We start from the raw sequence: 72,089 nt of genomic DNA, 5'->3' as shown, positions 1-72,089 counted from the left end.
TTTTTTTTTTTTTTTTTCTCCAGAAGACGATCAGAGCATACTGATCGAAATGTCGAGTTGAAACCAACGGTTCTTTTCAGAACCACCCCAACTCATTAGGGATAGTCAATACATGGTGTTACCGCAAACTTTTCTATATCATATTTCCACCATGCAAATCTTCAAATCCTACTGGGCTACTTCTCTCATATGTTGGTCTTCTATATCCCCATGCAGTGGATTTTGAATGAGATAATTTGGGCATTAAAGGACTACCAGAGATACCAACATACACGATTTGGGCGTAGCAAATACGATTTCGAGCCGTGACTACGACGCTACGATAATACTCAATAAAACACGCTAAACAAGCCGGCCAATATAATTTTATTAAATCGTACAATACATGCAAACAACTAATGAACTATTAAGTGGAAATAAAAATTAAGAAAAATATCAAAACAATTGTAACAGAAAAGAAAAAAACACTTTTAATTTTAGAACGCAGTGTTGAAAAATAGCGGCGAATTCAATCGAACAATGTACGTGTCTCGACGTAATGATTGTTGCGTGCCCTCCCCCGCTGGCTGGCCGGCTGAGTGTGCATTTTTTACGCTAGTGCATTTCTGCAAGATCGTACCCATTGATCTCTATTACACGATGGGGAATAGTGCACACGTGCGTGGGGAATGAGGTTGTGTGTGAGCTAACGTGTCACAGTAACCTCATTCCTCATGTATCCACTATTATTGTGCCCACGCTGGCTGTACATGTACTTCATCGAAGCTTGGCAAAAAAAGTACGAAATAATGGCGACAAAAAAAGGAGACCATCTGAACAAAAATACCTTCAACTGAGTGGCCTGTGAGGTCTAAGCTAGACAGTTTCCATGTTTTCCTACCAGTAATTGTAGCGTCGATGTCCAGACAATGCCCAAAATACGGACACGTATTTTTTGCCCAAAATCCGGACACGTTTTTTTTTTTTCTTTTTTTTTCCCTCTCTCTCCCAATAGCTTGTTGTGGCGTTTCTGATCATTAAAACAAAAACATTTAAGGAAGACCACCCTTTTTTATGTTACATTTAAGTAAGGCCACCTTTTTTTATGACACATTTATTTTTGAAACATAGTCAGAAGATGAGGGAAATCAGGGTTTTTTCAATTTTTTTTTCACTGGCCACTATAAACATTTGTAGCTGTTCTGTTGATGCATACAGGTAATTGTTATTTCACAACAATGCCTGAAAATGAGCTAATTAGCATTGTAGAGAGTAATAGAAAGATCGGTATAGGGAGCCCAAGCTGCGCTCGCCCTAAACATTTGGGAGATGCTACTCTTTTTTAAAAATCAATGTTGGCATCTCTGGACTACTACTTAAATTAGACCTCCCGGAGACAGGTAACTACAGGTAACTTCTCTAACTCAGCCCTAAAATCTTCACTTAACTTAGAAGCTATGGTTTAGACTACATTTTCCACTTGTGCATATATCCATGTACAGTCTGCCTGTCTAGCTCATGTTGAGATGTTAAGGTTATGTTAAGGTTAAGACAAATGTCCTATAGCACAAGATGCGGTTTGATTCCTTCCCCTCTTGGTTCTCAGCATCTGACATTTCCCTCTTCGGTGTGATGAATTGGTCTATCTCGGTGAGCTTTTACTGTCGGCAGTGGCCCTTTACCTTACAGCCTTGTTAGTTGGGGCCGCTTCCCGGCCGGGAAGCTCTATCAGCGGTCCGAGGATGGAGCTGAAATTGGCTGCTCACTTATAACTGACACTCGGTCCTTAACAAGGAAGCAAGCACTCTCGGAACTTCAACATTTTGAGACAAGAAACAATTACTGCCTTAGACCCAGACCAGACTTTGCTGGTTTTTGGATCCTTCGTTCATTCGAGGCGGGAACATTTTTATTTAATCAAAATGGAATATGTAAATTTGCCATGAAGATAAATTGTTAGACATTATTAGACACATGAATAAAGTATCAGTTCACGATGTGAACATTTTATGTTTAGCTGAAGTTATTTTTAGCTAAATAGACTGAGGTGAAACGCTTGAGTTATCTTTTGCAGTTTTGGATGGTTAGACACAACTTGCCTGTCACCTCTGCCATCTCTTGCATTGATGTTGGGAACGAAAACTTCTTACACATACATGACACAAATTACATCTGTCTCTCTTTTTTTTGATAAGCATGATATCTTATAAGAAGTGATTTTCTGTTCATACACCATGCTTAGGCTGGTATGGACTCAAGACACTTTCTTAATGAAAGAAAAACGCAGAACACTAACAATGACGACTGTGCCCCTTTAATACTAACAGTTGGGAACATGCAGTGGACTTTGAGTTAATTTTCCTCTAACAGACCGTGTGAACAGAGATTGGGATAACAGCATCTTCGCACAAACAGTCCCATCACTGACCTAAATCGCTAGTCTGGGGACCAATTGGTACACCATAGGGACTGCCATAGATGAAGTCCAGATTTCCAACCATCTATAGGAATGGATCTTCAGTAAGGTGTCGTCACTCGTTATCACCGGTTCCCAATCACATCATCATGTCCCTCTGTGAATCATCGGGGCGCCAGTGTGCCCAGTGATTTACCTTCCTCGATAGTGATTTAATGAGCATCTTGAGACATCGGCCAAAATGACTTCTTGAAAATTTAATCAAAATCTTTCTCCACGTACGTAGTTCTAGTCAATTTGTTTGGCACTCTTGTTTCACATATCACACGTTCATTCGTATCAGGCTTATACCAAATGCGGCAATTACAATAAGCAAAGGTGATTCAGATTCGCAAAACGCTGTTTGCTCAGTTTTGCCAGTACCTCAGAGGGATTAAAAACTGGTATGAAGAGAGTGTGCCACAGCACCTTTTAAACCCTTATAAGGTACTACTACATAAACAGGGCCTAATTTCCTGGCTCTGCTTACCATAAGCAAAGAATCGGTGCTTACGGAAGCAGAGAATTCTGTGCTTACGTCAAGCGTATTTCAGAGGTTAGCATGGAATTTTGGCTTCTGTGTTAGTGTACTCTATGTTACTAGGCATTCTACGCTTACACAGCTAGCACAGAAATTTGGCGCTCACGGTTAAGCGGCGAATGGTGATCCTAAGCGCAGAATTCGGCGGTAAGCAGAGCCATGAAATTGGGCAAAGGTCTCATCATAATTCCAAAATTTCCACAACCTGCCTTGAGTGCCATATCAACAGATATGTATCCTACATAAAACTATGTTATTTAAAGAAATTATTATTAGAACAGGTCAAGTGTCTGCACTCTGGCGCCTTTGAATGGTACCTTCCAGATAATGTGCGCCTTATAAACTTTATGTTATTATTATTATTACTATAAGTCAAGCTTTTGCATATAGGTTCAGAAACAATTGATGCGCCAACACAGCTTCTAAACGCTTTCTAGCATACAGCTCTGCGATTCAAGCCCATCATGATGGCATGTAAGCTTCGGTCACTGATATCACATGTAGTATCCTCGAACTCTCTTCCTATAACCTCCCGATAGGCCAACCCTCCCCCCCCCCCCCACCAACTCACTCAGCTGTGTAGCTCACAAGATACAAGCCATTAATGAAGCATGGACGGCCACTTCCGACTGTCGTGCTGCCTGGCTTAAGATGGGTAGAAAAAAGAGAACCTTAATTAAAGATGGATGGTTACTTAAACAAATTCTCCTCAGAGGTGAGCATGATGTTCAGGGCAAGTTGGATGGAAACAGCTGTATGCTCTATGGTTAAAGGCACAGGACACTATTTGTAATTACTCAAAATAATTTTAAGGAAAAAAAAATTCCTCGGTAACGAGCAATGGAGAGCTGTTGATAGTATAAAACATTGTGAGAAACGGCTCGATCAAATAATAAAAGACTACAGGCCTGAAGCCTTTTACATGTTTTATGAGGCATCTGAAAGCACACCAATTTGGGCAACAATGGTGTGTTTTCTTCCATTGTTCTCTTCCAACTTCGATGATCAATTGAGTCAAAATTTTCACAGATTTGTTATTTTATGCATATATTGGGATACATCAAGTGAGAATAGACCTTACGCATTGACGTCATCCAGCCGCCATCTTTGAGGTCAAACAGTGACGAAACAATCGAAACGCACATAGATTGGCCAATGAACAACCTCCTTTTGACCTCAATGCGGGGGCGCCGTACTGAAATGACGTCATGTGCATAAGGTCTATACTGGTCTTTGACAATTACCAAAGATATCCAGGGGTCGATTTCACAAAGAGTTAGGGCTAGTCCTAGGAGATATTAAAAACGTGTGGCTTGTCCTAAGTTACTTGAGATAAGACTAGTCTTAGCTCTTTGGGCTAGTCCTAAGTTACTTGAGATAAGACTAGTCTTAACTCTTTGTGAAATCCACTTCAGTGCCTTTAAAACATGTTTGTTTATCCCCATGTATTAATTTTCAATTTTTAATTTGTTGCAGGCATGGAATTTTCCAATTGGTTTGTTTCATTTTGTGATGAAGCCTAGTGAATGATATAGAAAAAGACAAATTCATTTGGCTGGAGTGTTTTTAATTTTGTTGTATAATTACTTGAAGAATATTGGAATTTATAATGAATTGTTTTGGATGGTATTTTTATTTGTTATTTTAGTTGCGATAAGTTTCATTTTCTGATCAGGACTAGTGTATGATATAGAAAGGTCAGTTTTCTTCTGTCTTGAGTATTTATATATCTAAATAATGATTTAATTTATACTTCATGTAGTACTATTGGGCTTTTTTTTTATTTATTTATTTTTTTTTGAAACGTTCTTGGTGTCTTATTAGTTTTGGTTTTTGCCCATACACCGATGTGTGTTAGCACTGTATACTCAGTACTTTCCCGAGTCCTGTGAAAAAATATCACAGGCATGTTGCTCGGGTGGGATTCGAACCCACGACCCTTGCAATTCTAGAGCAGTGTCTTACCAACTAGACTACCGAGGTTGCCCGGTAGCTAGAGGCAGTTCGAATCTTATGTTTTGGCAGCGGGTACCGCAACGATATAATAGATGTTAAATTTGCATCGGGGATAATGAATATTAACTTTGGTTTTTACCCATACACCAATGTGTGTTAGCACTGTATACTCAGTACTTTCCCGAGTCCTGTAAAAAAAGAAAAACACAGGCATGTTACTCTTGGTGTCCTCTGAACTGTTTACCGGTAATGTATTCAAAAATTTATGGTTTGTGTCCTTCGATTGGGTCACGTTCCTGGAAGACCTGTTCCACTTTACTTCTATGTGACTTGACGGATTAACGGCACCAGTCTATAGTCTTTCAAAAAGAAAATGGCCTACATTAATTAATCAAATTATATTTACTTTAATTTATCAAATTACTTTCTCAAATTATATTAATTTTTATTTCCCAACATGTTTATTACGACATCATGCCGGAAGTTAAACAAACCTGACCCATTTTCTATTCCCCTTTATTCCCTCGCGCTCTTGAAGAGTATGTGTAGTCATGGTTATATAAATTAAATTATGAAGGTTTAGCCCTGGTTTGTTTTGAAAATTTAATGAAGAAGTCGTGAGGTAACCTTGGATGGAAAGATTATAGTTGGGTATAATGTTGGAGGTGTTGGTAGTGTATGTAAAGTGTATGAATGGCTTTTGGATGGTTGTTATGTTGGCATTGCTAAGCAACCTTGTTGGCATTGCTAAGCAACCTGTGTGTTGTTAACCTTGTAGGTTGTCACTTGAGTTTGTGGACATTTTTTACTAGGAAATTCCAGTCATTTTTGCTACCTGTAGATCTTTGTCCTGTAGCTGTCTTGTTTCTATTATTTTTCACAATTTGTTAGAAACCAATGTCTTAATCAACCAAATTGAGGTTGTAAGACAACATTAGTCTACCGCCCTTTTTGATTTTATGGAAATCAGTGTTTATGATGGCTATTGTATGTAGATAACATGACTAAGATGGTGATGTTCTTACCTTAGTCTAAGACCGTGCCCGAAGTAGCGGCTACAGCAATGACTACAGCTAGATTTTTGCGTCTTCATGCATTGGAGTATAGAACATCCTAATGTGCCCTTACTACAGTGTTATTATTGTAATCATGGGTGACGGGCACTCTGTTCCTTGCTCTATGGTTTGACCATACAGCATGGTTGCAAATTCTACACATTGTTGCTCTACCTTACAAAACCTGACAGTTTTCAATCATTTACATGTCACATTTTACCAGTTTTAGCTTTGCGTACGAGTACCCAAAAAATTGCCCTTTTCTCCTTGCCCTTTTTCACATATAAATAGCTTGATTGTTTGGTTGTAGCTACAATGTAAGCCAGTGTAGGCTATTATACACTTCATAAAAAAGAATAACTGTACAGGCATTTTGCCTGAAAACTTTTCTGCACAATCTTGCAGTGAGGTGGCTGGCTATAATGGCTTGCATGGCCTCGCGCATAATAGCCATTACAAATTCAAGTTCCTTTCAGGAAATTTTGCAGCAATCGAAAAGCTGTTTATCAAAAATACCCAAAAGAATTGTGACGTGCAGGGCTGAGGCGAATCGCCTGTTAACCCGAAATTTGAGACTTTTGTTTTTTGGGGGGCCTGTGGGACTTTCCGCGAAGTCCCCAATGTAAAGGGTCCAGTCAATATTGTGGAGTCGACATGTGTTTTAAATGTACGATGAGTGAGAAATGTCGTTAATTTGTTTGATTGGTCATGTAGTGTTCCTGAATGGGGAAGCAAAACAGGTGAATTCTTGATTTCCAGGGGGCTAGGATAAAGGGATGGTTGTAAGCTGTAGGGTTCAATATCGGCTCATGAGGGCAATTTAATTCTAGTCCCTTGGTTATTCAAGAAACATTCACATCATAAATAATTTGAATAACAGATTGGGTGTTCCAAATTTGTTGCTAATTGTTATCACATGTTCTATTTAAATGCCTATAAATGCCGTTAGTGGCTGAATTTAGGGGAAATTAACAGCGGAATAAGAATGTAAAAAGCAAACCTATTCACACAAAATTTATCATGAAATGATCTTTAATTTTCTCCTTCTTAATCATTAAACTTAATGTTGTAGTCAGCAAAACCAAACAAGAATTTAGTAATACAATTGGATGACCAGGCAATCTACTTCCGCATTTTGACTGTGCCATCCGCTTTCCAACTGTGCGCAACAGAAAACACGCGTACACAAAACCCAAGCATTAAACGTTATGATACTGCGTCAGTAATTAACGTCCACTCTTGGGAAACCAGTCCGAATGCTGGGAAACTCAAAACCTCATCACTTAAAGAGATCGTATATCCTTGGGTCTGTATTCTTTAAAGGCACATTGCTAAAAATTGACTCGTTTAGAAACTTGTAATAAAAGATAGGCCCATTGCGTTTTTTCCCCGTCAAGAAAGATCTAACGAAAATCATTTGTAAAAGATGTTTCAGATGAATGACGTACTTGCTGAGAATACAGGAAAAAATTGTGACAGTATTTTCTTCAAGAATGTTGAATTCATCCATGCTTTGCGAGATGACAGCGGGTACCAACCACATCTCTAGCCACAACATTCCCAAACGGACACCACAGAGATCTTAAAGTCCCCTAAAGGCATTTTTTTGAGATTCAAATTTTTTCAGTACACTTTCATTGATTTCTAATCTATGCAGCATTTGAGACAGATATTTCACTGTTCAGCAATGCTTTTAAACATTTGAAATCGGTATCCTGTTGATGATTTTTGCTGAGCATAATATTTTATAATCAATTTGAAACTTTGCCCTAATGTAGCTCCAATTATCCCAAAGATGTCTACACGTCAACAAGTATATAATAAACTGGCCTGTGATCAAGGAACTGCACTTTTTAATAAAAATGTAAATTTGCTAAAAAAAAAACTTTATTAGTAATCATTAGTTAGTCCCAACATGTTGTGGGCTTTCATGGCTGGCAGTAAACAAAAAGACAGTGATATTATCTTTTATATTCTGATCACTCTAAAATCTATAGACTTAACAGTTGTAACTACATTGTGGTGGTGAAGCGTCTGCGATATGTGCACTTGCACTGACAGCGACGGGAGAAAACGTCCAGTGTCATTATCTACCTTTAATAAGTACACTAGCAGTAGTCTCATCACCCTGAAACAACCTTAATAAATAATGTATCATCCCCAGTAGAGCACACATCCTCTAGTCAAGATGTAGTCACTAGTTTGCGATGGCCGCTGGCCGCTAGCTCGTCAGCAATGCAGCAGCCAGCCGTCCGCTGTAGGGCTCTGGCAATTCCCTCATAAAAGTCTTCTTGACTACTGATAACAGGGTTTTGTGAGAAACGCTGGAAGGGGGCGCTGGGGTCAGACGGAAAGGTACTATGATGAGCTTGTTGAATATCTAGAGCATCGTCGCTGTTGATTTGGTATGGATTATGTGAATTGCTTTCAAGATGTGCCCTTATCGTGGTGGGTCCATCTTGTTTTTCTTTTTTTCTTCTTCTTCTCGCTGAATGTCATCGTCAAAATAATGGAATGGGAACCAGGCTGGGAGGAATGTTGGCACATGGATTTGATCTCGGACAGAAATCTTTTTGAAAACAAGATGAAGGTTAATTATTCTCTTTAGTAATTTATTATGATGCTTACCACTCAATTACTGTGGGACTTTGATTATAGTTGATGGTGGTTTGCCTGACCCCGTGTGGAGCAGAAGAAATTTACTCATAAGAGCAGTCCTCAGTCACTCAAAACGGTTAAACTCTGATTATGGTGGTTCGCCTCTGACTGTGTACAACCAAACTAGTTTATTGCTCCATGGTACAACATAATCAGTTTACTAGTGCAGTCCTCAATCCTACACCAACTTATGGTGGTATGCAGGATCCTGTATAAAACATGATCAGAGTGCAGTCCTCATTAGTCCAACCATGGTCCAACACAAATCAGGAACTCAACACCAAACTGTTGGACTCTGATTTATGGTGGTTTGCCTGACCATGTAAGCCTGTTTTACTAGTGCAGTCCTCAGCCTAACGGACTAAAAAAACACATGTTTTTTGCTTTTGAAAGGGTCGGGATGGGTATCAGGGTTCTAAAATATTTTATATATTGCTTCACGGATAAAGACCTACCCTAACATCGATGTTCATGTTTCAGCGCATGCTTATTGATGCTCCAGTGCTTCTTGACCCTTCGGAGAACAAATCCATGGGCATGCTATATTCTCAGTCTTTGTAAAAATAGAAAATCAATTATTTTTTATTGGCAATTTTAATCCGCAAACAAAACACTAGATGAACCATCAGGTGTCTCCCCCCCCCCCCAATCATAATTAATTATGGATGAACAGCGAATTGCACTCGAGATAACATCAAACTTGATTAAAGGCAGTGTACACTATTGGTAATTACTCAAAATATTTATTTGCATAAAACCTTGCTTGGTTAGAAACAGCTCCATCTGAAGTGATATAGTTTTTGAGAAAGAAGTAAATTTCCACGAATTTGATTTCGAGACCTCAGATGTAGAATTTGAGGCCTCGAAATCAACCATCTAAACGCACACAACTTCGTGTGACAAGGGTATTTTTTCTTTCATTATTATCTCGCAACTTTGACGACCAATTGAGCTCAAACTTTGACAAGTTTGTTATTTTATGCATATGTTGAGATACACCAAGTGGGAAGACTGGTCTTTGACAATTACCATAGTGTCCAGGGTCTTTAAACATGAGAGGAGTCCTATGCAACAACAGCCTTTACCATGAATTTCTGCTTCTTTTTTGTTGGAAATTGTAGGTGGTTGGGTCAAAAGGAAATAACTGACAAGTGACAATTGAAAGTAACAAGAATAAAAAGTAATAAAAATGAAGAAAAAAACCCCTCTGTGCTGTTGTTCTGTTGTCAGTGGATTGTCAGTGGATAACCTTGTCTGGAACCACGACCTCGTTTCTCTATAGATCACCTTGATCCATTGCTAGATGCGGGAAATCATTTCAGGCTATTCTTCAATAAATTGAAGTTTGCAGAATACATTGATAGTCTGTTCATATTTTAAAAATCAAAATTTTTGGTGGACGTTTTCGGAAAATTATAATATATAAACAGCTACAGTTGTTAAACATTACTTATTGTGAATGTGTATCCAAATAATGTACAACCGCTGGTTTTTAATGTATACTTAATAGAAAGGAATATGCTAATTTTTGGTTTTTACCAGTATACACCGATGTGTGTAGCACTGTATACTCGGTACTTTCCCGAGTCCTGTGAAACAAATCACAGGCATTTTACTCGGATGGGATTCAAACCCACGACCTTTGCAATTCTAGAGCAGTGTCATACCAACTAGACCACCAAGATTGCCCGGTAGCTAGAGGCAGTTCGTATCCTATAGTTTAGCAGCGGGTACTGCAAACGATTTAATAGATGTTAAATTTGCATCGGAAGGAATATGTTTGGTAATCACTCTTCAAATGAATGGAAATGAAATCATACCTTGTTAGAAGTACAGCTGCTTTCGATAGTATACAAGCATTTGAGAATCATTTCACTTCTAAGTAATGTGGTTAAGGGAAAAAGAAAAAAAAAAATTCCATCCCAACAAATTAAAATTTTGAAAAACGTTACCGAGGGTCAGCTACGTTTCTCAGATTGTGTTGTCTAATACCTGCTTTGGATTTATTGCGATATCGCAGAAACGCGTAATGTATAATTAAAACATTTGGACGATGCCAAAAATCAAACTTGAAGACAAGTGACTGAACACTCTGGCACAGAGTGTGAAAATGCATGAAGTGTATGGTTATTTTGATATGAAAAAATTCAGCAGACATTGATACAACGTCACTCTCTGTCAGATTTCTTTTATGTGTGAGAATTATCATTGGAAGGAGTATGTGTCTCCCTCGGACAGATTTATTTTTAGCATTTAATGGGATTGCTTTTCCTAGACATGAGTGCCAATTAACAAAACATTTCTAGGTAGGATTCCCCTCCAAGACTTGGGGTTAAGTTCTCAGGTGTCGGACGCGGGTCAAAAAATAATGGAAGGTGCTATCAGAGAGGCGGCTCTCGTTTCTTGCAGTTCTCAGTAAAGCTGTTTCCTGTGGAATATACTGTGTAGGTTTTTAAAGGGTTTTTAAAGTCTGGTACAATGACTCGCTTAGTATCAACTTATTACTGCTTAAATTTGAATTCATCAGACTATACAGACAGTTGCTATGTCACATGATTTTGGGAAATTTTTTAGCATCTTTTAGCAAAGTCCAGATGAGCAAACCATGGTACCATTATGCCATTGACCTACTACTGCACATTCAAAATTGTCTATGGGCGTTCGCTTTCTCTTACTTACCTACGCAAAAGCTTACTCCGAAATCATGTAACGTAGCAACTATCTTGATAGTCTGAGGAATTCAAATTGAAGCATTAACTTGTGATCAAGCAAGCCAATGTACCAGACTTTATTCAAATCTAACTCGCAAATGGCTTATGGTTTTGTAATGTGAAAGGGGCTGTAGTCGATCAAAATACGAGTCCAGATTCCCTGCAGCAGCCACGAATTCCTCATGCATACCATGTCAGATCAAGCGGGAGGGTTCTGAGATATATTGCACCCAGGCGAATTTTGCAGAACTCAAGAGGGTGAGACGCTAGCCCCTTGGGGAGGACACCTTCTTGTCTATCTCTGGTTAGACTTAAAGATGCTGATGTGCTGACACATCATTTGCTCCTCTTTCTTCATTACAACCCTCCCTTGTGTGTCCGGAGCAGGTCAGATGCCTCATTAATATGCAATGCCATTTTTTCTGAAGTGTGATTGGGTGTCGCTAAACAGAAGCATCATGAATATGGAACAGATGGTGGTTGTTGATTTACATGATTTATAAAAATGCGGCTGGTTATATTCTCTTTTCGGCCTCCATTCCTCTGTCTTTGGAGGATAGATGCCTTATTAAAATGCACTGCCAATTGTTTTGAAGTGTGATGGGGGTCATGTAATGTGCATCATGCATAAACCTGTGAAAGGGGGAGGAGCACTGTTAAATTACATTGTTGAAAGGTGTGTATGGGGCATGTGGTAGAGGAAGGAGCTTTTCAGTTGATTGTTTTTCATGACTGATTATAGATTGAGCTTCAACCTTTTAATAATGAAAACTTGATATGTATGTTGGGTGAAATAAAGTGTGGACCTTTATAATCAATGCCGTCCGGATCCGTGTCCACATGCTTTAAATATTTGAGCTGTAGATAATTCCACCAGATTGAAGGGGATTTAACTCACCTGTTTCAGTTTCTTAGCAATTAGGTTACTGTTAGGTGTCTGGAATTGAGACTGTCTCCATTTGTTAGCTGAGGGGGGTTTGAGTTTAAAGATAAATCACCAAATACTGCAATGTAAACCCAAACCGTTACATTATCCCCCTACCCCTCAAGATGTCTAGCGCACATGAATCATGTATCTAACCCTATACCCCCCTACTCCACAAAAACAGCAGACATATTGATTGTTTAGCCTCTCAGCGCATTGGGTGAAGATAAAACCCATGGTCGCATGCATCCGTGGGTAGAATCCAACCCTAGACTTGGGGGAAAACTAACGAGTCTGTGATTTGTTTGTAGACCAGGAGGCAGAGAGTTGCTGTATATTCATTCATTCATTCATTCATACAACATTTATTTCCATATCACAGAAAGACAAAAATACAGAAGTGCATGCAAAAAATAAACTAACAAAAGAGGCATGCAAAATGGCTGTATAATAAACGAGAAGTGATATGGGGGCAAATCTTGGAAAGCAGAGCTTGAGGAGGGATACCTTACACTACAGGATAGAAAGACAGACAAACAAGCGAACAACAAAAATACAAAAATGTGCAAAAAGTAAATAAATAAGCGATTGTGTAAAGCAGGGAAAAAAGACCAAGAAGGAAAAATACTTAGAGAATATTTATATTTGATGAGGTGCACAATTTACCCCTGTGTAGCAACCAGTTGTGATAAATCTTGCCCACCACCCCTCTTTTTTTGGGGGGGGGGGGTTATAAATTTGTGGTTCAGTTTTATTTTTAAAACAATCTTATTTTGGTAACTACTTTAGTCCTCCTGGATTGGAACAATCGTGAAACTAGGCTGAGGTAGGGATTTGCCGCTTTTGATCGTTCTGTTTTGATCATCGTAACATCATGCCTCTCCCTACATGACACAAACAGAAGAAAGAGTGAAACAAATAATTCCACTCTGCGTGGGAAGAGAGAAACAGAAAGAAAGAGAAGCGGGGGAGAGAAAAGAAATGGACGGGCACAGTAATGGACTGCTGTTTATCAGAGCTAGTTTCTCTCTCTATGAAGAGGGAAAGAGAAAGGTGTAAATTAGTGGGTTGCAGCGCTGATCTGGGGCTGGTAAATTGGGGTTGAAACAGCAGTCCTTTTCTATAACATTTTCTGCTGACACTCCATCTCCATTTTAGCAATCAGATTATCTGTAGATCCGCGTTTTGTAATTATGTGGAACTAGTTTAGGAGAATTGGTTGAGATATATTACTCGAAAAAAATTACCTTATTTTAATGAGATGCCTGGCATTTATTGCAGACCTTGAATTATGAACCAATAGTGTTTGATTTTTGCTGTGGTGTCACTGTTTTAACCTTTATGGAATTTAGATTGGTTGTTTTCCTCTGATAGAAACGTCCTTCCTTTTGGAAAAAAATTCCAGCCCCTCTAGCTGGGAAATGGAGATTCGTTGTGAGTTTGTTAACTCAAACTATGATACATCTGCCAAACTTTGACACAAATTCATAAAACTTTTAAGCGTAGTAGAATTGTGCAAAGCAGAAACAGGTTACCAGGTAAACAACTACAATGTAAAGTATATTGTTGTGACTGGTTTCCTGCTAGTATTTGCTTTGCAGAAAGAACAAAAATGTGCTTAGCACCATTTGTGGTTTAAAGCTTTATGTAGTTTCCAGAGCAGAAATGGGACATTTTCTGACAGGGAAAGCAGTGTGTATTTCCAGACTATTGGAAGTTTTTGCAAAATTTTGCGAAACACTACATAATTTTAAATAAACTTTTGCACACTTTTTGCTGACCCCTTTTGTGGCATTTTCTGTTTAGCTGGTTTCTCATCATGATGTAATACTTACTGATACAACTGAGTTTGACCATGGTTTGACACATCCGTTTAACACTCCTGTTACATAGCGTCCTTGGGTTCACCACCAAACCATTCATTCCAGCTTTTTAGTGGCTTACCCACAAAAATAAAAACCTGATTGATACAGCTGGCCGCAGGAATGTGGAATAATCAAAAGAGAAAATCCTCCAATCTGTTGGTAAATTGTGATGGAGACACATGCAGGATGGTACAAAGGTAGAATTCCTGCTGGATCCGACCAACCTTCAGGAGTAAAGTCATTGTTTCCCTGCTGATGGCAGGCTTAGCTTAAATTAAGCAAGCTTAGAGTTGGAAGTTTGCTGGACTGGACAAAGTGGTTCAGCCTTGGAGGAGAGGTTTGGGGTGTTGATGGTGAGGGGAGAGGGGAGGGGGGCTTTTTGATGGACGAGTCAAGAGAAGTCATTTTTGATAAACTGATGTGGTCAGAAGTAATTGCTGGTTGTGGCATGTAGGTATTGCCTCACTTGGAGGAGTGCCTAGTGTCTACTAAAAGACACTGGAAACTATTGGTAATTGTCAAAGACCAGTCTTCTCACTTAGTGTACCTCAACATATGCATAAAATAACAAACCTGTGAAAATTTGAGCTCAGTTGGTCGTCGAAGTTGCAAGAAAACTTTGAAAGAAAAAGCACCCTTGTCACACGAAAAGTGTGCTTTCAGTTGTCAGTTTCAGCTTTCAAAATCAAATTTGTGGAAAATTACTTCTTTCTCAAAAACTAAGTCACTTCAGAGGGAGCCGTTTCTCACAATGTTTTATACAATTAACCTCTCCCCATTACTCGTTACCAAGTAAGACTTTGTGCTAATAATTATTTGGAGTAATTACCAATAGTGTCCACTGCCTTTAACTTGTTGAATGACCAGTCAGCTTATCATTTCACTAGTTCGCCAGCTTTTTCACTGGTCTATATTTAAAGGTTTTCTTTCAACATTGTCATTAGCATGAGCATGTAATTTGAACAACACACTTGTGATATGAAGTGGTTTACTTGTGTAGCAGTGTGACTTCAGGCGTACAGTAACCACCTGGAGAGAATTCTGACTGGTTCTCATGTTTTAGAAATGTTAATTTGCAGTATCCAAAACAGAACTTTGTGTTGGACTGGGCGAAATCAAGCCACCAGTGATTAAGAATTAAATATTTCATATCGGAATTTAAAAAAGACATGAATTTTTATTTTAAAATAGTTAAAAAATAGTCTTTATGATAGTTTTATAACCTCAAAATCAGGATTTCCGTCTACATTAATTTTGATGTATAAAGTATCCTTGTCGCTACTATTAGACAGCTGCGTTTATCAAGCCATTCTTGCATGTCAGCTCAGATAGTGATAATGCTTTTGATGTGAATACCGAATCACCCATCCTTACCGTAGTTAGCGTCAAAAGCCAACTAATGATAATATTCTTGACGACACTTCTGAAGGCTAACCACATTGATATCAAAGCCTAGTGCCAGCATTTGTCTGGGGGAAGTTATCACTACCCGTAGAATAGAAGAGTGGGTGACAGTTTGTTGAAAAGGGATTTTGGGATGGGTCGATTTGGCAGTTTGTGGTATGCAAGCTTAGAAAATCAGCAACAAAAAAACCTGTTTAGTACGTAGGGTTTTGTACACTCTCTGCTCAGCGGTGATTTGTTTGAATTAGTTGTTCGAAGATTACAGTCCATACGGATGTAGGCTTGGGTATCTTCAAGAGTAGAAAGCACTTCCTCCCCAATTTTATGTAGCAAGTGTCACGACCGGGATCCGAACCCACACCCTGCTGATCAAACACCAGTGCTTGAATTCGGTGCTCTTAACCGCTCGGCCATGACACTTGGTTTGAGTTGTTTTATTAACTCTACACAAAGATCTTTGCCCTTTTTATTGTTTAGACACGCATCACATGTCATTCTTGATATTGCCATATGTAATGGAGCGATGCTCAGAAATTTAATATAGGGGTCCAGTGGATAATTATAGAACACTCGCTTCGGATGCTTTGCTATTTTCAAGTAATCATTTCCTGACTGTTTGTCCTGACTAGGGACACTCTGTAATGGTGGACAAGATTGTGGTCTACATTGAGTTGTCCACATTGTAGAGAAGGTGTTTTTTTTCCCCGAAGAAATTTCAGAGTGGTGGTTGGACGATTTTCAGTGACGATATTGTGTTCATTGTAATTCCAGGTAACTATTGAAGCATTCCCATAGAAGTTTCCCCCTATAATGTTTCCCAATTTTACAAGGGTTATTTTTCTATCTTGAGGTTTTGAGGTTTTGGAGTGATCCTAGTTTCAGGCCGTTTTGTCAGCAATGACTCTCACCTACACTACAAATACTCTCTAAATGCAAAAGAGTGAAAAGGCACTCTTTGAAGAGCCATAGGAGGGACAACTCTTTTTCGAGTGGTCTTCCACTCTTTTAGATTGAAGCTTACATCTTTTTGAGTGATTTTTCATTCTGCCCTGGAGTGAAACCCCCCTCTAAAAGAGTGAAATAACCGCCACTCTTTTGAAAGAGCCATATGAGGTACAACTCAAAATGTAAAGAGTGGTGTTTTTCACTCTTTTACATTTAGAGGGTACATTCTACCTTCTTCATAATACAAGCCTTGGTTGTGTACCCCATGTTTTCCACCATTACCTCTCAAGTATTCTTTCCCCAAGAGGGAAGGGCCATGTTAAATGGAGTAGGTTCCCCACCAGAGTTCAAACCTCGTCTGTCATGTTTTAAGTTGAAGGATCCTTCAGATCTAAAAGTTCACAAAAGGTGCACAAACTCAGCAGCACTTTTCAGTTCACTGGTGTAAGAGGTCACATTTCCCTGTAGCTCAAAGTGGGACAAGGACAACACTATTATTCCCCTGGTATTCACAAAATATTTAACCTCTTGCCTATTGTGTCATATTTTCTGGGGGGGGGGGGGGCTGAAACTACCGACCATTCTCTATCTTCAACAGAGGGTGACGTTTGGTTTGAGCTGAAATCTAAAGTCGTGCTGGAGTTGGAGTCAGATTTGGTAACCTGTGTTGTTCAGCTCGAGGGATGTGGTATTCTAATGATTGAATGGGGGGCGGGGAACACTGGGGAGAAGTTCCAGCAGGGAAGAGTTGGAATGTGGAGTGTTTAATTTTTAGTGGGCGAGAGTTTTTGGGTGGCCATTTCAACTCTGGATTTGATTTTGTGAAGCTGAATTTATTGGGTTGGTTATATTTTCTTGTATGAGGGCCAAGCCACTAAAGGTGTCATCTTTATTTTAATGGGAGTGAATGCACAAATAAAGGAATCTACAGTGCTCTCTGAAGAACATAGAGGAAAAGGGAACTTTTGCGGGCCCCACTTTGAAAGGATCTTGTGTGAGGGCCACATAAAAGTGTCATCATCATGGGAGTAAATGAAGAAATGGATGAACTATTGTTGATAATTGTCGTAAATATTTACAGGTGCTCCTTAATGCTCAAAATAAACAGAACTGATTAGTGTTCCTACACAGGTCAGGGTGGCATTGGAAGATGTCTCCAGTGAACGTATTCCTAGCCCGTCTCTATAATTGGTGTCATTATGTAAGTCAATGGCAGTGGGTCTCCATCCAGCCCACTAATTCCGCAATCAGGTCCATTCTGTTCATTGACCCCCATTAACTCCCTTCAAAGGAAGACCCTTATCCAGATTCTTAAACCATCTACCGCTAGGTCTCTCCATAGAAGACCACTACAATGAGGATCCCGTTTTCTCTCTTTGGAGAGCTCCAGTATTTCTAATTGACTTATGCCCCAAAATATAGGGTGGGGGAGTCCTTTGTCTGGCTCAATTATTGTGATAAATAGTGGGTGTGTAATTGGCATAACAAATCATTATGTGCAGTTGGGTACTAGTTATTGGTCTGCTTGACAGCATGGAGCCCTAGAGGGTGTATGTTTGCTACAAGGTCTGTGGTCCTGGAGACAATTTGCTCCTTTGTGGACAATTGTCCCTAATTATTAGATCACTAGATGCAGTGGAGGGAGGGGATCAAGGAGAAATTGAAGAAGGTACATGTCCTCTGAACAAATGAGATGCAGTGTTGTTTTTGTTGTTGTTACCAAAATACAAAAAGGTTTTTAAAGGCAGGATACACTGTTTGGTCAAAGACCATAGTATCTAAACTTGCTGTGCCACAACAAAAGCATAAAATAACAAACCTGTGATTGTGAAAAGTTGGGCTTAATTGTTCGTCAAAGTTGCAAGAAAATGATGAAAGAACTAAAATGCCATTGTTGCATAGAATTGTATGCTTTCATATGCCATTCTCAGATTCATATTTTGGGGGTGAAAAGTTACCCATTCTCTAAAACTACATTCCTTCAGAGGGAGCCGTTTCTAAACAATGTTTTGTAATATCAACAGCTCTGCAGTGCCCCTTACAAAGTAAGATTTTAAGGACATCAATTTTTGGAGTAATTTCCCCCATCGATCACACCTACACATGTGTTTCCCCTGTAGTCAAAGTCCAATTTGTACCAGAATGTGAAAGTGTCATAAATTTGACATCACACATTCTTGGCAAAAGACTTCAGTTGAAGAGAGGGTCCTTTCTGAAGGATTGAAGTGTGCTCAACTTGCCCAACTCAATTTGAAAACTCACTTTGCAATTTTCTCAGCTTTACATGTATGTTAGCAGATGTGGATAATTCAACTGAATTTGTTTTGGTAGTTGGTCATATTTTAAACATATTGACCCCTTGCATGCACGTCACACGCGGCAACTGTGCCACGCTCACCATTTTGGTTGGCATTAAGGTAAACATGTAAATGCCGCGTCGCGATGCGGCGTGGGCGCGTCGCCTAAAATGCGCACTCCAGTCACTGAATAACACACAGTGATATTGCCCGCCGATATGGCGGTTCCAAGATTATTCTGATGATGACTCAGGTGAATTGGGTCAGTAGGCCTGAAATCTGCTAAGACTTGAGTCAAGTGTAATAAATAAAAAATTACTGAGTAAACAGTGCTAACACATATAAGGTTAAAGCCAAAATTAAACATTCTCATAAATCAATTTACAATTTACAAATTGTAGGGACATCATTTACAGTTTCATATGTGTTTTTCCCATGAAAAAGAGAAAAACGAATTGTTAACACACTATGAACACCCAAATAAAACTTGATGGGTCTCTTACTAACACCACGGTAACCCATGGTTCCTCATTCAGAGGTTCTGTCCCACTGCTCACATCAAGTGAGTGGGCATAGACCTCATAATTGGGGAGGGTCAGATTGCTAAAGAGAAAGTGAAATACTGGAATTTGCTTCTCTTGGAAAAAAAACCCCTGGTAAAACAACTTCTTTGGCAAGTTGAGAGGTTCCATCACACTAGCTCTCATGAGTGAACAGGCCAACGACCACAAGGAACCGACAGATTGGTCAAAGCAAAAGGTAGAAGACCCTCCTGCTTCGTCCATGGGTTTTATTTTGCAGTACATCTCCAAAATGGATGTAGTTGTGAAATCTCTGTTAAAAGTTTACACTTTATGGTGTGTTCAGCTGAGTGGTTACGGGCACTGGAGTAAAACTCTGGTGTTTTTGATCAGCAAAGAAAATGAAAGTATTGGAGTTTTTCTTGGACAAAATACCCCCACCAGTAGAGCCACTGAGAGGTTCCATCTCACTAGCTCTCAGGAGCGAGCAGGCCAACAACCACAAGGAACCGACAGATTGGTCAAAGCAAAAGTGAAAGTGCACTAACAGCAGAACCCTAGGGGTTGCAATGCATGGATGAGATAGATCATTCTGGTGATTCATCAGACTTTGAAAGTTAGAAACAATCAGGGAGATTTGGGGCTTGTAGGGTAAACAACATTCCTTGCATTTATACTGCATTAGTTTGTTTGTCTGGGTGGATTTGTACTGGTTCAGTGGACTTTTACTTATAATAGCAAGACTTTTCCTCAATTGTGTTCCTAGAAAGTCATAATAACTATCTGCAATGGATAGTGCTGAAAAAATTATTGAAAAGAAAATTTAACTCTCTACTAAAGAGCTCTGGACTTTTGTAGTCATTCATATATATTTTTTATTAAGCCCTTCACTGTATGGTTCAATGGAGACTTTAAATGACAAGCTCAATGGGTGACTATTAAAGCACTAAAGTGGTCGGCAAGGCTTTTAAATATTTTGTTGGCAGGGATTTTTAACATTTTGACAAGTAATTTCTCAGATGATTTTTGTTTTCTTATTGTTGGTTTCGTTTCAAATTGCCATTTGAAGAAAACAACTTGTGCACAAGACTCTTTTTGTTTCACAAAGCTGTCTGGCTGAGCGTACTAAACATTCCAAGTAACAAAAGACAGGCTATATTTTTCAGGAATATTTGGTATTTTTAGTTTGTGTTTTTTTTATCAGTTCTGGTGGGGGCGATTGTACTGTGCGAGGTTTTCTTGGCCCTGATAACCATAAGCAAAGAATCTGCCCTTACTGAAGCAGGGAATTCCATGCTTATTTATATCAAGCGTTTTTAACGGGTTCGCCGGGAATTTTGGCTTGTGCGCATGATCATGTGCTCTCCATGTTACTATTCATTCTTTGCTTTACACAGCTAGCACAGAAATTTGGTGCTTGCACAGTAAGGGCAAAGTTTGGTGGGAAGCAGAGCCATATGCATACAGGCCGTGATCTGATGAAGCTACAATGAGTAAAGCCCGGTCCATTCTTCCTGTGATTTTGACGTCACAACTAGTGAGTTGAACAGAGCTGAACTGTTGCGAAATTCGTTGCGAATTTTGTGACGTCAACATTCGCATTCACATTCACAGGAAGTATGAACCGGGCTTATAAAGCATACAATGTACATGTATGTATCATGGCTCTTTGGTTCAGTCATAGATGTTTGTAGAAGATCTACAGATCAGGCCAAAGGTACGCAAGTTGCATTCAAATGACCAATCTTTCAACACACAAGCCTATGTAAATAACCACACAGCTTAAAAACCAAACTAACCCCAGAGGCAAGGTAGAAGACCCTCCTGCTTCGTCCAGGGGTTTAGTTTTACGGTATTAAAGAAAGAGAGTATATGGTTTGAATTCTTCTCCAAAATAGATGTAGTTGGGAAATCTCTGCTAAAAGTTCACATTTTGATGGCGTGTTGGCCAAGTGGTTGAGAGCACTGGAGCCCAACTCTGGTGTTTCTGATCAGCAGGTTTGAGACCTGGTTGTTGCACTTGTGTCCTTGAGCAAGACAGTTTTACCAACATTGTTTTGTCCTTTGGATAGGACATTAGGCCAGTTAACTTGTAGTGCATGTAGAAGAATTCAAAATACTTTATAAGAGAATTGAAGGGTGTTTCTGGTTCACAATAGCAATCACCCTTGTTTAAAGGTTTCCTCACTTGTGAGGAACTCTTGGTTTCATTATCATAAGACTGTGACAATTATTATAGTGTCACAAAATATGCAGTTTGATAATAAACACATGAACAAATTACAAAGGTTACAAAAACTACAAGATTTTGAGGCCCCTTTACTTCTATTCGAGGTAACGAACTACTCTCGTTTTCACCCAAAATGGAAGAATTTGAAATGTAGTTCCTAGAAAGAAATGACATGGGTAAATAATAGAAACAAAGAAGTTGGAGTGGTTTCTGTCATTTGAATAGCTGGGATGTACAACCCATAAATGTGTAATTTCTTGTTTTCCTCAGTCTCAGCCCACACACAGATTCTGTAGTTGCCCTGAGCTTATAGGGAATTTTCTCTTGCTAATACAAGCTTGGTTCTTCCCAGATCCCTTTCCCTCGCTAATACGCATTCCAGTGTCAATGCATGGCATCTCCTTGACTGAAAACAGGGATTAAGATTTGTGTTGGTTTACTATGCCCAATATGTGGTAGTGGGATGTGGATCCAGGGTCAGTCACAAAGTACTTTTTGTCCAGTAACAAGAGGCTGTGAGCTTAAAATTTGCTCCTGCCAATAGAAAAGAAATATGACGTTTCTGTTACATTTTTGGTGCTAGAATTACCTCATAGACATGCTTTCTTATTTCTGTGCAGATTTTAAACTTTTGTTATTGACTTGAAAACACAATTACTTCTTCGTTGTGCTTAGCATGTTTTGTGCTCTAACTTGCAGCTCTACGAAAGTGGGCCCTGATGTTTGTTGACAAATAATATAAACCTTAAGTTTTTTGGATTGAAAAAAGAAAAAAGAAAAAAATCAAATGGGTTGTGTACGCTAAAGTGTGTTCTTTACTACTCTGTCAACTTAGGTATGTTTTAGGAACCATTTCTTCGCACACATTGAGCGCTAATATAAACAATATTTCCTCAACACTTTTTGTTGAACTCTTCCTGTACTGCGGTTTTCCTTTTTACGCTAATGTGGTCACTTAATACCACTAACTAAACAATTTCCACCTCTGATATTTCCCCTCTTTTCTTTAGCGAAGATTTATAAAGCACAATAGATCCTTTCCATTGAATAGAGTGGTAGAACCTCTTTTAACTCGTGTGCAATTGTTCCGCCTGTACATAGAAGACTCTGTGTGCATTGCCTCCTCCCCCCCCCCCCCCCCCCCCCCCCCCAAAAAAAGGGGGCTTTTGTCCAATGGTAATTCCCCTCCATTGATGAGATTAACATTCCAGCGTTCCGGAAAGAAAACATTGTGAATGTAGAGAGGGTTACACGGATTTCCTCGTACCCGTCCTGCCATGATAGGACTTGCTTACGTGACTTTTGGCTTGTAATTTAAATTGTTTCTGAACGGTTGTCATTTTTGTGATGGGATGTTTTAAACAAAATTCAAGCCAGTTTATGTGGCCCCTGCTTGCAACACCTCATAACTTTGGGATAGAGTGCAAAGGGATATAGACAGAGGGCATGCCTTATGCTTCATGGAGGCAACAGAGCTCATTTGCTTTTGGGGAGTTAACTTTTGAATAATGTCTTGGACAATGACTCAATTAGTTACAGGTGAACACTCAAATTTGATTTCCTTAATAAGGCTCTGGTCTTATGGAAATCAGCTTTAAAGTGGCCCCTAACATCGCAGCCGTAACAGGAGCGAGGGTTTGGCAGATTCTAGATTGTAGCTACTTTGTGAACCTGTCAAAATGGTGCTATCTTGGAACAGTTGAACCGGTCACACCTTTCTGACATAGGCCATACCCCAATTGAAGGCTTCGGCAGTGGGTTTGGCAAAATCGCTGAAAAAGCCACTTTAAAAAAGAACTACTGCCTAGCGGCTATAGCTGAACTCGCTTGATTCGGACAACACGATTAGATTGTAGTGCTTGACAAACGCTGTTGATCTGCAGGATGATAGAATCTGGCAAGGTGATCCAACTGATGACACAGTCCAGTGGTTCCACTGGTTCTTAATATAGAATGACTAATATTGGAAGGCTCATTGGACCAAATCCACAGGTCTTTATAATCCAAGTCCTTTTTAAAGGGCTGACTACCTGCCCGCTGTTTATCAGAACCCATCGGCACGTTTCCAGGTCAAGCCGTAGGCCTATGTACAATCAGGCCTGTATGCTTCGCTTTTGAAAGGGCAAGGGTGCCAAAGCATCTTCTCCTGTGGTAAAGGGCACCCTATGAGGAAATATTGTACATTTCTCTGGAGCATTACAAGGAAACCAAGGCAAAGACCAGGGCCCAATTTTATAGAGCTGCTTAGCACAAAAATTTGCTTAGCGTAGAATTTCATCATTGATAAAAATAGGACTACCAACCAGATTTCCATTTGTTGCATATTGCTTGTTACATATATTCAGCTGTTGTTTGCTGATCCTGAAAATCACGTGGAAATTTAGTTGGTAATACCTGTTTTTATGAAGGCAACAATTTCATGCTAAGCAAATTTTGGTGCTTAGCAGCTCTATGAAATTGGTCCCAGGGGGCATCGAGGCAATCGCCTTCATTGCTTGCATGAAGTATCAAGCCTGTATTTTGTAGATATGGTCCAAGCTCATTCGTTGTCTAGAGGCTGCTCTATGGACTGACTTAGTATGAAAAGGCAATCTAGGTGCCTTTGCTAGAACTCGGCTTGGGCTCCAGCTTCCGGCTTTGGCTCCAGCCTTGGCTCTGGCTTTGGCTTCGTTCAAACTTTTGGAGCAGTGTGCATTTTGCATGGTGCGTAGCCTGAAGTCGGAGACAGAGCCTAAGGCGAGGTTTTTTGAAGAAGCCCCTGGAAGTAAGAGGCTCTGTATTTGGTGACCACTGAGTAGTCTTTATGAGGATTAAACAGTACCAGAACCGGGACCAATCTCGTTGATCTGTTTGGGCTGGAAATTAGCAGGGCACCTGTCAAAATCAATACAGTACATGGTTTTTTGGCTGGGAACCTGTTTCTGCTGAGATCTTATTTTTCTTCTTTTAGTGCTGGGGAATTTGCTGTGCTAAACAGCTCTAGCAAACTGGGCCCTGGGCTGATTTTCACAAAGAGCCGAGATTGATTTTTTCTCAATCACTCTTAACAGCTAAGCAAACTGTGATGTCGCATCTCAAAACATTGATGGTGATATTGACAACCCATTGCTTAAGATAAATCGTTGTACGTTGCAAACGAGGGTGTTTTTTCTTTCATTATTATCTTGCAAATTTGATCACTTTTTGAGCCTAAATGTTCACAGGTTTGTTATTTTATGCATAAAATGTTGGGATACACCAAGTGAGAACACTGGTCTTTGACAATTACCAAGCGTGTCCAGTGCCTATAAAACCCATTTAGAAATGACAAAAGAGCATCACTTCCGCAAAGAATCCGCTCATGAAAGGAGGCATATTTGCAGGTAGCTCACTGCGGCTTAGCCCAGAAACCCCCTCAAACTGTGGGTGTCAGCATAAGGGCTTTGGGTTGTATAACAGGGGATAATGAGCAGCTTAGGCACCAGGGTGAGAAGTTATTTATCAAACACCAGGGGACCCCAAGTCAGGAATAATTTATAAGGGTGTGTGCATGTAGGTTAGCCCATTTGTCCCAACTGGGTTTATAGTGGAACGGAAAGTGCACTGGTGGGACACGTTTTTAAAAAGCGTAAAAAGCCGCAGCGCATTCCTCTGGTGTCCAGTTACGGTATAATTATCACTTTGATAAACTGATGTAATTTGATGATGTCTTGAACTTTTGAAGAGGTTTGTAGTATGACCAAAAACATAGAGCAAGGGTAGTGTTTCTTTTCCATACAAAGTGTGCTGTGCCAAATTGAGGCAAGGGGGAGAGCAGTCTGGTGCCTTTTTCTTGTACTTGTGAAAGTATATGAGTATTTTAATTGTGTACACTGACTAAATGGGCACTGGGTGAAGAGAACATACTTTCAAGGACATAGACTTTTTTGTATTAAACTAATATATGGAAACTTCTTATTTGATCACCATCACCCACAGTTAATCTTGGTTGTGCTATTTTTGGAGTCTGTGTATTCCTTGCTCTATGGTGAATTACAGTTCTCTGTGCGTCATTATATGTGACAGGCGTATAGTTTATGAGGCACATTATTGTTTTAACCATGGTTAAACCATTTATAGCTCCATGGTTTAAACCATTGAGGTAGTGGTTTTACCATGGTTTAACCATGGAGGATTCCTCCATGGTTTAACCATGAGGTAGGGTTGTGATGAACCATGGAGCAAACACAGTGAAGGGTCTACAGGAGCATGTATTGTCACCATACTGCAACTATAAGGCCAGGTAGAATAGAAAACTAGTTTCTTCAAATGTCCCAAATGTGTAGTTTTGAAGGTGCCTGACCTTACTGCTGTGGCAAGTTGTCAGCTGGAAGGGTAAGGTATTTTTGCTATCCTCATAAAAGTCCAATATAAACACCGAGCTGTGGGAAATGGTGATGGTGGCACAGTGAATCCATTCTAGTGGGAGACATAAACAACTTTCTAGGCAACTCCCATACCAGATATTATTTAGAAAAGGCCACCCAAAAGTCGTGGTGGATGATGATTTATAAAACACACTGCATATGATCTTGTTTTTCTTCAAACCAAACACCAATGATACATGGCCCATTTGGGCAAACCTGCCAGCCCACATAGTCCTAAACCCTCTGAAATCCTTTCTTGAGGCCAGAATTATCTTTCATAGTCAAAACATTTGGGACAGCATGCTAATAAATGTGTAGGGAGCACCAATAATAAGTGGAGGTTTCTGATCTTAATCACAGGGTCATCAATTGTACTTTGGTCATGACATCAACAAGAAATTGCCTAATTTTGTTCCAGTGTAGGCACTTAAATATTGTAGGGATGATAATAGTAAGCATCCTTTGAAGTCATTTTATCTGACACGCCCCTGTTGAATATAAATCAATAAAAGTATGAAGAAAAAAATATATATAAAAATGAATGAGTCTCCAAAGATTGCCTGCTGGCGACTTTTGTAACTTTCTCTGATTGCTGTTTGAATGTTGCTCTAACAAGTGGTTACTGTATTTAAAAAATCACTGCAGGAAATGAAGCACAGAACTTTCTCTGTACCACTTGTTAGTTTTACCACAGAGATGGTTTTACTTTCTGAACTTTTTTAGATTTTGAAACCTAACAGAAAGTTTAGAAGGTCTTTAAAAAATACAGGCATTTCAATCTTTGTTCCATTATCCTTGCACTGTGGTTCAATGTTACCCAAGCAACATGGATTTTCTCTTTTGAGAACCTGAGTTTGGGACAAGAGAAAGAAATCAATCAGTGGCACCAGGGCTGGCATGGGGGTCATCCTACAGGGCAGAAAGGGACTTTGGAATCCAAGCTAAAAGAGATGGGGATTAGCAGGAGATTTAGGGACAATGATTGTGCCTTGAGGCACTCCGTACCTGGGAAATTCCTGAGCCAGGGAACAGTTGCAGCTACTGGGTCAGGGTAGGATGTTTTGGGGAGGGGCTGAATCGCTGACAAGTACACTGTGCCTGCTGTGGTATGTTGGTATTTGCACTAAAGTGACTGTGGGTGTGTAAAGAAAAAGTGAAAAGTTTGTGTTGTGGTTTGGTTGGTTTGATCAGAACCGGAAGGAGTGATTCTGTTCTTTATATTGAAGGAAAAATATCTGTGTGGCTAAGTGATTTCTTTCTTTGTATGCTTGAGCTTTTAATACTTGCCCGAGAAATGAAATCAACTTGCACTGCCATTTCTCTCACCTATTGTGGACCCCGGTTCGAATCCCACCATAGATCAAAGCCTACCTGATTAAGTGGATAATGTTGAGGTAGTTTTGTGTGAAATAATAATATTCTGTTGTGTGTCTGCTACACTTCAAAATGCCTGCATGGACCCATAAGAGCTGGGAATACCACAAATTGCATTTTAGAAAAGCATTATACATGGTGTGACATTAACACCACGCCTGTAGGCTATTAAGCTACTGACTCAAATCTGACCAGCTTCCCAGCCAACCAAAGCTCTCACTCCTAACCCTCCCTGATATAATTTCACTTTAATAAAACTCATAAACAAAACTGACACCTCTGAAAGCCTGCATATACCATCACCGGAGGGGCCAAGGAAAAAGAAGAAAAAAAAAAAACAGTGTGAAAGGATTTGCATGAGGATTCTAAACACCTTACCCGACTCGGACAGACATAAATGACACGCAAATAGCTCACAGTGAATATCAGGCTTCCGCAATGACTTGTGAAATACCTGAGCAGTATTGGATGAAAATTACGGGGATTGATGCTGCAGCATTAACACAGTTAGTCAAGTTTCTTTTTTTTTATAGAAGTGTGAAACAATTCTAAGTTTGTGTGAATGGTTCATTTCTGTGGTGTTTAGGTTCAGTGGTAACTTGTCATTGTCAGTCGTGTATTCAGGTCTCGGGGTATGTGAGTACTTCATTTTGCGGATAGTAAGTTTGCAAACTCTTCTCTGAGAATACAATCGGTTTAGCGTTGTGAAGAAGTACAAAAGCGAATCAAATTTCCAATGCGTTAAATTAGGGGAAAACATCGAGTCAAAATCGGTAAATTCCTTTTTTACATTGTACTTCCAAAGCATTTGCGAGGGATCTCTCTGTTATGTCCATTAGGTTTCTGCTGCGATGTATGATTTATGATAAATGAACACCGAAGTCTTTGCACTCTTGATATTAAATTGATGTTTGGCCGTGTGAATTCATCAAACTAGGGCAATTGGCAAGGATATATTTAAAATTATTATACAAGACCTGTTTTTTTTATGTAGAATTTGTAGGACTGGTTGGTGAGAGTATGGATGTGGAATTAATTGTAGATGGCCCAGTTTCATGACGGTGCTTACAGCCGATTTCTGCACCCTACAAAGCATGTGATTGTGTTGGTTATAAGCGCAGGACTCCGCGATAAGCTCAGCGTCATGAAATCAAACCTGATGGTCTGCATCAGGATTCAAGCTGAAATGCGGGAAAAAAACGGTGTCAATATTTTTCGTGAGTTTTAAAAAGCATCCAGAATACTCCCAAAGAATACTGGAGTCATAAAAATGAATGATAATAGAGGAGGACCAAATTGAAAACATGGTGTTCCAGAAACACGGTGTTCCAGAAACACGGTGTTCCAGAAACACCCACACCCCTATTCCTAACACCATTCTCTACATGAGTCATCTTACACAGCAGTTTTCCTCTAGCACATGCTTTTCCAAAAAACACCATTAGTAAAAACATGGAGGTAGGTAAAAGAGAGGCGCGCCTTCAATTCTCCTCACATGCACATTTCCCTGTCTTTATGCTGCAAAGTCTTCCTTTATCCATGCCACAATGCGTCATGCTGGTTTTCATGGCGTTCTGGCGGTGGGGACGATAAAATCATGTCATCTTACACAGTGGTTTTCCTATCTCACATGCTTTCAAAAAACACCACTAGTAACAGAGAGGCGCGCCTTCAATTCTCCTGACATGCACATTTCCTTGTCTTTACGCTACAAAGTCTTCCTTTAACCAAACCCACAATGCGTCATGCTGGTTTTGATGGCATTCTGGCGGTTGGGACGATGAAATCGTGTCCAGCTTGGTGTGAAAATGTGGTCTTCATATTGAATTCTGCTTCCATGGTCTTGTTTACTGCTGGTTCTATTAAAGCGTCATCATAGATTTGGTTATTGCTATTCCGTACTGCTGATTTTTAGGCAAAATTATTAAGACATATACAGCAAAAGTGACCTGTCTACTTGTTTAGAAAACAGCAAGAGTACAATGAGTGTGACATTTCTGTATTGTAACAGTAATAAATTCACAAAATCATAAATCTTTCATAAATAAAAAGATAGAAATATCACCCTGAAACATGACTGCTGAGTTCCAAAATGCCAATGTAATATGAGTAGCTGAGGAATAAACCACATGTACACTTTGAACAAAAATGGTTACTGGTAACTTCATTGAAACAAGTCTAGCAAGGCACTCATCTTCTTGGCAGATTGGTTAACTTCACCTTTTCAGCAATTAGGCCTACAGAGTTCAAAAACTTTGACTGGTTTCTCCTTCCTATCAGGCAGCTTAACTTTAAAGCTGTAAACTCCATTGACTGTATAAGATTAGAGACTCTTTACAAGAAACCACATTTTTCTCACCGAGACGCAACCATGATTTCATCTTCCACTCTCCCATAATACAATCAAGCCCAGCGTGCGGCTGGTGCGGTTTTCAATCGTGGTGGTAAGACTATCTGACAGTCTTGGACCGGTTCCCAGCAGTGAGTAATTCGCTCCGGTCTTATAGTGGGAACCAGTTTGCCAATATAGTGGGGTCAACAACCTGGTTTCTTAGGTTTCATGCCCCAGGAGTCTTGAGGCTGATTATGCAGCATCCATTGCCATGGTTACTCTGACTAGGTAAATTTGACTAACCTAACATCAAAGCAGTGATTGTGGGTGATATGTTGGTGATGGTGCTCCAATACAGGAGGGTTTATGTACTTGTGTGACGGTTATAATAACACCCACAGAGTTTTCTTACTTTTCCTTTAAATGTACTATTTTCTTTCGCTTGTAAACGTATTACTTACCTTACTTTTTATCCTTCCCCAATTCAGTTTATCTTAAAAACGTTTATTTATGAAAATCAACCTGTTTTACACTTGTGCTCTTGTATGCTTCACGTTCACTTTTCACTCACTTTCAAATAAGATTCACGAGGGACCACACCACATAACGGACTCTGTTCTCTCCTATTTTCCAGAATAAATAATGGTGAACGGCAAAGCTATTCTCCTCAGTATCCCTTCTTATCGACTCTATTAACATCCTGGTCACACTTGTAACCAATATTCATGTACTTTTGTTGTTTACATGTGGAAATGAAACTAACAAACTTGATGGTACACTTGTAGTGGTACTACGATATTTGTTACTGGGAAACAAATTATCACGTAATATGAGAAAGTTTGGTTTCTTTTTCACAAGTTGCAAAAAAGAAAAGAAAAAAAAAGGCAAACATTAAGGTATAACTTGAGGTACCTCTATAGATGGAAGCTTTAGGTTCAAACGAGGTGTGCTTATCTTTCCATACAACCAAAATATTACAAACATTGATTGTTTAACTTGCTCCACTATTCAAACTTGTCCACTACTTTTTATCAACTTTTTGAATATTTTTTGTATGCAAAGCACCGCTAATCATTTTTATGAAAATGGACACAAATCTCTTATGATTGTTGTTAATTAGGTTTGAAACTATGGACACAGGTTCATCCCCATTTATCTTGGCTCACGCAACTGGGTCAAATTAAATGGCTCTGTTTATCACAGACTTCTCCCTTCTGACCCACAATTGTTATGTTTGGAAAACAATTGTTTTTTCTTTTGTCTGTAAAACATGCGTAAAATTTTCGTTATATTATGATCATTCTTTGGAACTCAACGACACAAACACTTTTGCTGCCGAAGTATTCAAGTAATATGAAAAGTTAGTTCAATTTCTTCTTGAAATTGTTTTCAAAAATCAATCTCATAAAGGAAGCTGTAACTATTGTGCCTATTTACCATTCAGTTATTTGGTTTGCCGTAATTACATGTATTCAATTATGATGAACAAATCAGAACCAAAGTCAGAATTTGATTTAAATGGACCATGCATGAATGTTTGTTGATGAATTTAACGATCTTGTTTTTTTCTCCCTTTGTTTATTTTCTGCAGTTATGGAAAAATAATTTCAACCAAGGCAATAATGGATAAACAAACGAACAGATGTAAAGGTGAGTTGTATATTATTTTGTCTCTTTTTATTTAATCATTTTTATTTACTGTTGCAGAAGAGGAAGAGATTGAGAAATGAAACTGCTGGAACACAAATTTTTAATATATATGCTATTTGATCTTGTTGTAGATTTGGATATGAATAGATACTTGTAAAAAGATTTGACCTTCTTGCAAAAGGCAGTGGACACTATTTAATTGGTAATTACTCAAAATAATTATTAGCATAAAACCTTACTTGGTAACGGGTAATGGGAGAGGTTGATAGCATAAAACATTGTGAGAAACGGCTCCCTCTGAAGTGCAAAGTTTTCGAGAAAGAAGTAATTTTCCACGAATTTGATTTTGAGACCTCAGGTTTAGAATTCGAGGTCTTGAAATCAAGCATCTGAACACACACAACTTCGGGTGACAAGGGTGTTTTTTTCCTTTCATAGTTATCTCGCAACTCTGATGACAAATCGAGCTCAGGTTTGTTATTTTATGCATATGTTGAGATACACAAAGTGAGAAGACTGGTCTTTGACAATTACCAGTAGTGTCCAGTGTCTTTAAAACTAGAACACACATTTTATCATAGTTTTTTTGTAGGGATTTATGTTATTTGGTTTCACTTCATCTGACAGAAAATAAATAATATAAGAGCCATTATTTTGACGTTTAATCTATTTTTTATTGACTGACTGTCTGGCGAGGCATCGCCCATTACTAAGCTAGATATCAACTGTGAAGCTTTCTGCATGTATCAAGTGATAAACTTCAAGGGAAACTGACTTGGTAAATTTTAAATAATTTGAGGTTGAACAAAGACAATTTTGGGTTGAGCGTGATTTAAACCAAACGCCCTCCAAGTTAACATGCTGGCGCTCTACAAACTTTGGCTGTCGATATATTTATTGGAAATTAATGTATCCTTCCCCCCAAAAAACAAAACCAAAACCCACAAAACACCCTAAAAACCTGTTCACACTACTCTGTTCCCTAGGCCCAGCCTTTTCACACGATGGTCGCTTTACCCCCCCCCCCCCCCCCCCCCGGTCTGCCCCGGGTAATGAGCATACCCCCAGGGAATAGCTACCTCGCCTGTGGAGTAGGGGTTAAACCCCAGGGTATTCTTGAAACGTGCAACAGAAACCTCGTAAAATAGGAACACAGTGTGAAAGTGCACTGGGGTAGTTGTGGGGTAAAGAAGTCCTGGGGGCCTCACCACCGGGGCTAGCTACCTCGCCTCTAGAGTAGGGGTAAGCTGTAAAACCCCAGGGTATTCTTGAAATGTGCAACCAAAACCTTGTCAAATAGGAACACAGTGTGAAAGTGCACTGGGGTAGCTGTGGGGTAAAGAAGTCCTGGGACCTGACCACCGGGGCGGTATTCTAAGAGGGTAAGAGATAAGTCGTGGAAGTGTCGTGGCCGAGGGGTTCGAATCCTCAGCTGTCACACTTGTGTCCTGAAGCGAGACACTTAACCATTGCTTCGTCCTTAGGATGGGACCTAAAGCCATTGGTCCCACGTGTTGTGTAAAACATGTAAAAGAACCCAGTGCACTTATCGAAAAGAGAAGGGGTTTGCCCCGGTGTTCCTGGTTGTGGCTGCTTCATGCGCCGTAGCACCTGGTAAACCCTTATAAGTGCTACATAATTGGGTCTCAGAATCCATCACTGCTATAACATATCTTTCTGAAAAGTTGTATATACTCAGCGCCTTGAGTACCTTGTGTGGAAGATATGTGCACTATATAAGACTTTGTGAAAAAGGCTAAAGGAAAACAAACAACAACTGATATTTTTGCATAACCGTACAGGGAGGGAACAAAGATATTGAGAGTACACTCTTCTGAACGGGAAAATCCCACAAAAGTTTTGAATTGGAACTTGAACCCGGAAATTAAAACAACAATTGTCGCTGGTCGAGCAGGAACTACATCACAACTCAATCCAGTAAATCGTCTCCGTCCAAAAAGTTGTGTTGCCTTCCATAAAATTCTGACTTTGGGCAGGGATTTTCAACTGTATTAAACCTGAGCTTTGTTTTCTGTTTTTGATGATAAGCACTTGCAATCTGTAATCCTGTTTTTAAAAAAAAGGTACAGTTGTCAGATTTTGAGAGGAGCTTTAGATTGAGTGAGTCGCTGTAGCTTTATTTTTTGTTACCCCCCTGACAACCAGGCTACGGTTTTGTAGATTTTGACTCTGCATCAGCAGCTCAGAAAGCAGTGGTTGCGCTACAAAGTCAAGGAATACTCGCACAAATGGCCAAGGTAAGCAAGCTTCTCACATCTCTGGACCCAATTTCATAGAGCAGCTTAAACACATGAATAAGCTAAGCACAGCAAAATTATGCTAACCAGATCAAGGTTACCAGCCAAAACACCATGTCACATCATTGGTAACTAGTATCTTGCTCTTCATTGCTAAGCAGTGGATTTTTTAAACAGTATTTTCTGCTTCAGCAGCTCTATGCAATTGGGCAAAGGTTTCGTTGAAGTTACATTTTCAAGAAACCTCAAGTGTAAATTTGATCTTGTTATTAAGTAGTGCCCCTTGTTTTGAATGACCTTCATTTGTCTGCAACTAAAACCCCTCTTTAGTGTCTATAGTTTGGTTAAGTTTTGTTTAGTTTACCCATTTGCACAAACGGAAAACCCTAATATGAACGTACATGTAAAGAGGCCCTTGATCAAGTAAACCTCCTGAATTGTAAGGTTCCAGATCGCAATGAAAGAAAAAACTTCAGTAATTTTTACACCTGTCAAAACTCAATCCTATTTAAAGTGAAATTCAGCAAATTGAAATTGTCACTGGAACCTTTTTATTTTTTAATTTGATTATTATTATTCATGTAGACTGTCTAGTGTAAAAGAAGGAAAACCAAAGCATTGCATTTCAACCTCAGCGTTTTGTCGCGCATATTCTTACTATGACATAATTCTTGGTATGACCCTTTTCTATATTTGCCTCTAGTCAAAAACCACAAAGGAGGAAAAAGCACTGCGAGATATTTAAATGGTTTTCTCCCCAAAGGAAGTGGTTTTTATTATTACATTGAGTATTTTGAAATTTAATCTATACACCCTAACACTGAATGAATTGTTCGCAGGACAAGAGCGTGTTCTGTGAAATGCAATAGTTGAGCACATCCACATACTTCACCCTTTGAACCGCTTACCACCAAAAATGTCAACAACGCTCAAAATTGTTGATAAAAAACAGATAATAAAGGCATTCTGACCTTGTGTTGGGAACCAAAGTGTCTGAAATATGTCTAAAATATTTATGGAAAAGTCTATTTGAAGTATGTGTTATGTAAATGATTCTACCATGTTATTTGTGGAGGATATTTTCAACTACTTTATTATCGCTTATTTTTGAAAACACTCTCTCCATTAACAACAAGAGTTTTGTGTGTGTGTTTACTGGAACCTTTGACTTTGGTTATGAGCTATTTTGAGTAAGAGGAATAGCAGAGATTGTTCACAGCGCCTAGCGAGCCAGCTGGGTTTTGAATAATAATAGTAATATTAATAATACTTGTAAAGCGCCTAACGCAAATGTCTCTAAGCGTATTAAGAGTACAATAAAATAAACAATGAGCGAATGATTGCTTACTAAAACAAAAGAGCAGCTTCAAACAAATGACAGAGACTTTTTAACCGAGACTTAAAACAGTGTAATGAACTAGCCTGGTGAATATGCACCGGAAGATTCTAAAGAAATGTAGCAGCATAAGAAAACGATCTTAGACCATAACAAATGGAAGCTGTTTGTTTATGGTTTGCAGAGACCATCTGGCCTTACTCTATGCAGGGACCATAATTCATTTATGGTCTCCTACAACCAAATTAACACAATCTTTAAGATATACTTCCCTCTTCTTGACAGCATACATGTATAACACATCACCATAACATCAATTCCCAAGCCATGCTTTTATACAACCGTAATGAAAAGGTGTCCTCAAGAGCTTTTTTCCACCTTTTTGGACTCCATTCATCCATTTTAAATGGATTTAGCCAAACCAGTTGTTCTGGACAAAACAAATTTGTAGCCGGCAAAACTTGATTACAATGCGACTTGACGGCTTCACTTCAGAACCCGTTAATTGTGTTGGACGATAAAGTGTATCCGGGTACATATTTGACCTTAGCTTTGTTAGAAGGGGATCTACAATAAGTTTCCCTTGGATATATTGCATTTGATTTCCTTAACAGCAATTTGAAGGAATATGTTTTCGAACTTGGCAACTTAGTATTAACATTTTTTAAAGGCAGTGGACACTATTGGTAATTGTCAAAGACTAGCCTTCACAGTTGGTGTATCTCAACATATGCATGAAATAACTAACCTGTGAAAATTTGAGCTCAATCGGTCATCGAACTTGCGAGATAATAATGAAAGAAAAAAAAAAACAGCCTTGTCACACGAAGTTGTGTGCGTTTAGATGGTTGATTTAGAGACCTCACATTCTAAATCTGACTTGTGGAAAATTACTTCTTTCTCGAAAACTATGGCACTTCAGAGGGAGCCGTTTCTCACAATGTTGTATACCATCCCCATTACTCGTCACCAAGAAAAGTTTTATGCTAATAACTATTTTGAGTAATTACCAATAGTGTCCACTGCCCTTAAAGAGATGTTATATTTGCATCTTGGATAAAGAACACGGTTATATTAACCCACGCACCGGTGTGTGTAAAACATAGTGTATTCAGTACTTTTCCCTAGTCCTTAGCAGTTTGTGTGTGAGAGCAATGTGCATGTGACAACGTCCTCTATTGACGATGTATTTCAAATAAAGAGCCTGGGAGTTTCTTGAACCGAGACTACAACAAACATAGACACAGTAAGCCACCCCGCTCTGTAAATTAAACATGTTCGTGTGTCACTCCTTCCCCATTTTAAAAAAACCAGCATGTCCTTGAAACTGCTCATCGATCTCAACCAGTACAAGAAATACATCCAGTTCCCCCTCACAGTTTGCTTTGAAATTTAGATTTTAAGTCCACGTAGTGCCCATAGCCTCTTGATGTTAATCTATTCTGTTTCAGGAAGTGCGTTCAGGGCCTATTTCACGGCTCTGCTTACCGCGGAGTTCTGCGCTTATGATCCCCAGAACAAAGTGCCGTAAGCGCACACTTCCTCGGAGAGCAGAGCCATGAGATCAGACCTAGGCCTCTTCAACTTCACTTGTTTTCCAAATTCTATGAAATATTAGAACTGATGTTGACCCCTCTTCAAGAACGATGACCCTTTTGAACTTGAGGGGAGAGCGGAATATATACAAAAGATAAATCTCTACATTAAACTTAACCTGGCGATTTGACACTTGCTACAAATGTGCAGGAAAAAGAGAAAGTAGTCAGTGTTTTCCATTGTTCAATATAAAATACCTTTCATCCCCCCCCCCCCATCTCTGTCAAAAATATAATGTGATTAAAATATAATATAACAAAAGTTTATAGCTCACAATATAAAAAGGGATTTTATTTTAGATATAAGTCCAGTTTGTGGGAAGGGTGTGTTCTCTGAAAAAGAGTACTGAGTACTGACTTGAAAAATATTGAACTACTTTTTTTGAAACAGTTGTTTGTTTATTAATATTGTTAACACCCTTAGCTTATGAATTAGCTTAAGAAGTATGGTTGCTATATAAATCTCACAAAACTTGACAATTTGCCAATGATTTAGTTTTCATTCAAAGGGACATTAGATAGTTTCTGAGAAAGGGGGGGGGGGGTGGTATTTTGGTTACTGAGTACCTGGTACCTCCAAGGTACAATGTTTAGGGAAATCACAGAGTTGCAATCCCATGAGTCACCGTGGAATGGGTGTCCAATTTGCAGATTTTTGGAATCATGTGAAGAAAGGCAATTGTTATAAGGTCTGTTTTATCTGTGTAGTTATGGGATGAGAAACTGTATTTCAATCTTCTATAAGTCGCTATAGACCCCTTGAATATGTAATGTACCCAAACAGTGTCTTCGCTGAGATCAAAGGAAGGCCTATCATTGGCTGAGAGTTTTGCGGAGCGCGTACACACATGCGAGATTGCATTTATGGTCGCCTATTCAAGGGGTCTATAAATACGCCATAAACAAACTTGTGGAAATTGAACTGAATTGCCCCCCCCCCCCCCTAATAAAAGCAACCACAGAAACCCCTTGTCAGGTCAGGCCTATAAGGCGGAGGGAGTCCTCTGCCCCCCCCCCCCCCCAACTGACCATTCTCCCCATGCACAGCAGAAGCGACCCCCCCCCCCCCCCTAACCGAAATACCTCTAAGGAATTCCTGAGATTCACAGCATTTAATTGGAAGCTGGGGGTACACCATGTCTCTCATTAAACACCACATACTTGCTTATTTTGATTGCGGCAATTAACATAACTAATGGATAACTTGGGTATCCCCCAGATGCTGCTTTAGGGTGATGGATTTATGCATTGGCGCATGGTGTCTAACGTATAGGGTTATGGGCTTTATGAAGGTTTTTAATCTGTCGAGTTTTAGAGTGAAGCTTAGATTTGTTATGTGTTATGCCAAACCATGATTTGGGAATCCTTTACAAACGTAAATGTATACAACAAAACTAACCTGTGGAAATTTCACTTCAAACGGTGGTCACTTTTTTGAGATATTGCTGAAAATTTGAAGCGAATGTGTTCACGCAGGAAAAATATCCCTTTGAGAAATACACAATCTGAGAAGTTACTCAAGGTATTGCTTCTAAGATACAATTTTTGGTGGCATAAAAACTGATATCTTTATACATAACCAGTGATATTCCTTGAAGTGAAGTGTTTCTCAAAATGCTTTATACCCCTATCAAATGCTGCTGTTAACCAAAAGATTTTACCGCCAATTAATTTTAATAGTGATTACCAAGCATACCTTTCCTTTACTCAATACATTTTGTACATTGTCTTAAAAGCGTGTGGAATTTTCCTTTATGTGAAATTGAGAGTGAGTGATACACATGTAAAAGAATGTGGTCATGATGTCACTTTTATGACCACAGGCACAGCTGTGTTCTGCTATCTTGCAACTCACTCATGCTACATGCAAGACTTCATGTCAATTATCTTGTGGAATGTCTAAGTTTGCTTATTTTTTGAGTTGAAGTGTTGGGCAATAATTGGGGACAACCACTGATTTAATCTCTCCAGTCTAGTCTAGTCTGGATGGGGCGGGCAATCAACCTTGATTCCTGTTGATTTAGATTCAGAGTGACTGAGCCACTCAAGCCTAAACAGAGAAAGTGTTGATGTTACAACAGAAATGGACTTTCTGTTTGAGAGGGTGATGGTGTATTGCATTGAGCCATGAAATGGACTGCCTATCATGAGCCACAATTTGTATTTAACAAAATATTGTAGAAAGGTTAGGCCTTTCTTAAAGGCACTGTACGGACACCTTTGGTAATTGTCAAAGACCAGTCTTCTCACTTGGTGTATCTAAACATATGCATAAAATAACAAACCTGTGAAAATTTGAACTAAATTGGTCACCGAAGTTGCGAGAAAATAAACAAAGAAAAAAACACCCTTGTCGCAAAAGTTGTGTGCTTTCAGATGCTTGAATTCAAGACCTCAGCTGAGGTCTCAAATTCAATTCAAATATTTTAGTGAGAAATAACTTCTTTATCAAAAACTATGTAGGGAGCCGGTTCTCACAATGTTTGCTACTATCAACACCTCTCCCCATTACTCGTTACCAAGTAAGTTTTTATGCTAACAATTACTTAAAGTAATTACCAATAGTGTCCAGTGCCTTATTTATAGACCCCTTGCATTCGACGTCAAAGGCCCAAATGGCACCCTCATCGAGGTCAAGACCTACCATTGGCTGACACTTGTGCGGGGCGCGTTGCACGTTTCCTGACCTCTGTGATGCAGCCAGTGCAATGGGTCTATAGCTTGATGATGTGTAAATCCGCTGATGGATCTAGTCACTGGTTCACCTCAGACTAGGACTTGGAAGAAAGGGACTGACGCAAACAGTCAATCACTTTCACAAACAGTTGTAGCCTCTGACATAATGGTTAGTTATTGGTACACCAAGCAGAATGCTCATCTAAAGAAGTGGTAACGCAAACAAAGAAACACCCTGTAAAACAAATACATAATTACATTAAACTATATCTCAGCTTGATATTGTACAAATAGGCCTACTATTATGCACATGAACATAACAGAGCTTGATCGTACTTATTGTACATAGCATAGCAACACATGCACATGTGCAATACATGATTCCAGCTCTCAATTATTAGACATAACCGAACACGAGGCAAACTTCACACAAGAGGGAGCTTTCGTTTTGGACGACAGATGGTTCTGCGATAGTTATGATGACATTTGGCGTCATCTGCGCATTTATCGGTTTTGAAGACGGTCGTCCCTCAATTTCTACGACAGTGCTTGGGATGAATCTGCGTTGTGCTGAAAACGACAACGTTTGGCTGAAAACTACATAGGCTAATGTCGCAGAACCATCCCTTGTCGAAAACGAAAACTCTCTTTTATCAGACCTGCTTCGTCTCACAGACTAAAAACTATTCAGAATAATATTTTAAACTGGATAAGGTAATCTCTTCGTGGTTGTTTTGACAATTTGTAACGCTATTGGTTATTTCCCAATAGTGCAGTGGTAGCTGAAGTGATCTAGTTTAACACATGAATGAAAGCAGATTATTAAAGATACAATCTTAAATACTTCATGAATATTGGAAGGTACGCTACACAAGGGATGGTTGCCTGATGAATTATTGAAAACTTTGTAAATGAGCAAGAAACGCTTGTGCTTGTTAAAGCTAGAGTAGTAGTACTGGGTGATCAACCATCTACATGGTAACAAACCTGTAAAAAATGGGGTTTAATCCATTGTGTTTTTCAGGAGAAAATGGGGGGAAAACTATTGCCAATATTCAGCGTTTTAATAGAATGTCCTTGATTTATAACCTATAAATCAAAATAAGCTGTTCTGGTTTTTGTAAGGTTATCACGTACAGTTTTCTCAAATATGACTCCATTTTAGGGGTGAAATATTTCACATAAAGATAAATGAGTATGAACTTCATAATCAGTGCGTTTGTGGACCAAAATTAAGCAATCCTTACCAATTCTGTAGGCCTATAAATACTGGAATGTTACCTTTGAAGTGATAAGACCGGGCAACCTCGGTAGTCTAGTTGGTAAGACGCTGCTCTAGAATTGCAAGGGTTGTGGGTTCGAACCCCACCTGAGTAATGTGCTTGTGATATTTTTTCACAGGACTCGGGAAAGTACTGAGCTAACACACATCGGTGTATGGGTAGAAACCAAAATTATTATTCTTTATCCCTGATGAAATTTTAACATCTATTAAGACCCTTCAACTTTGGAAGATGAAATCTGTAAGGGTATTCATAGGACTCGGGGCACCAAGACTGTGTGATAAAGGCAATGGGGAAGGCCTTGCCATCTACAATTTTACAGGTCTGCCCCCTCCCCCCCCCCCCCCCCTTGGAATGGTTCAAACGTTTGTGTTTTTAAGAGAAGATAAGTTGATGCGTGTATGCGCAAACTCACTTCCCAAGAACTTCCAGATAACAAAGTCATTACCCTCTTCCCAACATGTAGCCATTTTGTTCCATTCATTCCAAGGGTTTACTGCACTGGAATATACCAGACTTCTGTCAAGATGCGCTTCTGAAGGAATTTGAAGATACAAAACTGCATGCAAACACTCCCTTTAACCCAAGTGTTGACCAAACCAAAACTGTTTCCAAGAAGTGCAATGCACTTGCAATCCTATAGTAACTAATACAGACACATCAAGCACTGGATACTTGGTTCAAACAGGCCTCTGCACTTTTTTTTTCCCTCACCATTTGGAACTCTACAGATTCTGTACCTCATGAATTAGTGAAGTCTGGAAACTAGATTTTTCTCTTTGATAAGCAGTTGCACTTTTATTTCTCATTTGGAGTTGGTGGAGGGGAGGGGGGGGGGTTGCCTTTTCTTCCCTGTTGAATTCAGTAAGTTGAGTGAATTTAGACAATTTCCAATCAAGCAGCATGCATGATAAGGGGGAAATAAGGAACGAGGAAAGAGCAATTTCCGGATGTGTAAGAAGGAAACCACAGTTTGTATGCATTGATGGAACTCTGGTTTATGTTCTGGATTCTAAATAAGGTAAACTATGAAGTGACAGATTCTTACTCAGTGACAGATCCATCCACCCCCCCCCCCCCCCCCACCCTCCAAATCTTAGAACAGAAAGGGAGAGAATCATTCCTGGGCCCAATGCAATAGGAGACTTTGTAGACACTGGCGGCAGCAGACATAACGGTCCTTTTTTTTTGCGGCTCTGAGTGTGCGCGTGCTTGCTCAGTACTGCGCCCATAGGTCTGAGCATGCGCAATATTGTGAAAAAGGGCCGTCTAAAAGTCTCCCATTTCATAGAGTATGTAAGCACAAAAATTTGCTAAGCACAGAAAACTCTTGCTTAGCAAAAACAGTTTTCCTGCCAAAATACCGTATGTTAACCATTGCTTTTATGTGTACCCCACTCATTTCTTGAGCTTTATTTTCTGCTAAAAACTTTATAAACACTGTATAGCACACGGACATTGACCCCCCCCCCCCAAAAAAAAAAAAAAATGGCGGCACGCAACTAAGATAATTTTGATGATGACGTCAGGTGAATTGGGTTAATGGAAGCCAGTTTGCTGACTGCTGTTCCTTTCAGGTGGTGAATGGGAGTCTGTTTTTGCAGACCTGCCGACTAACCAGTATTCTCCATTGTTTTAACAAAAGACTAACATTCCTAGCTCGGAACCCCATTGTATTTAATGAAGTTACGTCATCAAACCTTTAAAGCCATTATACACTTTCGGAAACAGTATTGTCCAAGTCCCACACTTCGTGTGTCACAACTTATATATAAAATAACAAATCTGTGAAAAATTAGGCTCAATCGGTCATCGGAGTCGGGAGAAAATAACGGCAAAACCCACTCGTGTTTCCGCACGTTTCGTCGTGTCATGAGATGTGTTTAAAATAAATTCGTAATTCTTGCTATAGAGAATTGATATTGTTTTATTGTTTTCTCAAAAAGTAAAGCATTTCATGGAATAGTTTTTCAAGAGAAGTCTTTCACCATTACCTTCTGTAAACCCTGTAAATTATTTGTAAATCTGTGAACTTTTATTTATTTTGCTGTTCCGGAAGTGTATAATGGCTTTAATGAAGTTACGTCATCAAACCTTTTGTATTTACATTATTGTTATTACTTTGCAAATTAGTTTGTTTTGTCAACAACTTGGTTGAAGCTTTGTTGGATGACTCTATCACTGCATCTTGACCATGCTCCTGAAAATTCCTTAACCAGTATAACTGAAGCTCAAACATGTCAGTGGTCAGGTTCACCACAACCTTTTCCCCACGGTGGCTTTAAGGACTGTACGATCAGAATTTACAGATGGAATCTTTCACAGCATTTAATATCTAGTACTTGACTGTAACCAACTTGACATTTCCCAGACAGTTATCTCACCACAATGAAGCATTGTATTAAGAATTCACCACCATAAAAAAAAAAAAACATTTAAAGAAAATAAATACCATAGACTTGTCTTCCATTAGGAATAGATCAAAGGTGGGAGTGAAAATTGGACAGAGTGGAATTTTATATTTACAGTCAAGTTGAGAGAGGGAAGCCTTTTGTTGGGATCTAATACAATACTTGCTCTGTCTTCAACACTTCCACATTCCATATCACCACATACCTTAAAAGACCTGAACCTCTCTCTGTCCACCTAGAAATTTACTCTGAAACGAGTAGAATTTATGGGTTTTTTTTGTTAGTTGATGGGCTCTGGGTTTTGTCAACTGTCCTCCCGATGGAGGACTGAAGTATTTTGACATTTTGAAAGAAATTTCATAATGATGAATCCACTAGTAAGGTCTTGACATTTGGGAGTTGATGAGCTCTGGATAAAATTGGTTACTTTGGGGTTATTCACCATTAGTTTATCCAAAATATTATGTTGTTGAGGGATTTGCTCTTAACTTTTCTGTGACTAGCTAGCAGGACCAAGTTGTTTGTCATTCCACTGGTTTGTCAGGTTTGTCATTAGTCTATATATTTCATTAAGAATAGGGATGTTTTCAATAGTGAACTTGCCAGCCGAACAACTTGAAGTAAATGTTAACTGTATTTTTACTGGCATTTGGGCAGCGGAACACTATTAAAGGAGAAGGCTGTATAAAAAGTAGTGGCTTTTACTTTTTGGGGTTTGATAAAATAAAAGGAAGTATTTTTACCAAGGCTGTGTCCGGCTGTTGCTTAGCGCATGACTGCTGCTGTTACTAAGGGTGGGGCTGCAGAGGTTACTAAGGGTGTGGCTATAGTTGTTGCTAAGGGTGTGGCTATAGTTGTTGCTAATGGTGTGGCTGCAGTTGTTGCTAATGGTGTGGCTGCAGCTGTTGCTAAGGGTGACAGTGTGGCTGCAGCTGTTGCTAAGGGTGTGGCTGCAGCTGTTGCTAAGAGCAGCATATGCTCCATCACATGTTACCGTGGTGATTAAGCCAGAGCCACTGTTTTAGAACTAGCCAGACACATCTGTAGAGCTTTTATGAAGAAGACGTACTTCATTGGTTGTAATAACATGAAGAGTATGTTGCAGTACAAGAACTGTATTTTTTATTTTTATGCCATTCTAAAAATGGTTTGAAAACAGAAAATGAAATTCCAATGACAATATAGTATATAGTATGGATTTTTTTTATTGTTACTTAAATACACAAATTGCGTAATCCCCACAGTAGAATGCATTTTGGTATTGCATATCTAAAAACATGAAAATATACATTATACAAACTTACTTACGCACTAAAAAACATGTATACATTTCCTAACCACAAATTTGTCTCGCAATTCAATTTTTTTGTTAGGTTTCAATAGAATAAGAAGGAAGTCCTCAAGTTGTTTGGCTGACAAACATGTGTGTGGGGGTGTGCTGGTTGGTTTACACCTTCTTATTCCTGGATGGTTTACATGACAAATCCTCGGTCTGTTTTGTGTTGCTCATCACACTGCAGTATACAAATCATCTCCTGTGATGTTTGATCTAGTTCACATGCCAATTTAAACAAAATACTCCCCTTGTGTGTGTTCCTGATTTTGTTTGTTTCTCCACATGAATGGTGATGAATCTGTCTTCATTTTTATCAAGTCCCACATGTACAAAAACCATGACTTTCTATAAACTCCATCTAAAGGTGCAGAATATTTTCCCCAATATTGATTACACTCATTTTCTATGCTGTGATGCATAACGGATATTGGAATTATCTCATGTATCCTCTCACAAGACGCTCTACCTCTTGACCTACATATCGACTCCAGCATCTCAGACTACCCCCCCCCCCCTCAATCGACATCATGACTGATAACATGTCTGCCGACTACGGCAAGAGGTGTTGTTGAGGGCAGCCTTTGCAGTGAGGCATGTAATTGGAATCAGCTCATGGCCACGTCCTGAGCATCTGGTTGGCTCAGTTGGCTGGCTTTAACCTCTGTGGACACCCTGGTTCGAATCCCACTTTGGGCCAGAGCCTAGCCTGTGGATTGGGTTTTCAGTCCACATGGGCCCAATTTCATAGAGCAGCTTAAGAACAAAATACTGCTTAACAATTTTCTGCTCACAAGTTGAACTTGTTACATGGTTGTTTGGCTGGTAATCTTCTTTTTACAGCCAATACCTCCATAGACTTCTACACGTTGGTGAAGGGTTGGGATCAACATTACAACCTCTTTCACAAAATCTAGATTGTTTTAAGAGGAATATCAATTCCTACCTTTCAGCTCCCCTGAGTAATTTCATCATGGTTTCTTTTTGTAGCCCCTTTCCAAGAGTCGCTTTGAAGCTGGTTTTGGGAGAAACTTGCGCACAGAAACAAACAAACAAACAAACAAACAAACAAACAAACAAACAAATACCCCAACAAACAAACAAACAAACAAACAAACAAACAAGTGAACACACAAACAAAAACTTAATATACAGTTGTTTATAGTTGTTTATAGTTGTTAAACACCAAATGTGTACTTTGTCTTGAATGGGGTAATAACAAGATGGGTGTGTCTTATAAAGGTCATAAGTGCATCCTTGATGGACTTGAGTGTCACTCCGGGAATGTAGCACTGAATCATGCTGTGATACCTGAATATAACCGATCGACACCAAAGGCTCCATACTCAACAAGATTGAATCTTCTGACTCTGTGAATGAAATTAAAAGAGAAAATCTTATCTAATTTTGTTTTGCTCAAGTAGCCTTCCTTGATCAAGTTTTCACAAAATTAGAATGTAAAAATATACATTTTTTACCAATTTCAAAAGTGCAAAAAAATGCATAAGCAATTTTTTTTGAACATGCAATTATTACTTCAAAAATAAATCTTAAATGTTTTTGTTTTGTTCAAGTAGCTTTCCTTAATCAAGTTCTCACCAATTTAATAAATGTATTGGCCTTTTTTTTAAAACCATGCCACTATTGTGGAGTGGTTGTTAAATTGTTCAAATATTTTGGGAGATGTTTTATTTTGGAACAGCAGTGATGTATGAATAATCAATGAAGAGGCCATTGGCTTGACTTCATCATTTCAAATTTCCATCGTGGGTTTTTTTTTTGCCGGTGAATTTGATTGATTAAGCGTTGATTAAGCGTTGAACGGTTTTCCTTTGGTTTTAAGAAGTTTCAATTGTTGTCCATAATATAAAAGTAATTGGAAATTTAATAGCGTGGACAAATTCTGCATTATGATGAATGCTTTCTGTGTGTTCAATTTAAAACTTCTTTGTGTTAAAATTCAACAATATCAGAATTGCTTTTTAGTGTTAATGAAACGGCATCTTTGAAGTTTGCTGGTATTATTTTTGTGCGGACCCTGAGCAAACAGTGCCTCTGGTGATGAAAAAAAAACCACACAAAAACCACACAAAAACAACCAAGACAAAAAAACAAGCAAACAAACAAACAAACAAACGATCAAACCTTACTGAAATTTAGTTTATAAAGTAATAAACCGCAAGGGACATTGACTGGGCAATTTTTAAAACAGTTTGGGGTTTAACAAACAAATATTCACCAGAGTGGGATTTGAACCTGTGACCTCCGGGTTATCATGCAGCCGCTCTTCCAACTGAGCTATCTAGCCCTAAGCTTAGCAGTCTCCCTTTTTTCTCAATATCTTTGTTCGGGGTGCCAGTCAGAAGCCATTCAACCCGTAACTGCTGTACAGTCTGGGATCACACCACAAGGAAGCCTGGGAAGCGGCATTTCAAGCGGCATGTCAAGGAAATTTTAAGTTATAACTCTTTGTTACAAATTTCAAAAGTCAATATTGTGAAATTTGTTGGGTTTAATTTTTTTGAGGTCATGTTAAAAACCTATAGTGACTGGTGGAACAAGGAATGTAATTGTATAAGAAAGGATTGTATGACATCAAATTTGGCATCAAGCCAATCTGTTGTTGTTTTTTGAGACCCTGCAGAATTCTTGTCCTTGTTGTGGGCAGTCTGAGGTCATCTCAGTGGGGGTTGTGGGATGGATACCTTGAGATGTGAGCCATCTTATATCCTGTGAGCCATCTTATATCCTCCTCCATCGGTTCATCTTTTATTAATCTGTGTTCTTGGGTGTCGTCTTGTCTGTCGGTGAATAATGGAGCTGTATGTTTTCGTCTTTGATCAACAGGAATCGGATAGGATCATTGAGGGTTGTGTGTCAGTCAGATTGATCAACTGAATGACTTAAGGTCTTCTTGGAAACGTACGTGACATTGTCTCGGAGATGTTTTCTCAAGGAGGGTCACACACTCGATCAGTGGCTGGTTTAATAACAGTTTTCTCAACTTGAGGAATGGTTAATATGTGCTGAATTACTGTCTGACCATTGGGTGTCACCCACTGTGGTTTTGAATGATAGAGCATGCAATATGGTACCAAGTGGTGAATACATCTACACAGTACAGTCAACCCTCCTACTGTAAGGCCGTTCAATTGATTTCGGCCCTATATATAAACTATGCCAGACTCATGGGAGCAAGTGGTGAAAACACAGTACACTGTTCAACCCTCCTACTATCCGACCATTCAATGTCACCAACTGTGGTTTTGATTTAGGCCCTTTATATAAACTATGCCAGACTCATGGGAGCAAGTGGTGAAAACACAGTACACTGTTCAACCCTCCTACTATCCGACCATTCAATGTCACCAACTGTGGTTTTGATTTAGGCCCTTTATATATGCCAGACTCATGGGAGCAAGTGGTGAAAACACAGTACACTGTTCAACCCTCCTACTATCCGACCATTCAATGTCACCAACTGTGGTTTTGATTTAGACCCTTTATATAAACTATGCCAGACTCATGGGAGCAAGTGGTGAAAACACAGTACACTGTTCAACCCTCCTACTATCCGACCATTCAATGTCACCAACTGTGGTTTTGATTTAGGCCCTTTATATAAACTATGCCAGACTCATGGGAGCAAGTGGTGAAAACACAGTACACTGTTCAACCCTCCTACTATCCGACCATTCAATGTCACCAACTGTGGTTTTGATTTAGGCCCTTTATATAAACTATGCCAGACTCATGGGAGCAAGTGTTGAAAACACAGTACACGGTCAACCCTCCTACTATCCGACCATTCAATGTCACCAACTGTGGTTTTGATTTAGGCCCTTTATACAAACTATGCCCGACTGGAATGCGGGACATATGAAATTCCGTGAGGAACTTAACGAACTGCTCGACCACACACACAGCGCGCGAGCGCAAAACGACAAAAAAGGGAAATAAAGGCCATTAAAAAAAATGATCTTATCATAACAGATCAACCACTTATGCTATCATTTTCGTTCGTTCTCCTTCAGACAGTTTGATTTGTATACTATTCTCTCATATAAATTGTTTGTTTTTTAAAATGTATTTGTCCCCGGCATTTCGTCAAAGTATAAAAGAAAAACCGTTTTCCCTGGCCCATACTCCTGCGCGCAAAGTTAAAAAATGTGTCTGGAAAGTGACACAATCATACTGCGTGTTCTCTCATAACTCAGCAACCATTGCGACGAAATGTTCCGTTCGCGCAGTATACAACATTCCCAAGCCTTGCCTAATACTTTTCCAAAACTCATTGCGATTGGTCAACATTAACCACCGGCACTTTGACGATGACTTTTTCTTGGCCAATCAAAACTTATTTTAGAAACGTACAACCGCGTGCGCCTGCCTATTGATCACACACAAGTTTCGTATTGACCTTGTTTGTGACTGTGCTCTGTACTGAGTATTGGCCACGCGCGCTGTGTGAGAGCATACTTTGTACGTGGAGCATTCATTTTGTGTGGGAAATTTAAGTAATACATTTTTGTGCACGTAAAATTCATATGCATGTGGTGAAAACACAGTACATGGTCAACCCTTCTACTATCCGACCATTCAATGTCAGCTGTGGTTTTTATTTAGGTCCTTTATATAAACTATGCCCGACTGGAATATGGGAGCAAGTGGTGAAAACACAGTTCACGGTCAACCCTCCTACTATATGACCATCCAATGTTGTTCACTGTGGTTTTGAGAAATTATTTGGTGAATGCATCCACAGAGTACAACACATTTGGTTCTGTACACAGTTAGTTTTGTGCACAGTTGTGCCACCATACATAACCTGTGCTGATGAATGGTTTCTAAGGGTTGGTCAGCCCGCTGTAAAACGTTAGCAAGAGTAAGAGTAGGAGGGTTTTAAATAGATTGTAGGAGATTTGATGGAGATATGTTTACCGGGCAGATGTTCAAAGTTCCATTCCTCAAGAGACACTGGTTTACCTCCCATCGGAAGTATGTCTCGTTGAATTCACAAGATGGGGAAATTATTATGATTCGTCTGTCATTTAGCGCTGGCTGATTGCCCTGTAGAGACACCCACTGGAATGGTTGACACCCGGGCGACCCTCACTGTACCATATCATATCTCACTGGGGCTAATTACATGGCGCTGCGTTGCAGCTGATACGGATTGTCTCATTGCGATGTATCTATCCAGGATAGAAATCAACCCTGAGGCCAAATAATTAGTTATAAGATGCATCCTGAGAGTAGCTTATACTATGATTAGTCCCATGCAAAGTAGAGGGAGTGAATTTCCCGCTCAAATCTCTGGCCATGTTTTCCCTTTCTGGACTTTAAACTTCCGAAGTATTTGTCCATCCTGCTGGTATTTCCTCCGACACTGTTTCTAAATTATTATTATTATTTTTTTTTTAAGTTACTCCAGATTTTTGATCTCATAAAATGTACCCTTTAGAAACTGTTCCTTTCTGTATAACTATCACCATAACACCCAGACATTACTAATTTTAAAGCGACTTTGGGCCACTTGTTGTTGCAGGATTAATTTTTGTAAAACCCATCATGGAGCACTACAAATGGCCTTGATAGAACATGTTTTTGGTAACTTTCTTGCAATTTAAAGATGCTATGTCAGATTTTTGGCCGATTTGACCCAAAAATTTTGATTTAAAATTCAATAGGTATTTTGATGGGGGTCGAGAAAGTTACAACCTTTTATTTGAGCGATTGCTCGAAAAAGTCCGCCAATTATTAGTAGCAATGAAATAAACTGCTCAAAATTAGTTTTTTTGTCGGGATCCCAACAATATATCACGTGACCAATTCTTAAGTGTTTTATAAGAAACCTTTTAAATTTTTGTCATGGTTCCTGACCATTGAAAGTAAAAGTTGAACTTTTTTTCGTTAGAGCGGGTGATACTCTTTGAAATATTTTTAATGTTTAAAAATCTATTTTTTAATGTTTGGGGCCAAAAATCTGACGTAGCATCTTTAATGATTTTGTTTTGTATTTCTTTTTATCTTTGTATTTTTATTGCCATGCCTGTAATTGGTAGTTTTTCCGGTGATGGTATGATGAAACAAGATGTAATATATTATAAATGTAATAATATAAAATCACAAAAATCTCACTCTGTCTTTGGTAGAAACATAGTTGCAAATGAAAAAATATATATATATATGCAAAGAAACACAGCCAGATGCTCCACCATGAAGAGGAAACATAAATTTCTCATCAAGATTTGTTTTCTTCATTCCTGTCTGTTTCCATAGCAACAAGAACAAGATCCCACCAATCTGTACCTGTCCAACCTTCCCAAGAGCTACGATGAGAAAGAGCTGGAGAACATGCTATCGCCTTACGGTCACGTCATCAGTACCCGGATACTAAGAGACAGCCAAACGCAGCTCAGTAGAGGGGTGGGATTTGCAAGGTGAGATTTATACTATTCAGGGTCCAATTTCACAGAAAACACTGCCTTAAAAATCTCTGCTGAGCAATTTTTAGCAGGATACCAGTCACAAATTGTACATGTAACATCATGTTTTTGAGTGGTAACCTTGAAAATGTTTTTTTAAAATTCTACTAAGCAATTTTTAGCTAGCAGGATAGCAGTCAGAAATTGTACATGTGACATGGTATTTTTGGCTGGTAGCCTTATTATGGTTAGCATAAGTTTGTTTGATTGAGCTATTATTGTGCTTAAGCAGCTCTTTCAAAATGAGCCCGGGGCCTGTCTCAAACCTCACCTTGGGCTCTGTCGCGAGCTTGGGCTCTGCACGCTGGTTACACACCGAGTATGAACCATCCTTTGGCCCTATACATGTACAGTTGGAGTTTGCGTTGGTTTGAACACCAGCCGACAAAACCGGAGCCCAAGCCGAGGGTTGAGAAACGCCCTCAATCCCCCTCCAAAGGGCATCCAGGTTGGCTCTGTGGTTTCACCCACTGCCTCTCATCTAAGTTAGCCTGGTTCGAATCCCACACGAGACACTATGTAGATTGGGTTTTCAGTCCCTACCTTGGGGGGTTCATGTGTTGCGGGTGCTTTTAAAAGAACCCAGTACACTTGTTCTGAAGAGAAGGGGTTTCCACTGGTGTTTCTGGTATGTTTGGCTGCAAGTTGCTCCACAGCGCCTTGTAAAGGTGCTTTTAAAAAGAGTCTCATCATCGTTCAAACATAGCCTACCATACCAGACACAGGGCTTTGAATCTAGTGGCGAATAGGGCTGTATAAAAAACCTGATATTATAATTAATGAATAATCTTGCACATTTTCTGTAAACAAAAGTTATGTTGAGTTGAAATGAAGTGGAGTATTTTGATGGATTTTGGGTGGCTCATAATCAAAACAGCAAGATATGGTGAATAAAAGGAGCTCAATAACTTTGCCTTTTAGTGACCCTCTTAGTGGTCTCAGTAATGGTCTAAGAGCAGACTCTGAAAGATGCCAGACTCTGATGGGACCAGACTCTTTGCTTTTAGCCGCTGTTAAAAAGGCACACTTCATCATTCATTCATTCATCCATTCATTCATTCATTCATTCATTTTTATTAAAAAACCAACTGGCAGCACGAAGCTGAATAAATAATGTGGCATTACAAGATAACAATATTGATCAAAATTGCAGAGATAAAATACACAAAAATTGCACCACCGCGGGGTACATAGGAACATTATATAAGAAGACGACAATAAGTAAAAATCAATATTAGATAAACCACTAAAAGACTCTTAAAAAAATGCACAGGGTGTTGTGGGAACCCTCTTATACACTGAAACCCCACTATGGAATAAACCAGCTAAAAAAGAGTAACCCTAGCAGTTAAAAAACTGAACAGATGACAAAAACAGTGATGGCAAAAATGGGAAAACAAATTTGATAAAACAGAAAGGATTTACAAATAAATACAGGATGATAGAACTAGCTGATTGAAAACAACTTACCAACCAAAAGGACCTATGGTATAAATGAATAAAACGCTTTGACCCTAGCAGAGTCTCTCCCGAAGCCTAAAGACTCTGCTATGGTCGAAACGACAGGACATACATCTGATCGAGTTACTCTTTTCTGATAAAGAAAGTTTCAAATTAGAACACTACAAGTGTTACAAAATGTTATATTAAAAACAAAAACCAAAGAAATCTTGTTGAAGTTTTTGTGTGGAAGAAAACTTATGCATATTATAATTGTGTTTTTAATTTTTTGTTAAACCAACAGAATGGAATCTAAAGAGAAGTGTGAAGAAGTGATCAAGCGTTTTAATGGTTACCTAGTACCTGGTAAGTAAGAGTTGATGTTATAAGTCATCTAACGCCCGTTCAAGGATTATGAACAAATATAGTAACCATAACCAACAAGACCGATGACCGATTTGGATACAGGATGCAGGCGCATTATATTTTCCATTTTTACGAGCTTGATGTGATAACAAACTTATCTGCAGTATGCAGAGTTAGAACAGTGCAATACGTAGGGTGTGATTTAGGTTTATATCACCTCTACTTCACCCCTCCTCTCTTTTCTTTGGCTCTCCTACAGGCCAGTTAGCTCTCTGACTATGCAAGTTTGTGTACACCAAACAATAACTCTAAACACTAACCCCTTCTCCTCTTTGGCTACCTTAAAGGCCAGGAGCCCTTACTATGCAAGTTTGTGAGTAGTACCAGACCCAAACACTGACCCCTTCTCTTCTTTGACTACCTGACAGGCCAGTTAGAGCCCTTATTATGCAAGTTTGTGAGTAGTACCTGACCCAAACACTGACCCCTTCTCCTCTTTGACTACCTTACAGGCCAGTTAGTGCCCTTGCTATGCAAGTTTGTGAGTAGTACCTGACCCAAACACTGACCCCTTCTCCTCTATGACTACCTTACAGGCCAGTTAGAGCCCTTACTATGCAAGTTTGCCGATGGTGGCGTCAAGAAAAGGAACCAATACAACAAGCAGCAGCAGCAACAGACGGCAGGAGGCATGTGGCAAGCACAGCGGCCCGACCAAAGCCAGCTATCGTACGATTCCGTGTACCAGAGGAATGGGTAGGTGTACAAAAAGATTGCAAACAATCTGACCTACTTTTATTCAACCAAAAAGGTCAAAATAACAGGAACTTAATTGATTTTTTCCCTACGATTTTAAACCAAATCCAAATTTCTTGTTTCCTATTATTCTCGAACAATTTTACAAGCAAAAAGTTTTTCAAAAGATCAACAATAAACGGCTGGGCGTATGGTGATGATTGGTATCTGGGGTGCGTTCCACTCGCACAAGCGTTGCCAACAGTTGCGCACGTTCGCCAACAATTTCAAGTGGACTGAGTTGTGTGCTGCCACCGTTGGCGAACGTTGGCGAATCTTAGGCGAACATACTTCTGAGGTGTTGGCGAGTGGTTTTAAAAATGGCCGACAAGCATACGGTATTACTTCTTTGTCACAAACATAATTACATTGTATTTTCGGTGATTTATAATGAAGATTTAATGTAACAAAGTAGTTGAAGAAATGATGTCGAATAGTGGAATACATAAAGCAAAAACTAAGTTTTAAAAAATACTACGTACGGTGCGCGCCATCTTCCTTTCAGGGCGCCGCCATATTGACATCGCGTAATTTCACGGGTTAGTGGTGAACTTCACGGGTTAGTGGTGAATTTTTGCTTCTGCGCATGCATACTCCAAGTTACTGCGTTCAACAAGGCTAGCGCAGAAATTCGGCACTTGCACGTAAGCGGGGAATTGTTATCGTACGCGCAGAGGTCGGCGGTAATCAAAGCCATGAAATTGGGCCCGATTATACTCCCACCATTCAAAGTTTTAAAATGTGCTTAATTTTTTATATTTTTCTGTCCTTATACAGCCACAACCTTGGTAACACCGTGGTAGCCCACCAGATGATCCAATCTCCATACACCCTAGGCTCACAACCCATGGCTTATCCCATCCAAACCAACACGACAGGCTGGATGCAGCCTTCTGCCTCGCCCTACATCGTACACACTCCAGTTAGCTCACACATGGTAAATATCTTATCCATCAGTCTACCACCGGGGAATTCATGTGTCCATTAAGCGTTGCGGTCATGCATGAAAATGAAAACGTTGAACACACAATTAGAACATTCTATGCATTCATAATTTATCATTCATTAAAAATGAGCGATTGATCATGAGGGATCTTGCAGACCGGAGACTAAAGCCTGGTTCATACTTTCTTGCGAATGCGAATGCGATGACGTCACATATTCGCAACAAATAATTCGCAGCAGTTGAACTGTGCTCAACTTTTGTGAAACATTCGCTGCGAAAACAGAGATGTGACATCAAATTTGCTTCGCATTCGCAGGAAGTATGAACCGGGTATGAAAAGTGTCTAAATTAGGAACAAGTAGCGGTTTTCCAACTTTATTTACCATTGAAACTCTAAGTTACAAACTGCTTACTAGACCCATGGCCCAACTTCATAGCACAAAAAGTAAATAACTTTGCAACGGGGATAAAGAATTCTAACTTTGGTCTTAGCAATATACACCGATGAGTGTTTACTCAGTACTTTCCTGAGCTCTGTGCTAAAATCACAGCCATGTTACTCAAGTGGGATTCAAACCCACGACCTTTGCAATTCTAGAGCAGTGTCTTAGCAACTAGACCACCGAGATTGCCCGGTTAACAGCGACCTAATAGATGCCGTGTTCTTTTATGAATTGTTTTCTCAGGGTGGTTCTATCATCACACAGTCCCCAGGTATGGAACATGGACTAGGGATGCAGAGTACAGCTATGATGCCACAGATTACACATCAAATGAACCAACTTCAACTTGCTGGATCGGTAAGATACACTCATTGGTCCAACCGTTAAATCAAGCACTTCTACTTGTTCTCCAACTGTTTGGAATTTTTGTTTTAGTTATGACCCCATTAAATATAGCAGTGGTTTCTTATAACGTGATCATCCATCACTTAGTGATGCTCAACGCGATTCAACAGTCTGTATTTTTCCTGCAATGTATTGTGGAGCTACGTTTTTGAATTACGAGTCCAATTCTTTTTTACGTAGCACCATGTAATGTTTTATAAGGTGCTGTGGCGCAATTTGCAGCCAATCAAACCATGAACACCGGGGCGAACCCCTTCTTTTTTCAATAAGTGAACTGGGTACTTTTACGTGCCTTACACAACACAAATGACAATGGTGTAGATAAGCTTATTTGCCTTGCTGTTAATCATCGATCGTGGACACACACCAATTGTTTGAAGTTTTGCAAGTTTGAATCTTGAGTTTTTTTTTAAGAGAGGTTCTTAATGTTTCTGGATTGCTTTGGCTGCCCACTGAAACACATTAGTGTGTAGTTCACTATCCCTAGCTATTTAAATGGGTACTGTTGCAAATTGTTCATTTTTATTGTAATTCTATGTTCTCCTTACAGTACATGCCTGCAACCCCCTACACCCATATGGGCCAGCAGACATACGCCCATGGGACCACGGTTCTTCAACCTGTTGCTGTAGAGGTAAACGAAAAACAATTCAATGAGTAAAAATTTAAGAAAAGTTGAGCTCCCCAAAAAGAGAAGAAGAAAACTAGAATAATAACAGTTATAAAGAAGCTTCAATCCAATTTGTTTCCATATACTCATAAAAGGCAATGGCTTTTATCATTTTCCCTCTCTTCATGTCGGCAGTAGAGGGCCTTTTCCCAAACCTAGGATACGGCTCCTGAGTTTTGGAGCAGTGTGCATTCTGCCTACTGCTCCAAACATCAAAATGAACCAATGAGCCAGAGTCTGTGCGTAAACCGAGGTTTGGGAAAGAAAGCCCCAAGTCTCTTTTTTTTACATTTTCCCCACGAAAAATCACATGTTTATATACAATTCCTAAATAATCTAAGAAGAACCTGAATTTGATTCTAACAAAATATGGATGCATAGGTAGCCATTGTAGTGACACACACCTCTAGAAACATTGTGCAAATTGTGTCAATCCTCTTTGAAACTAATGAGCACACAGGCTTTCCCTGAGTTATTCAATGCACGGACACTTTCCTTTGACATGCCCGCTCTCATGGCCTAAAATATTGAAGGCAATACCACCGAAGGTCACAGTCCTCAATTGGACACACCTGATGGTCTGTGGCCATTTTTGTAGGCCTTGTATTTGACTTGAGCTTGTCTCTCTTAGCCTTTTTAAGATATGTTGGACACTTTAGTGTACACTGTTTGGTTTGGGTGTCTGAAGGCCGAGTCACACTGCAGCGATAATGAAAAACAATGACAATCACGACGCGAAGAAAACACATTCTATTGGTTGAAGTTGTGCGTATTCTGCGTGGAGCAATTCAATCAATAGAATACGTTTTCTTTGCGCCGTGATCGTTATCGCTCTCGTTATCGCTGCGGTGGGACTTGGCATTAGCAGACAAATTAACCAAAACATATAGTGTCATATAGTGTCCACCATATCTCGGAATGGCTAATAGGCTCATTTGGCTATTTTGATACCCTGTGCTGAAACCAAATGGCTTCAAAATCGCTGGTCGACCCAAAGCTAAAGCTGAAGATCTTGTTTCTATCTAGTAACCAGAATAAAGTTACCAGCCAAAACACAATGGCACAAATACCATGTGTGACTGATATCCTGCCCATTTCTGCCAAGCAGGAAATTGCTTAGTAATATTTTCTGTTTAAGCAGCTCTATGAAATTGGGCCCTGGTCAAAGCCAAGACTCTGATGCAAATAATTGTTCATGAAAAGTCTTGAACCAAAACACTGTTTGCAAAGTTGTGTCAAAATCATTTCCTACTTCTTTTTTATGTTGAAATAAGTTTTGATTGAGCATGGATTTCCAGCCCTTTTGTGTGTAGAAAATTGCAGTTGGTGCCCTTTGTTTGCTTGCGCTGTTGATTTGACTTGTGTTTATATAGAGTAACAGCTCTTAAGGGGTGTGTATAGGTTTGGTAATTACTCCTAACATTTATGGCAATAAAAACGTACTTGGTGAGAAGTACAGCAGCTTTGTAATCCTTTTTGAGAAACTTACAGTTCAAAGTATTGCAGTTTATGGAAAAAGATATCACTTTGTCAATTTGTCATAAAAATTTCAATCTGAGAATCGTTACTGACAGTAAAGTTTCTTAGATTGTGTGTACATAACCGCTTTTCATTTTCTGCAATATCTCAAAAAGACTAGCACCTTTTGAAATTAAAGTTTGACAGATAAGTCATATGGCTGACATGTACATCTACAACTATATAGGAATGAAACAAACAGGGGGTTCCAATTACCAAACATTACAATCCGTTTAAGAAAATCAACAAATTATTTAGTTGTATTTTTGCCCTGACTGATGTATGATCACAAGGCACTGTATGCCCAGCACCTTTTAAGCCTTCGGGAGAATATTCATGTGTGCCTTCCCAGGTCAAAATTCCAGTTGAACCTAGTTAACTGGGGTCAACTGGTTCAACTGGATAGTGATCAAACTCGTCCATTTTCCATATTAACCAACTGGTTTGGACTAGGTTTAACTGTGTTCAACTAGGTTGAAATTATAAACCAGTTGGTCTCTGTCCATTTTCCATATTAAACCAACTGGTTTTAACTGTGTTTAACTAGTTTATCAACTGGTTTTCAACTAGTTCCAGTTAAACCCAGTTTAACTAGGTTCAACTGGAATTTCGACCTGGGTTGTGTTGGAATGGAACTCTCCACCTACTGCATTCTTGAAAAGATGTCTTGCAGATGGTCTGTCGGGTCCGATTTCAGGTGCATTTTGCCGCTGACTTGGAAAGCACTTAGTATACAGGGCCCAAATTCATGGGTGCTTAAGCACAAAAAGTTACTAAGCATAACAAAGTTCTGCTTACCAGAATAAGTTTACCAGCTAAACTACCATGTCACATGTACAATTTGCAACTGGTATCCTGCTCATTTCTGTTTAGCAGACAATTGTTAAGCAAAATGTATTGCTTACGCGGCTGAAATTTTGGCGCAGGTTGTGTGTTCTAAGCAAACATCAGTCGAAGGTATTATACAGGATTGGTAGAGGTGGCAAAATAGTCGCTGACAGTGTTCATGTTTTGTGTCATCAACCATAAACATAAAATAATAAACCTGTGGGAATTGTTGCCTTAAATATTGTGCGAGGCACGAGAAAATAGTTTTAAAAAGCATCCACAACAGTACTTAATGTTGGTTGTAAGAACTGGAATCGGCTATTGCGTTAAGATTTTCAAACACAGTTTTCTTGAATATGACTCTTTTTGAGGGAAATATTGCACAGGAAGAAATGATTCTGGTATGAATTTCATAACCAGTAAGCTTTTTGAATGAAATTAAACAATCCTTGGGGTTTTTATGCTTGTCAATCCTGTGTAATACCTTTAGGAGCAAAGTGAAATATTTTTCTTTGCTTTCCAGATTGCAATAGTAACTTAATAGTTGTTGAAATTAGTGTAGATGTTTTCCTATCTTGAGAATGCATGCTTAGTGTAGCTTTTATCCTGTTCATAACTGTTGTTTACACTAAGCATTCATCCATTGCGTTTATAATATCATACAAACAAGTTGCAGTAACTTCTTGCAAACTGCTACTAGTTGCACGAAGTTTGAAGCATGTGGGGTTGTTCCCATCTACATGTATGGTTACCCGATTAAGAACCATTGATGTGTTGACATAGGCAGAAGAAGCATGAGCCCAATTTGGGGTTATAATTCACAATTTTGCCCCTTGGAAAAATAATGACCAGTCATGAAGAACATGCATTGCTATAAACAATCGTGTAAAGAAAGGTAAATGAGATAGATTCTAAGTGCAGCTAATTATTGCTTTAATGTTGAAAGATCTGCGTCAATACCCATCTCGGTTTGCCATCCCTTCAAATCAATGCACCCCAAAACCGAGGCTGGAAGGAAAAGAAATTAGTCTGGTTCTTTTTTTTCTGTCATTGTGTACATAAAATAACATGTTATGAACAGGATACCATGTAGATGTCGTTGAATGTAGTGTAGCACGCTGTTTATCACCCCTTGCTCTCTCTTTATCCCCATCTCTTCCCCCCCTCCATGTCTGGCACTCCTTGTGCAATGTGGTCTCCATCCATCACTACCATCCCTGGTGTATGTTGCTTCTGTCATCTTCATCTTGGTCAAACCCTGTGATACACCCCCCTCCTCCTTGCGTCACATCAAACCCTCCCGACACCACTTTGTAGGAGATGTCTAGTGTCTCAGTACCATATGATGCCTCACATTCAACCCCTCAAACCTCCCACCCGTCTTCACCTCAGGAGCAAGTTGAGGACATGCACGCCCAGGGACAACCCCAGCAGTATTATGCAGCCGCGCCGGTGGTCACGGCCCACGCCAAATAGAGAGACAGATGCAGAAGGGGACATCAATTTTGTCTTAATGCCGTGAGTTTAAAGAATTCTTTGCAGTAAGAAAAACAGACATAACTGTGTGACCCCTAGTCCTGGAGAACTTTCACTTTCATAAAAAATTCTACAGTGATATTCTGGATTTAAAGGTCCAATTCAACCCAGAACAGACTGGACAATGGCCTTAAAACTGACATGATAAAACCAACATGATGAGTTCAAGAGCCAAAATATTTCAGAGGTATTTATGTCTCATCTTACGTCTTTTGTAAGAAACTACTAATCTCACTGAAGTAATGCATTTTCTTTTTTGGCCGCGAGTTTTTGATGTCTCAATTTCCAAATGCTGTTTGGAAAATTCATGTCAAGAGGCCATCAGCCATTTTGAAATCCCATTTTAGATTATGGTGCGTGGCCGGGCCGTTGGGCTCACTTGACTCAAGCTCTGGTGTTTCTTATCTGCAGAGTATGGGTTCATGTGCCATTCTCGCCACTAAAGGGGGACACTTGACCATTATAGCCTTGTCCTTCAGATAGGAATTACGCAGAGGCTACGGTACGGAGGCTATGGCCTCTAGTGCCCTGGTCTTGCCCTTTGTGCCCTTCAAAATATTCTCATAGACTTAACGACTTCACACTGTAAGTGCCCTTTGCAAAATGACAATGGCCTTGTTCTCTCAAAGATGAAATTCCTGGCCTGATAAATTATATCATGTGACATGTGTGATTGGCAAAATGGCGTCATGAACTTTTATTTTGTAAACCATCAAAAGAGCCCAGAAGTAAATCGGGTGAAAAATGATTGACTGCGTTCTATTTGTATAGTTGCAGCAAACTCGGACTGTATGGTACTGCCACCATTTGTATTGTTCCCTGTGTATAACAACGTAACCCAGGTAAAAATTGCAGTTGAACCCAGTTAACTGGGGTCAACTGGTTCAACTGGATAGTGACCAAACTCGTCCATTTTCCATATTAACCAACTGGTTTGGACTAGGTTTAACTATGTTCAACTAGGTTTAAATTATAAACCAGTTGGTGTCTGTCCATTTTCCATATTAAACCAACTGGTTTTAACTGTATTGAACTAGTTTATCAACTGGTTTTCAACTAGTTCCAGTTAAACACAGTTTAACTAGGTTCAACTAGAATTTTGACCTGGGAAGTGAATGCATATTCTTTGTATACCAAAATGGGGCCAGACTATCCTGAATCATCTTGAATCCAAAATGGCTGCCTAATTCAGATTTGCTTATTTTTCTTGTTTTGCAGGTCCCGTCCTATTAAACAGAAAACACACTCCAAAGCAATCAAGTAGAAGATGGTATCGCCAGGAAATAGCTGTAAAATAATTGTAACTATGACCTTTGACCTCTACCTACAAGCAAAATTGCTGCTATGGGGTGTATATAACATTATCAACATTCTCCCCTTGGAAAGCAGGCTTTTTTTGGAAAGCAGAGATTTTTTTTCCATGACCATAAATACCATGCGAGTAATCAAATTTTTTTTCTAATAAAAGAGTAATGAAGTATAAAGTTGAGCTGCCGGAATGTTGCAGAGTTCCCTGGATCTATGATAGGAATTAAATTATTTATGAAACTCCTGGGCGATATTAAAGAAATATTTTATTTGTCCTTAGTAGAGTTTAAATTATAAACCCACCGTGTCCATTAACAGACAAATGGATTAAAAGAGAAGCCGTGCTGTTTAAAGTCATGGCGTAAAGTTTGGCAAGTAACCCTTGGCTCTAACGCAAGGTTGCTTTATTAGCGCAGTTGTTTTAGTAAGCAAACTCTTAAACGTAGATGCCGAAGAAGATATGTCTGGTTAAAGGGGGTTTTCAGTTTACCCTGACTAAATGTTTTGTCTGTTTTCCTTCCAGGAAAGGTAAATGTAAAGCTCTTCATTTTGAGAAGTGATTGTGGTATTCTTTGTTATGATTCTTTTTGACTTCATATGTTGCATTCCTGTGATAGATAGAGGATCGAAAAAGAAAATAGTACAACGATATTTTGTGTGATTGTCCACTTTAATTTAAATTAAATCGCATACAATTTTTTAAATAAATTGTTCCTTTTGCACTCAAGAGCTTAAAGTTCCGACTAATTATAAGCCAGTCCATTTCTTTGGTGTTGTAGACAACTGTCAAGGAATGGGTGTCGAATTTTTCGCCGGAAATGGTGATTAAAAAATGCAGAAGAGATTTTAAGGAATTTAAAACAAATATTATATGTAGAGTCTATTTTGCTATTTTTTCAAAGAAGGAGCTATTTTTAAAAATAAGATAAATGTGTCTTTTAAGATTTAAACAAGGCTCTGTGAAACTGCTCCTGTTAAGTGAGGATTAATTCGAGGGGGGCAGTGGCGTTCCTCTTAATAATTTTATCATGATTTGTAGGTAGGTTTTCACTCGGGTGACACAAACTGCTATAAACTGTTGTAGGTTTCTGTGAATAAGTTCATTGAAAGTTAGTGTCAAGTTGTTGTTTTACGTGATCAGCTTTTGATGTGATTCTTGTACAAAGTTAAAATTGGTATTGAGGTTAAAATGAATTTTTAGAGTTGCCCTGTGACATGGATAGAGTATTGCTAGACGGTTGGATTGGTTTAAATAAGATTCATTATTTTTAATGACGTTAAAGTTTTGAGTTTACATTCTTGATTTTTTAATTGCTTCGCCTAGGTCTTAGACTGCCTAGATGAGTTTGTGAAATTTTTAAGCAACAAATCTGATCGATTTTAATGATTTTGGGGTAACTAATTAAGAAGAAAAAAATGGTTAGGAAGCTGGTTTGAAAATGAGAGAAGTAAAAGGAAAGTTTAAAGTGTGACTCATCAGAAAATACCTCAGTGTCGTCGATAGAGAAATAATTTAGTGTTGATTGTAAAGAGTAGTTGTGTTTGGTTGACAAAGTTGACCCTTTTTGTGTTCTTATGTAGGGCTAGTAATTAATATGTAAATTATAAGAGACGTTAATATTTGACACAAACAAAAATCTATGCATTGAATGTAGGTAAAGGCATTCCTCGAAAGCAGACGATAAAAAAAAAGTAAAATATAAAAAAATGAAAAATTATTTAAAAAAAATTAAGTAAATATGGTGCTCTGATTTCAAACAAACAAATTCCAGTCCAATGTATGTAGCTGTAAAGTAGGAGTTGACAGTTGAGGGGTGAAAGGTCGCTTAGGTTGATGGTTCAAAGGTCACATATGATTGGTTTAAAAGATGGTTAGTTGTAAGATAATAGTAATATTTTTCATTGTGTAAAGAAAAGGGGGACACAATTGTTGATAACTTAGCGGCTGATAGAAGTCAGAGTTGTTCTACTTCTGATGATTATTTATGGATTGAGAAAGAAATCTAAAAGTTACCAAGTCACCTGGTATTATTACTCTGGCGCAGCTGACGAGAAAGTATTTAAACGCTGTTGAAATCTGATGAGGCGGAAAAAAGAAAAGAGTGTTTATTTGCCATTGTTTTAGTCAGAGAGCACCGGGGGGGCTACACAGAAAACTGTAACTATTTGTTTTTAATTAGTATTTGTTTACATTTTTGTTTTGTTTAGTTTTGAGGTCGGGCCGCCGTGGTTAAGAATTCTCAGGAAGACGTGCCCAAACGAACGTTGAATCAAAACTTGAAAATCTGGATGGGAAATGTGCTTACATTCCTACAGTACCACAACTAATCCAAATAATTGTTTGGTTTAGAAACACTGTTGAATCTAATACTTGTTATCTTCTACAATCAGCCAAAGCAAGTTTGAATTTGTTTCCTATTGACCCCTTGCATGCGCGTCACACGCGGCGACTGATGCCCCGCTCACCATGTTGGTGGGCAGTTAGGTTTACGTGTATTAACGCCGTGTCGCCTAAAATGCGCACTTCACTGCATAACGCACAGCATACTCTATGCATACAGTTATACAGTTGTATATGAAAACGCACAGTGACATTGCCCACCAGTATGGCGCATTCAAGATTATTCTGATGATGACAGCAGGTGAAATGGGTCAATAAAAAAAAAAAGAGTGAAGGCCAAACATACGCTGAAACCAATGAACAAACTGAACAACCTATCAAAGATTTTCACGAGACAATTCTTAGCAAGACTATTTAAGTCTTCCCTGTGGCCTTTAAAGGCATGGTTGGTTTTAGCGGTAAGTTTACAGTTTTCATTCTAAAAACTTTTGCATTCTCAGCCTGAGAATGCAAAGTTTTAGTTTTGCTTTAACGTAAAGTAAATACAACTTGATTATTTACCCAGAAAACCAATTTCTTTTATAGTTGGTTTGCTGTGAACACAATTACAAGGTGGTAAAGAAAATATGTACACGGAAGATAAAACAAGTTGAAACCCAACTAAAACTGAATTGTACACAGAAAATCTTGTACAAATTTTAATATAATTGTTCACAGCTATACTGGGCAGAGATAACTTTGCTATAATATTATTGCTAAGCATTTCAAAGCACTAAGTGAACACTTGCCTACCATTTCAAATCGCTGATTGGGCACTAATGCTTACTAGCAATCACAAAACTCTGAAGGGAACAAATCTGAACCCTTGAGCATTTCAAAGTGCTTTGTATAGAGGGCCGAGCCTGGACCATAGATTGACTTAAATAACTATAAAAATTTTTTAAGAATCACTGGGCTGAAATCTAGCATCAGCTGAATGTAAATAGAGCGGTTAATTTTGTTTCCATGTCTGATAGGTTAAAAAGATTTCCCTAACTTCTCTTGTTTTGTTAAAGTAGATGCATTTTATAAGTTGAATGTGGAGTAGTTGTTAAATTTTGAGTTTTTGTTTTATACGAGATTGATCAAGAAAGTTGGAATCGGCTTGGTATTCAGTTATGTTCTTTAAGTTTGATTTTGTTTGTTACGTAGGTTTATCATAAAATTTGCTCATAGTTTGTCTAAGAAATACTATTCTGTGAGGATGCTTTGAGGATGCTTTGGTGTGGAAATTGTTGAATGGGTCTGTTGCAGTTTCAAGAACTCCTCAACCTGTGGATGAATGAGAACAACATTTATCCCCTTTTTGTTTTGAAGGTGAGGGGAGGGGGGTTTCTTGCAACTTCTACAAATATTTCAAACACCAAGGGCTCATGCAGTTTGGAAGAAATATATGTTTAAATTTTTAAAAGTCTTAATGAAGTGTAGACTGATGGCCAACTTTGTTTGCATTTATGAACTTTCTGCAATTCAATCTTGAGAAATTGTACATTCTTCATTTCATAACTGCGGTTCTGAAGGCCATGCGTACAATCTATGAGTAAGTTGTTTGTGATAGGTCAGATTTTGTTGTTAAAATAAATTTTAGGTTTTCTGGAAGTCTAGGTATAATTTCATAGAGCTGCTTAAGCAGAATATGGTGCTTAACACTTAACAACTTTCTGATCAGGGCCAACATTGCATTGCATTGATTACCGTTGTATGCTGTTTTTATTAAAGCACATAATAATTCCATTGGCTGTAAAGCCTAAACTTCCGCAGTTAGCAGTGCCATTATAAATTAGGGGGCCCAGCAAAAATGAGCAAGATATCAGTCACATGATAGATGTGATGTGATATTTTGGCTGGTAACCTTTTTCTGGTAACCATTATTTTGTTAGCTTAGCTGCTTTTTGTGCTGAAGCAGCTCTCTGAAATTGGGCCCGGGTTGGATTGCATTGGTTAGAATACGAGTGAAAAGATTAGACCTTTTGAAATTATTGCAAAATGTTGTCCGAATTTAGCCAGTAGTAGTCACATTTGATGAATTAAACATCCTGCCTTGTCGGATAGTTTAAGCCTTTTTTCCCCCATATTGATATATACCTGGACACAAATTTCTTTCCTTGGATCTTAGAAAACCTATAAATTCAAAGAAAAAGTGTTGGTGTTAAAGTGCAATACAGGAGTTTTAAAATTCAGTGTTTCAAAATAAGGTCTCCACCACAACTCTTTGCAAACTTTGTTTAATTTTGTTAGTTATTATATTCACCCAAGATGTGTAGTATTTTTTGTTGTCTCTTGGTGTATTTGTAACTTCATTGGGGGGTGTGTATGTCGTAGGTTTATGGCCCTAGCCTCCATAAGGTTTATCGTGTTTCAGAACCGCAATGCGTTGTGGGAAGGAATATGGGGCGGTTCCTATGCAGTTTCTACGACTCGCGCAGGCAACGCCTATACCTTTGTGTGGGTTCAACAGCGCCCTCTCTTGATATTTTGCTATTCGCAATAAACCTTATTGGGCATTATCAGGGGTTTGTAACGGTTACAAAAGTCCTAACGAGGGATGGGCTATAGTTGCTAACCCATGTTGGGGTCTGATATATAGTTCACGAAGATGTGAGGGATACCAGTTATGAAAATGGTGGTGTGTTGGTTCCTTAGAGGGAGAGACAGACTGTGTCAGAAGTGGTGGCTGCGGCTGTGGCTGTTGCTAGGGTGTTACTAAGGGCTGCCGATTATACTTCATCCCTCATTAACATCTAGCTGCAGCCACTAATTTTGAAATGATCATATTTGTATGGGTGTCTCTGGAGACATTTAAACCAACAGTATACACACCTTATACAGCCAGCATTGTTGACTTGTTGGAGTAGTAGTATAATGGTGACATGTTGAGGTATAGTAGGTGTTGGTTGTGTTGGGTATAATGGTAAAGGAAAGTGATAGGTTGGTAAGCGACATCCCATTTATGTAAATTATCATCAATATCAAGATTCTTCAAGTAACTATCAACATAATTCAATCTTGTACGCCATTGTTCAACATATTGGGGCATTTAATGCCCCAAACATCTGTGTCAGTTTCCTTATTTATGCATTGTTTATTACAAGTGGCCAATTCCCATATAAAGGGGTACCAGACTACTGAAAAGAAGCCAAGCATTGGCCCTTTGCGAAGCCACGGCTTCCGCTTTGGATTCGGCTTCAGGCTCCACTCTCTAGTCTGAAGCCCTCAGCACGTACGCAAAGCACGCGCAGGTGTCAAAACAACCGTGGGGCCAAGCTAGCCTGAGCCAAAGCCGAAGCTGTGGTTTTAAAAAGGGCCGAGATTGCTGCATTGTTAGTGTCTGAATTGCATTGGCTCTGGCTGTGTCTATTGCCAGATCGCTGATGGGGCTTATTCTTAAATGTCGTTCCAGTTGCTAATGGCAGCAGCCGTAGCCAAGGTCACTTGATTTGGACATTACTTTAATCTCACCATTCTATGGTTGATGTATTAGTATTAATTTCAAGGGAACAAGGGAGTTTTTTTTTAAATGAAATCTTCATACCAAACTGATCTTAGAGGATGTCAGTGGTTTTCAAAACAGTTTATAGTTTATTTTATTTCATAATAAGGATTTTTGAGTTGAAGTTTAAACTGTTTTAAGGTGGGGACTAAAGAATAATGATGTAGGCCTAAGGGGACTTTTTCTTTTGAAGTACACCTGGAAGGTTTCCAGTCAAAATGTTGTTTGCATTGCATGCTCCTTTTCTACATTTGATGAAAACATTGAGTTTTCAAGGAAAGAAATTGTGAAATCTATGGAAAGTGACAGTGATCGTTGTTTCTTGAAATAATTACTAAATGAGTCTGATACTTGACTTTGAAACGTTGTTACAAAATATAACAGATTTTGTCCAACGCAGAGCAATTACATTGCTAACCATGGAGGCCATTGCCTCTGTGGCTCTGTTTTGGCATTTGGGCCAAGTTCTTGGCCTTTATGCCCCTCCAAAAGAGTCCTATGACTTTCATAATGTCCCATGGAAGTGCCCTTTGCAAAAGTGGCCTTGCCCTGTCTAAGATGAAACTCTGGTTCACTGTGGCTATTTTATGTTGAAGTGACCCGAGAAATAAAAAAAATATTACACTAAGTTTTGGGTAGAGCAAATTGTCAACGTGCCTGGAGTGCACACTTTTTGTTTTTAATCAATGCACTTAAATTCAACTCATAATTCGATCTGTCATTTTAAATTAATGTTAATTTATGCACCATGCAACCACCAATGTGATTCCTGCATTTAGCTTTGAATATGCAACACATTTAATGCTTTATCGTGATTGGATGACTGAATGTAATGCAAAGTATGGCCAATGTGTTTTTTTTCCTTTTGTATTTTTCAAATCACTTGTAGATAGTGTACAGTTATGATGTCTGTGGTTGGAATTTTAAGATAAAAACGGAGAAATTATATGTTTTTTATTTTTGTTTTCAGAGATCTACCGAGAGTTCAACTATTTAAATAACTTGTACAACATCTAAATTGATTGATTCCAAGCTTAACAAAAAGCACCCATCCCCCAAAAATAATGGAAAACAGGTAACCTTATGGGCCATAAAAATAGTAATATATGCATAAATTTGCATAATTAATTTTACATTCTCCTGGAATGAATGATTGTAAAAAATTATCAACATTTTAACAAATTTGTTATAAACATTCTTCTTAGACCATTAATATACTTGTCCCAAATGGAATGATCATGATTGTGAAATCCAAAGTGACCCATTTTCCTTAAACCTTTTTGTTTTTGATTTCAGTCAAGTAAATCATCAAGCTAAAAATAAATGAATGGTAAAAGCAGATGTGTAACAGATGTGTGGTGAAAAATATCCCTTAATAGACAAAAATAGTAAATCATTAACGCTGATTTGCGATGTTAACGTAAAACTAGTATTGTGAAAGTCCTGTTGGGTGATGGAATCAGAAATCGGCTTGTTTAAAATGTGTTGTACATGTGTTGTACAGTTTGTATAGTTGTCAGTGTAGTAGGGAAGAGTTTTTTATGAATGGAGCAATAGTGGAAAGAAGGTGGGCAACGTTTCCTGTAGAGGGAACAAAAAAACAAAAAGATTTTAAAAGATAATTTCTTACAAATGTAGGTGTAGATTTGAGTCGACTTGTAGGTACAGAAACTAATTTTAAATGAGTAGATATACTTAGGCTGAGAAACTACACTTGTCAATTTTTTCTGTCATTAATTCCATTGTCTGCTGGATTAAAAAGGGATCCATCAAACTTTAAAAAGAACACTGGACTTTTTGTGTCATTTATTTCTGTATGTGATCAACTTTGCTGTTTTGTTGATACATTAGGGTTTAAATTCAAGTGGTTGATGTGTAAGGGTCGGCTTACAATGTTTTCTTTATTTGTTTAAAGTCTTTGCAGTTACGCAATGTATCAAGTGTTTAAAATCACCTCTAAACACAAACGGACACTGTTGCGACACAGTGCACTGGATAGTTCCATTGTGCGTGCAATCCAGAGCTGGTACACCCGGTTCGAATCCTACCCGTACCAAGAGGGACATGACTTTTACTTGACGTCACAACCCTCTTTTCGCAGCGATATTCGCAAGTGAGTTGAGCAAAGTTGAACTGCTGCGAATTATTCGTTGCGAATTTGTGACGTCAACATTCGTATTCGCAGGAAGTATGAACCGGGCTTCTATAGCCTTGTGAACTTTTCGCTCGAAAAAATATCACAACTAAGGCCTTGTGACCTTTTCGCTCGAAAAATCAAAAGGCAATAGCCCTGTGAACTTTTCGCTCGAAAAAAAAAATCACAAGGCCTTGTAAAGTTTTAGCTCAAAAAAATCATAAGGCATTGTGAACTTTTCGATCATATTGAAAAAGTTCATAAGGCTATATTTGATAAAAATGCTAGACTTTACCCCTTATAGTTTTTCAAGTTCCCCCCAACTTTCAAGTAAAAATAAAATTAAAAAACTTCCTTATTATTGCTTCAAATATTTTTATTGGCGTCTGATCAATAAAAAAGGCTTCAGAAAAGCCTACTGCATCATAAAGAGCACAACATCGCACCTTAAAAAAAAAAGCCAAAAGTTGATAAAAGTGCTGGCCTCACCCCCTATAATTTTTTCAACAAATTTCGGCCAATAAAAGGATGCCGTTCGTACTACGTCACGCGCATGCACATCGAGCAAGGCATGCCGGGAAAAAATGGCGCGGTGAGATCTATCACCCTTGGGAACGAGGTTGGTGCACCCCCACCAAATAATTCCCGTAGCACACAGTGCAAAATGCTACATATTCAACAATACACAAAAAATACTTTAAAGTCTCACAGCATTTAACTTGAAATAATATAAAAGGGAAAATTATTGATTGACTCTTGAACTTTTATTCTCTGCTCAATTTTATATGGGGGAGTCCCTGGACCCGTCGAGTTGTTCTTCCTCCAAGTAAAAACACCCCCTTCACAGGTCTAATTTTCAAAACGTCCGAGCATCAATCTTGAAAAATGTCCCTACACCTCTCAACAAATAGGACCATTTATTTCAGGGCCTATATCATCCAAAATACCTCAAGCTGGAAGTCAACAACCCCCAGGTCACAATTGGGTAACATTTTTACACTGAAACACTTTCTGGGGGCTCTCAAATCTGTCTAATATAGAATATTAATGAGCTCGACGCTCTGTTTTCTCCTATTTGGTGGGGTGCAACCCTTTACTCCCCGCGGCCATTTTCTTTCTGAGCGCGGGCATCGTGTGTTCAGCTCCACGTGTGTGTGGTGGAAAAACAGATTTTCTGCAACATTTTACATCGAAAACTGACATCAAAATTCAACAACTTCCACGAAGATAACTGCACGGATGTTCATAGAATCTTCTCAATCAGGTAAATGATTCATGTGTTGATGCAAACGAAGAAATTTGAGGGGTTTTCTAAGACAAGATTGTCTTGGCAATTTTACAGTCAAATTATTGTCAGCTAATGATACCCAAGACAAATCGAAGAAACATGTATTAAAATATTTATTCAACCACTGAATTCTCGCTCAATACAAGTGAGGAAAATATTGTTAAGGACAGATATTTTCGTTGAAACATTGACCCACATCGACTTTGCTGATGAATTCTAACGCTTTGCACTGCACGTTTTTTTGTTTCTCCACTTCCTTCAATGCAAGTGTTTAGAGTAAAATCACAAGGCGCACATATTTTTCTTTGAATTGTTTCCTAGTGTGTTGGGAATTAGATTTGACGACATGAAGTACTGTACATGGTCATGTATAATATGTGGAGACAATTTAAAGGCGCACTGAACATGCTGACATGTCCTCAAGTAAAATTTCCCAATGCCTTATACTTTCTATATCCCTTTATATGTATGAACACTAATTTACATCCATATTTAATTTTGTTCTTTTTCAGAGTTCGTGGAGTCTGAATGTTTCCCTTTCATCAGAAGTGTATGCTGCCTCTCCCTGCACCCCAGCAGTCTTTCCAGCCACAACAGCAGTCACTGAGGTACAAAGCCTCAACCGTGTAAGGCAAACAAAATGTATATTTCTATTACTAGCTGTAGGGCCATAATAATTTATACCAACACATTTGCCGAAATTTCTCCCGTACTTTTTTTTTCTCCTAACGCCCACATTGTTTATGACTTCTTCTTTTTTGTGCGGCCTCCGAAGAATCAGTTAAATTTCTATTAAAAACTTTCATTTAGGTCAGCCCTTCTTCTCGATGAAATGTTCATACTTTTCCCTAAAGAGCCACACATCATGCCTGTATTACAGACTAGGTATTGTCGATTCGATACTTAACTACCCTTGATTCTAGTTCACCAAAAGGAACGATTACACTGTTTTTGCGGTATACTTGCAAACATGGAATTACTGTTCATGAATAATATGTAACTCTACCCCCTCCCCCCCCCCCACCAAGGATTGAAAAAAATTACCTTAATAATTTGAATGCATCCTATTAAATAGCAGTACACTTTTGAGTAGTCCAATGCAGGGTATACTTGGTAGTTACTCCAAAAATTAATTATCGTGAAACGTTAGAGCACTGGTCATGTTGATGTTAAAAAAATACTGTTGGAAAAACACCATTTAAAGTAAAATGTAGTTTTAGGGAGAGTGGCAAGTTTTTGGTCACCCCAAAAATTTGAATCTGAAAGGCTTCAGGCATGAAGCCTTTCTCATGCATCTGAAAGCACACAATTTTATGCATGGAATTTGGGCCAAAACTTTCACTGGTTTGTTATTTATGAATTTTATTGAGGCACACCAAGTGAGGAGACTGGTGTGTGATAATTACCAAATGTATCCCCAACCCTAAATATTTTCTAAAAGTTACTTATAATTAGTTCATTACCACCAAGAAGGGGATCATCAAAGTTATAAGCTGTTCATACAACCAATAATTGTCCAAATATTAGGATTCATCAGAAAATAATAAGCAAACCAGACTAGATTGTTTATTTGAATTGTCAAGACTTTATTTGAACAAACTTTAAATGTTTTCCAAAAGAAAGAAAACAATAACATCAATGAGTGCATTCACACTGTTAGACATTAACCCCCACCCACCTCAACCTCATATGTATGTTATGTTTATTGCATTTGTATATTAAAACATGATGTTTTTGGAGTGCTTAGGCACTCCTATTGCTTCCTTACTATTCATTTTGATAATTGCTTAAATTGATGGTTCGAAATATGCCAGTTGATGTACTTTGTGAAAACCTCATTTAATTTAATTTTTTTTTAATGCACTTGTCAAGTGCCACA

General features: G+C 38.9%; 1 protein-coding gene across 1 annotated transcript; it reads left to right on the top strand.

Annotated features, from left to right (window-relative positions):
* Window positions 1-31,230: 31,230 nt before the first annotated feature.
* On the top strand, window positions 31,231-60,996 carry LOC117300102 (RNA-binding motif, single-stranded-interacting protein 1-like). The gene is made up of 10 exons (XM_033783795.1): window positions 31,231-31,283; window positions 33,450-33,541; window positions 50,458-50,618; window positions 52,408-52,469; window positions 53,066-53,225; window positions 54,042-54,201; window positions 54,897-55,010; window positions 55,609-55,692; window positions 59,392-59,592; window positions 60,829-60,996. The coding sequence occupies exons 1-9, from the start codon at window positions 31,256-31,258 to the stop codon at window positions 59,548-59,550; spliced, it is 1,020 nt and encodes a 339-aa protein (XP_033639686.1). The 5' UTR covers window positions 31,231-31,255; the 3' UTR covers window positions 59,551-59,592; window positions 60,829-60,996.
* The last annotated feature ends 11,093 nt before the right edge of the window (window positions 60,997-72,089 follow it).

This window comes from Asterias rubens, chromosome 15 (assembly GCF_902459465.1).
Source record: "Asterias rubens chromosome 15, eAstRub1.3, whole genome shotgun sequence".
NCBI lineage: Eukaryota > Metazoa > Echinodermata > Asteroidea > Forcipulatida > Asteriidae > Asterias > Asterias rubens.
The sequence above is the reverse complement of the archived record's forward strand: the minus strand, read 5'-3'. Positions and strand labels throughout refer to the sequence as shown.

Excerpts from the sequence above, each read along its gene's own strand:
- LOC117300102 (XM_033783795.1), top strand. The coding sequence starts at position 31,256 with ATGGATAAACAAACGAACAGATGTAAAG. Across the intron at positions 54,202-54,896 it reads CTCCAGTTAGCTCACACATG|GGTGGTTCTATCATCACACA; the intron begins GTAAATATCTTA and ends TTGTTTTCTCAG. Across the intron at positions 55,011-55,608 it reads AACTTCAACTTGCTGGATCG|TACATGCCTGCAACCCCCTA; the intron begins GTAAGATACACT and ends TTCTCCTTACAG.